Source organism: Triticum urartu, chromosome 1A (assembly GCF_056163025.1).
Source record: "Triticum urartu cultivar PI428250 chromosome 1A, HENAU_Tu73, whole genome shotgun sequence".
Classification (NCBI taxonomy): Eukaryota; Viridiplantae; Streptophyta; class Magnoliopsida; order Poales; family Poaceae; genus Triticum; species Triticum urartu.
The window spans coordinates 73096469-73168557 of NC_141873.1; the positions used below are offsets into that span (position 1 = coordinate 73096469).

The 72089-nt window shown below is 46.9% G+C and overlaps 1 protein-coding gene and 1 pseudogene across 3 annotated transcripts; both read left to right on the forward strand.

Moving 5' to 3' along the window:
* Window positions 1-26241: 26241 nt before the first annotated feature.
* On the forward strand, window positions 26242-28264 carry LOC147990092 (uncharacterized; annotated as a pseudogene).
* An 8410-nt stretch (window positions 28265-36674) lies between these two features.
* LOC125547410 (protein WHAT'S THIS FACTOR 9, mitochondrial) lies at window positions 36675-40195 on the forward strand. 3 transcript variants are annotated; one of them, XM_048711289.2, is made up of 4 exons: window positions 36675-38146; window positions 38329-39049; window positions 39141-39232; window positions 39831-40195. In XM_048711289.2, exon 1 carries the CDS (start codon window positions 36882-36884, stop codon window positions 38052-38054), a length of 1173 nt encoding a protein of 390 aa, XP_048567246.2. In that variant the 5' UTR covers window positions 36675-36881; the 3' UTR covers window positions 38055-38146; window positions 38329-39049; window positions 39141-39232; window positions 39831-40195. The 3 variants fall into 3 exon arrangements, with proteins under 3 accessions (XP_048567246.2, XP_048567253.2, XP_048567242.2); XM_048711296.2 differs by having other exon boundaries at window positions 38329-38395; XM_048711285.2 differs by lacking the exon at window positions 39141-39232 and having other exon boundaries at window positions 38329-38395.
* Window positions 40196-72089: the final 31894 nt, after the last annotated feature.

Below are 72089 nucleotides of genomic sequence, written 5' to 3' on the forward strand. Positions count from 1 at the left end.
CACCTGCTCCCGCACCGGACGTGCTAGGCGGTGCTTCGTCTTTGGCTGAGCTCGACGCCCTCACGGTATCTATCACACCGGCCCCCTTCAATATAAATGTATAATCTCCCGTTTTCGTTGCCTTTCGGATGTCTCACATCGCAGACTTTTCTTTGCAGGCCGACGAAACCCCGTGCACCATATTGTACACCATCAGCGACCAGAAGGTGGACGTGGGGAAGGCGACGATAATGGAGCCGAAGGAACCATTGTTCCACAGCCGGCCAATCCCCCCGAACGTCTTCAAGGTTTCTGTGGCCAGTGTCAAACCGGGCCACGAGAATTTGCCTCCTCCAGTACTACTGGGGGATGACGACGAGACACCGCGGCAGCTTGGTGATTGTTGCAATGCTGGGTGGGTCCTGTTGTGGCCAAAGAGTCTGCTTCGTCTAGAGGCGGCCGGGAGCACACCCACGAGCACGCAGCCTCAGCAAGGTATGAACATCAACACCCCACCTACCCAATTATCGTCGGGTGTCGGGTTGGGTGATAGCGGACGGGGTAAGGAGGAGGCTCCATTAGCCGCTGATGACGTCGCCATGGATGAGGATGAGGACGACGATGGCGCTACTGAACAGTATGTCTATACTGGCACCTCCTCAGGGTTTGAGCGTCATGAGTCGGTGCCTGAATTGCCGTCTCAACATATTATGGACGACCTTTCGGTAGTAAAGAAGTTTAGGAAGAGAGCGAGGAAAGGCAAAAAAGCTGTTTCTATGATCCAGCCGCCTCAGCAGCCTCGGCTTCAGGACCGTATATATATCCCCGGTGCAGATAAATGGCATATCCCCGGTCAACCAATCCTACCTGCAACAGCGCTACGGGCCAGATTCGGCGATCTAAAGAGACTTCATGACGATGTGCTGCGGGTAGAGAAAGACCTCATCGCCTCGAAAGATCCAGGATACCCACTCTATGTGGTTAACGTTCCACGGCAAATGTCGTATGTCGACAGCTTCCCCGCGGATAAGTTCTTCCTCCGATTCGATTACATATTCGACATGTTTCACGTGAAGAAGCTGGATTTTACGTTTATCCGCCTTTATGCCTTGCACATGAACTACATCATCGGGGTTGAGCAGATATCTCATATCTGTGTTGCTGACCCGTACTACATGCACGAGGGCTTCTTGGGAGTCTGCGCAAATCACCGTGAATACGCGAGGGATTACATCGTCAATTTCATGCTTGCCAATAAGGACAAGGAGGCGATTCTCGTGCCTTATCATCCCGTGTAAGTCATCCGCGCTGCTATCCTTCCTTCGATTTCAATCATTCATTTGCACGGTGGAGGCTAATTAATTTGAGGACTTATTTTGCGCAGCGGCGGGCGCGCCGTCCTCATCATCCTCTACCCCCGATTCTCCCACGCTCTTTACTTGGACTCGTCGAAGAACATTCACAAAAAGGATTACACCCACATCAAGGATGTTCTCGACAGTGCTATGTTTTACTACCAAGCAAGGGGTGGAGAGGTCAGGGACAAGAAGAGAAGGGGCGGCAGGGTCGCCTTCGGCCATAAGACCGACTTCTGCTGCATCCAGCAACCAAACGATTCTCTTAATGATGGATTCTATGTCCTACACCACATGCTAGAGTACAGACGGGATCACCAGAACCTTCGCATGTCACCTAGATCTGGCGATGCCCATATTCTGCAATGGGCAAAGGACATAGGAGATATCGAGGATCATCGACTTCGAGCTGAGTTCTATAACATCCAGCGTGAACTTGCCCAAATCATCATGAAGGAGGTCGTCGGAAAAACAGGGATGTTCTACGGAGAAGGACAAATGTCGCGGGAAGACGTCCGAACATGGATAGCCTCTCAGCGTCTCGACCTGAAGCCTTTCACTAGGCTCGGGGACTATCTCCCTGACTTGGATGGATGGAACGACATGTTGGAGTGATTGTCGATATATGACAATGTGTCCGTTTAGTCCATACTTTCTGTATGACAAAACTTTGAGTTATGCACGGTGAAACTTTATTTTTGATGTAATTAAACCGTCCTCCTCCTCGACTAGCGAAAAACACTCTAGTTAGGGCATTTTGGGGTACGATGAACTTTGTTATTTATGCTTATGATATGTTGTTTTTATTTTTGCCAAGTTTGTCTCTTTCTGTTGCTCAGCTATATATGTTGCATATCATCGACTCATGTGATGATGCAGGTGCATAGATCATAGATGGCGAAGAAGTGTTATGCCAGGAGTATATATACGACAAGTGGCCGGAGTGTCAGGCCCTTACGGTTTCCGAGCAACAGGCAGTAGTTAGTTTAGAGGTTCACGCTAATGCGAAAGAGGGATACGAACTCATGTTCTCAAAGTGATAGCTCTTCTCGCGTATATCATTGTTTAGATGGATGACGATGTATTTGCATATCATTCGAGACTTGTATCGCTATTTTATATGCTATGATTACATTTGTATGTGTATGATATGCTAAAGATTATTGTATAAAGCCTATTCAAATACAAAACAAATACAAAACAAATATGCAGGAAAAAAACTAATAAATAAACTAGTAGTAGCGAGGGGGGAAATTTAGCAGTAGCGCCGCATTGTCAGTAGCGCGTCCCAGCAAACAGCGCTGCAGATAATATCAGTAGCGCCCTTTCCCAAAGAGCGCTACAGCTATTCATGTATAGCAGTAGCGTGGGACAACCGGCGCTACTACTATACGTTAGCTGTAGCGCCTTATTAGTAGCGCCGGTGCCCGCGCTACTGAGAGGCCCAAAACCCTCGCTGCTGGTAGGCTTTTCCCTAGTAGTGCCCCTTGATGTTGGAGGGCTCTGCCAGAGCGTGGTTGAATCAGTTGGCTCCTGGCAGCATATATAGTTGGGAGGAACTTGCTCGAGTATTTGTTAGAACCTTTGAAGGCACTTGCAAAAGGCCGGCAGGGTTGACAGAATTGTAGTGTTGTGTTCAGAAACCGAATGAAACCTTGAGGGATTATATTCAGAGATGGATCACGTTACACCATACAATGGAGAATGTGTCAGATCACCAAGCAATTTGTGTCTTCAAGGAAGGCGTCAAGTGTCAGAGTTGAATCTGAAATTCGATCGGATAGGAGATATGACTCTGACTCGGATGATGGAGATTGCCACCAAATATGCCAATGGTGAAGAGGAAGACTGACTCCGTAGTGGCAAACATAAAACAGTCGCCCAAGAAACCAGAGGAGGGAATTCCAGTCGGAAACAGAAGCGAAAGGCCGAACCAGCGGCCCCTGGTGAAGCTTTAGTTGTTACTCAAGGGAAATTCAAGGGAAAACCCAAAGGGCCCTGGACTCCCAAGAAGGTTAAAGATCAAGATGGGAATGATGTGTTGGATTTACCCTGCCATATTCATACCAAAAAAGATGAAGAGGGGAATCTCATTTACCCTAAACACACCACTCGACAGTGTCGTCTTCTGATCCAGCAGTTCCGAGAGAAACAACCCAAAGAGAAGGAAAAGGAGTCGGACAAAGGAGAGGATAGAGAAGAAGATGATGATGGTTTTCCCAATGTCAATTCCACGCTGATGATTTTTTGCTGATGTTGAAAGCAATAGTCGATTGAAGGTTATTAACAGGGAGGTGAACATGGTTGCTCTGGCAACACCCAGTTATTTGAAGTGGTCCTAGACTGCCATCACATTCGACCGATTGGACCACCCAGCGCATATAGCCACCCCTGGGAGGCAAGCACTGGTGGTCGACCTAGTAGTCGAAGGCACTCGACTGACTAAAGTGTTGATGGATGGTGGCAGTGGCCTGAATATCCTTTATGCTGAAACCTTGAAGGGAATGGGCATTCTGATGTCCAAGCTTAGTGAAAGCAACATGAGTTTCCACAGTGTTATACCCGGTAAGAAGGCTCAGTCACTCGGCCAGATCGCACTTGATGTGGTTTTCGGTGATTCCAAGAATTACCGCAGGGAAAAGTTGATGTTTGAGGTAGTGGATTTCAAGAGTGCTTACCATGCCATTCTGGGGAGACCCGCTTATGCACGTTTTATGGCTCGACAATGTTACGTGTATCTCAAATTGAAGATGCCTGGCCCCAGAGGAGTAATCATTGTCACTGGCAATCGGCAGAAAGCAAAAGAGTGCTTCCAGAAGGGCTCAAAAATTGTCGATGCACAGATGGCAGTAGTGGAACTGCAAGAGTATCAGAAAAATGCAGATCCGGGTGATTTGCTGTGAGCCAAGAAGCCTGCCATAGAATCCGCATTTCAGTCGTCAGGGGAAACGAAGCCAATTCATGTTCACCCGACCGATCCCAATGCTGCTCCGACCCATATCTCGTCAACACTCGACAGCAAATAGGAAGAAGCGCTCATCCAGTTCCTCCGTGAGAACTGGGACATCTTTACATGGGAACGTTCTGACATGCCGGGTGTACCCGGGGGACTGGCTGAGCATCATTTGCGAGTCGACCCGAAAGTAAAACCAGTCGAGGAACATCTCCGACGGTCCGCCGTCCAGAAGAGAAAAGCAATTGGCGACGAAGTGGCTCGGCTCCTGGCAGCTGAGTTCATCCGAGAGATTTACCACTCCGAGTGGCTCGCCAATGTTGTCATGGTCCCTAAGAAGGATGATTCACTTCGCATGTGCATTGACATCAAGCATATCAATCGGGCCCCGCATCGACCAAATTGTCGACTCAACTACGGGGTGTGAGCGTTTGTCCTTCTTGGACGCCTATTCCGGGTACCATCAGATTCGACTGTATGGACCCGATGAGATAAAAATGGCTTTCATCACTCCATTCGGATGTTTATGTTATGTCACTATGCCATTCGGACTGAAGAACGTCGGAGCCACATTCATGAGGATGATCCGGAAGTGTCTACTCACTCAAATCAGTCGGAATGTGGAAGCATACATGGATGACATTGTAGTCAAGTCACGTAAAGGTTCCGACCTGCTGGCTGACCTTGCCGAAACCTTTGCCAACCTCAGAAGGTATGATATCAAGCTTAATCCATCAAAGTGCACATTCAGAGTTCCTGGTGGAAAGTTACTCGGTTTCCTCGTTTCCGAATGAGGGATCGACGCTAACCCAGAGAAAGTTGGTGCCATTCTTCGGATGAAACACCCTGTGCGTGTGCATGATGTCCAAAAGCTTACTGGTTGTTTGGCCGCCTTGAGTCGATTCATTTCTTGTCTCGGTGAAAAGGCACTGCCTCTTTACTGACTGATGAAGAAGTCTTATAAGTTCGAGTGGACTCCCGAAGCTGATGCGGCGTTTGTAGAGCTCAAAGCCCTGCTTTCCACCCAGCTGGTGCTTGCTGCACCAATCAGCAAAGAGCCTTTACTGCTTTACATTGCAGCCACTGGACAAGTTGTCAGTACAGTACTCACAGTCGAGTGGGAAGAAGAAGGAAAAACTTATAAAGTTCAGCGCCCAGTATATTGCGTTTCTGAAGTTCTGACTCCATCAAAGCAAAGATATCCCCATTATCAGAAGCTTGTTTATGGAATTTACATGACCACAAAGAAGGTTGCACACTATTTCTCTGATCATTCCATTACAATCGTCAGCGACGCTCCATTATCGGAGATTTTGAACAACAGAGATGCAACTGGTCGAGTGGCAAAGTGGGCGATTGAACTCCTTCCCCTGGATATCAAGTTTGAAGCAAAGAAGGCTATTAAGTCCCAAGCAATAGCTGATTTCCTCACCGAGTGGATCGAACGGCAACTTCCGGCCCAAATTCACTCGGAGCATTGGACCATGTTCTTCGATGGGTCCAAGATGCTGAATGGTTCTGGTGCTGGAGTGGTTTTGGTCTCCCCCCGTGGTGACAAACTCAGTTATGTTCTCCAGATTCACTTTGACTCCTCCAACAATGAGGCTGAATACGAGGCACTTCTATATGGTTTGCGTATGGCCATTTCACTCGGCGTCCGTCGCCTCATGCTATGGTGACTCGGATTTAGTGGTCAATCAGGTGATGAAGGAGTAGGACGTCAGAAGCCCAGCCATGACTGGTTATTGCAATGCAGTAAGAAAGTTAGAAAAGAGGTTTGAGGGGTTAGAGCTCCATCACATCCCTCGACTGAAAAATCAAGCAGCCGATGATCTGGCAAAGATAGGCTCCAAGAGAGAAGCCATTCCCAGTAATGTGTTCCTGGAGCATATTCATACACCTTCAGTTCAAGAAGATCCCTTCACTAAAGAGCCCTCACAGCCAAAGAGTGCCACCGATCCGACTGAAATCGAGATTCCAGCCGTGGTCGACTTGATCATGGAAGTTTTGGTCATTACTCCCGATTGGACAGTACCATATATCGCATACATTCTTAGAAGGGAACTCCCAGAAGATGAAGAAGAGGCTCGACAGATCGTCCGTCGATCTAAGGTCTTCACTGTGATAAGAGGACAGTTGTTCAGAGAAAGTGTGACTGGAGTTTGCCAGAAATGCATAACACCTGAAGAAGGCCGAGTGATCCTCAATGATATCCACTCGGGGACCTGTGGTCACCATGCATCCACTCGGACCATCATGGCCAAAGCATACCGAGCAGGATTTTACTTGCCTCGAGCAAATGAGATGGCACAAGAAATAGTCGACAAATGTGAAGGTTGCCAGTTTTACTCCAACATGTCTCACAAGCCTGCGTCAGCCCTGAAGACCATTCCACTCGTCTGGCCTTTTGTTGTTTGGGGATTGGATATGGTTGGACCTTTGAGGACTGGCAGGAGTGGATTCACTCATGTGCTTGTAGCAGTCGACAAGTTCACCAAGTGGATTGAAGCCAAGCCTATCAAGAACCTTGATGCCAGTACTGCTGTCAGCTTCATCAGAGAGATAACATTCAGATATGGTGTTCCACACAGCATCATCACTGACAACGGATCAAACTTTGATTCTGATGAGTTCAGGACTTTTTGTGCTTCACAAGGTACTCGAGTCGACTATGCCTCGGTCGCCCACCCCCAGTCGAATGGGCAGGCTGAAAGAGCAAATGGATTGATTCTCAAAGGACTGAAACCCCAACTGATGTGTGACCTCAAACACGCAGTAGGAGCCTGGGTCGACGAACTTCCATCAGTATTATGGGGATTGAGGACAACTCCCAATCGGTCGACTGACATAACCTCGTTTTTCTTGGTTTATGGAGCCGAAGTTGTACTTCAGGGTGACTTGCTCCACAATGCACCCCGAGTCGAGCTTTTCACAGACGAAGAAGCAGAACAAGCACGACAGGATGCAGTTGACCTCCTTGAATAAGAAAGAGAGATGGCCTTGATCCGATCAACCATCTATCAGCAAGACCTGCGTCGATTCCATGCCAGAAACGTAAGGGGTCGAGCATTTCAAGAGGGAGACTTAGTTCTCCGAGTGGATCAGCAGATATCACACAAGCTTGCTCCCTCTTGGGAAGGCCCCTTTGTGGTCACCAGAGTGCTCCACAATGGAGCGTACCACCTTTACAACGTCGAGCACAAGAAAGACGAGCCACACGCCTGGAATGCGGAGCTGCTCCGCCCCTTTTATACTTAAACACTCAGTCTGCTGAGATGTAATAAAAACACCTTTGTATTTTGTTTATCAAAGACAAGAGTTTTACAGTCTTCTAAAAAGATTGTCAATTGATTACGTCTGTTTCTGAAATCCCCCAGTGGGTGGCTCAGCTGCGAATCCGTTTTGCCTAAGTTGAAAAATCCTACCGAGTGATGAGCAAACCTCTCACTCGGGAGCTTAGCTGCGAACCCGTTTCGCCTAAGTTTCAAAAATCCTACCGAGTGATGAGCAAACCTCTCACTCAGAGGCTTAGCTGCGAACCCGTTTCGCCTAAGTTGAAAAAATCCTACCGAGTGATGAGCAAGCATCTCACTCGGGGGCTTAGCTGCAGTCCAGTACTCGCCTAAGTTGAAAAAATCCTACCGAGTGATGAGCAAGTCTCTCACTCAGAGGCTTAGCTGCAGCCCCGTGCTCGCCTAAGTTTCAAAAATCCTACCGAGTGATGAGCAAACCTCACACACGGAGGCTTAGCTGCAGCCCCGTGCTCGCCTAAGTTCCAAAAATCCTACCGAGTGATGAGAAAACCTCACACTCAGGGGCTTAGCTGCAGTCTAGTACTCGCCTAAGTTTCAAAAATCCTACCAAGTGATGAGCAAACCTCATACTCGAAGGCTTAGCTGCAGCCTCGTGCTCGCCTAAGTTTCAAAAATCCTACCGAGTGATGAGCAAACCTCACACTCGGGGGCTTAGCTGCAGCCCCGTGCTCGCCTAAGTTTCAAAAATCCTACCGAGTGATGAGCAAACCTCACACTCGGGGGCTTAGCTGCAGCCCCGTGCTCGCCTAAGTTTCAAAAATCCTACCGAGTGATGAGCAAACCTCACACTCGGGGCTTAGTTGCAGCCTCGTGCTCGCCTAAGTTTCAAAAATCTTATCGAGTGATGAGAAAACCTCACACTCGGGGACTTAGCTACAGCCTAGTACCCGCCTAAGTCGAAAAACCACCCTTATCCACAAGGATGACGAGGTGCGGGACGACTGCAATCCTCTCACGAAGCTGCGCTCCATCCCTATCCGCAAGGATGACGAGGTGCAGGTCGACTGCAATCCTCTCATGGAGCCGCGCTACAAATACAATGTGCGCTCCATCCTTATCCTCAAGGACGGCGAGGTGCAGGTCGACTGGGATATCTCCTTCAGAGTTGCATCTCGAAGGATATTCCAAAGTGAAGAACAAGTTACACTTGAAGACGAATGCAAGCATATGCAGAAGATAAACCAAGATCGGATAAAATCTCAAGAGTTTCAAAACAAAGATAAAAGTACTCGGGCATCAGGCCCGAAGGAGTTTAACGGTTACAGAAACCACTCGGCATTCCGAGGCAAATTTAAAGCAAGTTTAAATCTCAAGTTTGTTCATTCGGCAAGAGGAGGGCTTGCAGGCTCGACGAATTCGTCCAAGTCAATTCCATCAGCGATCCGAGTGGCAGCAGCGATGAAAGTCTCCATGAAGGACTGGAAGTCATTCCTTTTGGTGTTGGCGACCTTGATCGCCGCCAGCTTATCTTCGCGGGCTTCCTTGCAGTGGACTCTTACCAGCGACAGAGCCACGTCAGCACCGCATCGGGCAGAGGACTTCTTCCATTCCTGCACCCGACCGGGGACCTCGTTGAGTCGAGCCATCAGAGACTCGAGATCATTTGAAGCGTTTCCCTTGGCCAGAGCGATGAGTCAATGCGTGAAACTGCCACCTTCAGATGGTCAAGATAACTTGTAACACTGGCGACGCAGGATTCCAGTCGAAGCACATTCATGGCAGCCTCGTCGCCGACTGGAGAAAGGATAGGGTCCAAACCCGTCTCGATCCGTCCAGTCTCCTCTTCAAAGTTTTGGCAGAATTCTGTAGTCAAGGAGTTAATGAGTTGACTGGACAGGACTAACTTGCAAACAGTAAAGCAGTCGGATCAAAAGGGGTACCTTCGAGCATAAGAAAGAGCTTCTTGGCGAGGGTTTCCACATAAGCTTCTAAGTCATTTCTCTTACAAGCCATGTCTTCCAGCTTCTCGTTCAAAGCCACCTTATCCTTCTTCAGACGAGTTGCCTCTCGGTTGGATTCAGCAAGAAAGGACTTCAGCTTGCTTACTTCCTCTTCCAGCACTCCGACTGAAGCCAGCTTCTTGTCAGCAAGGGTAGTCTTCTCTTGAGCCTCCTTCTGTGCAGCTACAAGGTCCAAGTCCTTCTTCTCTAGATCCAACATCATTTGCTCTGCAAAATAAGCATTTAGATCAAACAAAAGGTCGAAGGGATAATTTAAAGGACGATCGACATGAGCAGTCGACAGGCAGTTACCTTCCATACCGGCAACTTCATCTTGAGCCTTCTTCAAATTTTGTTGGGCCAGCTCCAGTTCAAGGTTGAGTTGCCTCTGCTTCTCCTCAAATTCGGTGAACTTGGAAATGAGAGTACAAGATTTCTGCAGAGAATAAAAGACATATCAATTGACAAGATCAAAGTTATTTACTTCCGAGTGAATAAAACTTCAAAGTTTACTCAGACCCCAACTGACTGCCAGCAGTCGACTACGGTCTCGGGGACTACACCCAGTGGGTGCACTTGGCGTGCCCCCACTGGTTCAGTTTCCACTCGGCCGGTCCACCCAGGTCGAGTAAAAAAAGAAGTACTCAGACCCCGGCCGACTGCCAGCAGTCAACCGCGGTCTCGGGGACTACACCCAGTGGGTGCACTTGGCGTGCCACCACTGGTTCAGATCCCACTCAGCATGTTCCGCCCAGACCGAGTGGAAGAAAGGAAAGAGAAAGAAGTGCTCAGACCCCAGCCGACTACCAGCAGTCGTCTGCGGTCTCGGGGACTACACCCAGTGGGTGCACTTGTCGTGCCCCCACTGGTTCAGATCCCACTCGACCAGACCGAGTGGAAGAGCACAAATACTAAAGACAACAAAACACCCAGTGAGTATAGATTCGAAGCAGACAATAAGAGATTATACGAAGGACAATATTCAGGTAGCATATCCTAATAGAACAAGTTCAGTCGGAAGTCAACTTACCTAGACATTGGCTCGAAGAGCCGCGCTGGCGTCGTAAGCAGCCTGGCTATTGTCGTGCACCGCCTTCATCCGCTCCATCATTACGCCAGCTTGACGGATAGCCTCTGCAGCGGCGTCCAACTGGCTTTCCGGAACATGATAGGTGGTGAAGAAGGGGACAGGCGGTCCAGATGCAGCAGCTTGGAGCTTCGAGGCATGAGGTTGGATGGCTAAAGAAAACACTGGTACGGTCGACGGTGCGAGGCGTTCACTCGACGCTGGGACAACAAAAGTTACAGAGGCTCTACCTGCATCTTCGGGTTGTTGGACTGTTAGTTATGTCGCCAGTTCCGACTGAGATATCTTGCCAGCTATAGCTTTCTTGCTCCTTCTGGGCCTCAATATCACGTCTTCATCATCGTTCGGAAGCTCGATAACATTGAGTGGGGCTGCAAAGAAATCAGTCGACCCCAAGTGAATCACCAGAATTTAATCGACAAAATAATCAAGAACAAGATCACAAGAATTGTACCTGGGTTGGAGGTAACCGCATCTTCCATCTCCTCGTCTTGGTACTGGCAGGTGGAAGTTCTAGAGGTAGCAGCACTGCAAACATCAACATTCAGTCAGTTACGTTCTGTTACCCAAGTCAACCAAAGGATCAGGTCAGATTGTTACCCAGAGTTAGTGGGAATGGTCACTTTGATTTTGGGCAAAGCCTTTGGCGGTTTGGAAGATGCAGCCTTCGGTGGTTTCGGCACTGGAGGCTGCGCAGTCTTGGGCTACTTCGGTGCCTTCTCAGTCGGCACTGGATAAGACGTCCGAGGGCGCTTTGAAGACTGCCCCGTTGGTGCGGCCATGATATGTCTCCAACGTATCTATAATTTTTGATTGCTCCATGCTATATTATCTACTGTTTTGGGCAATATTGGACTTTATTATCCACTTTTATATTATTTTTGGGACTAACCTATTAACCGGAGGCCCAGCCCAGATTTGCTGTTTTATGCCTATTTCAGTGTTTCGAGGAAAAGGAATATCAGACGGAGTTGAAATGGAACGAAATCAACTGGAGAAGTTATTTTTGGAAAAACACACCTGATGGACTTGGACCCCACGTCAGAAGATACGGGAGGTGCTCACGAGGGTGGGGGCGCCCCCCCCCTAGGGCGTGCCCCCTGCCTCGTGGGGCCCCCGTGGCTCTCCTGACGTGCTTCTTCCGCCTATATAACTCCATATACCCTAAAACTTCCAGAACGCAACATAGATCGGGAATTCCGCCGCCAGAAGCCTTCGCAGCCACAAAAATTCAATCGGGACCCTGTTCTGGCACCCTGCCGAAGGGGGGGATCCCTCATCGGTGGCCATCTTCATCATCCCGGCGCTCTCCATGACGAGGAGGGAGTAGTTCTCCCTCGGGGCTGAGGGTATGTACCAGTAGCTATGTGTTTGATCTCTCTCTCTCGTGTTCTTGAGATGATACGATCTTGATGTATCGCGAGCTTTGCTATTTTAGTTGGATCCTATGATGTTTCTCCCCCCTCTACTCTCTTGTAATGAATCGAGTTTCCCCTTTGAAGTAATCTTATCGGACTGAGTCTTTAAAGACTTGAGAACACTTGATGTATGTTAAGGTGACCAACTTGCGGGTTTCGTGACATTGGGAACCTATGCATAGGGGTTGGCACACGTTTTCGTCGTGATTCTCCGGTAGAACTTTGGGGCACTCTTTGAAGTCCTTTGTGTTGGTTGAATAGATGAATTGAGATTGTGTGATGCATATCGTATAATCATGCCCATGGATACTTGAGGTGACATTGGAGTATCTTGGTGACATTAGGGTTTTGGTTGATTTGTATCTTAAGGTGTTATTCTAGTATGAACTCTAGGGCTGTTTGTGACACTTATAGGAATAGCCCAACGGATTGATTGGAAAGAATAACTTTGAGGTGGTTTCGTACCCTACCATAATCTCTTCGTTCGTTCTCCGTTATTAGTGACTTTGGAGTGACTCTTTGTTGCATGTTGAGGGATAGTTATGTGATCCAATTATGTTAGTATTGTTGAGGGAACTTACACTAGCGAACGTATGAACCCTAGGCCTTGTTTCCTAGCATTGCCATACCGTTTACGCTCACTTTTATCATTCATTACCTTGCTGTTTTTATATTTTCAGATTACAAAAACTATTATCTACTATCCATATACCACTTGTTTCACCATCTCTTCGTGAACTAGTGCACCTATACAATTTACCATTGTATTGGGTGTGTTTGGGGACACAAGAGACTCTTTGTTATTTGGTTGCAGGGTTGCTTGAGAGAGACCATCTTCATCCTACGCCTCCTACGGATTGATAAGCCTTAGGTCATCCACTTGAGGGAAATTTGCTACTGTCCTACAAACCTCTGCACTTGGAGGCCCAACAACGTCTACAAGAAGAAGGTTGTGTAGTAGACATCAAGCTCTTTTCTGGCGCCGTTGCCGGGGAGGTGAGTGCTTGAAGGTATATCTTTAGATCTTGCAATCGAATCTTTTTGTTTCTTGTTTTATCACCAGTTTAGTTTATAAAAGAAAACTATAAAAAAATGGAATTGAGTTTGTCTCATACGCTTCACCTTTTTAATATCTTTCGTGAGTATGATGGAAAGGATAATTGTGCTCAAGTGCTAGAAGAAGAAATCTATAAAATGTTTGGCACTAAACATTTGAATGATGAGCATGATTTCAATGTTGTTAGTATGAATTCCTTGAATATCCATGATGCTAATGATATGCAAAGCCACAAGCTTGGGGAAGCTATGTTTGATGAAGATGATATTTTTTGTCCCCCAAGCTTTGATGAGCAAATTTACTATGATGAAAGCATGCCTCCTATCTATGATGATTATTGTGATGACACGTATGCTTTAAAGAATAATAATAACAATAAAACTTGTCATCTTGATTTCAATTTTCAATCCCATGATAGTTACTCCGTTGAGTTTGCTCCCACTACTATTAATGAGAAGAATTTTGCTTATGTGGAGAGTAGTAAATTTTCTATGCTTGTAGATCATGAAAAGAATGCTTTAGGTGCTGGTTATATTGTTGAATTCATTCATGATGCTACTGAAAATTATTATGAGGGAGGAATATATGCTTGTAGGAAATGCAATAATATCAAGTTTCCTCTCTATGTGCCTAAAATTTTAAAGTTATGCTTGCTTTACCTTCCTATGCAAGTTGATTCTTGTTCCCATAAGTTGTTTGCTCACAAAATCCCTATGAATAGGAAGTATGTTAGACTTAAATGTGCTAGTCATATTCTTCATGATGCTCTCTTTATGTCTCAATTCTTATCTTTTATGTGATCATCATTGAAATCATCATGCCTAGCTAGGGGCGTTAAACGATAGCGCTTGTTGGGAGGCAACCCAATTTTATTTTTATTCCTTGATTTTTTTATGTTTAATAATAAATAATTCATCTAGCCTCTGTTTGGATGTGTTTTTATGCTTTTAATTAGTGTTTGTGCCAAGTAGAACCTTTGGGAAGACTTGGGGGAAGTCTTTGTGATCATGCTGTAAAATACAGAAACTTTAGCGCTCACGAGAATTGCTGCCATTTTTATTTGGAGAGTGATATTTAGTTAATTATTTTTGCAGATGATTAATAGATAAATTCCTCAGGTCCAGCAAGTTATTTGATAATTTTATGAGTTCCAGAAGTATACGTTTGATCCAGATTACTACAGACTGTTCTGTTTTTGACAGATTCTGTTTTTCGTGTGTTGTTTGCTTATTTTGATGAATCTATGGATAGTAAAATAGTTTATAAACCATAGAGAAGTTGGAATACAGTAGGTTTAACACCAATATAAATAAATAATGAGTTCATTACAGTACCTTGAAGTGGTGTTTTGTCTTCTTTCGCTAACGGAGCTTACGAGTTTTCTGTTAAGTTTTGTGTTGTGAAGTTTTCAAGTTTTGGGTAAGGATTCGATGGACTATGGAATAAGGAGTGGCAAGAACCTAAGCTTGGGGATACCCAAGGCACCCCAAGGTAATATTCAAGGACAACCAAGATCCTAAGCTTGGGGATGCCCCGGAAGGCATCCCCTCTTTCGTCTTCGTTCATCGGTAACTTTACTTGGAGCTATATTTTTATTCGCCACATGATATGTGTTTTGCTTGGAGCGTCATTTTATTTTCTTTAGTTTTGCTTGCTGTTTGAATAAAGTACCAAGATATGAAATTATTAAATGGGAGAGTCTTCACATAGTTGCATAATTATTCGACTACTCATTGATCTTCACTTATATCCTTCGAAGTAGTTTGTCATTTGCTCTAGTGCTTCACTTATAACCTTTTAAAGCACGGTGGTGGATTTGTTTTATAGAAACTATTGATCTCTCATGCTTCACTTATATTATTTTGAGAGTCTTAAATAGCATGGTAATTTTCTTAAAATCCTAATATGCTAGGTATCCAAGAATAATAAAATTCTCTTATGAGTGTGTTGAATACTAAGAGAAGTTTGATGCTTGATGATTGTTTTGAGATATGGAGATGGTGATATTAGAGTCATGCTAGTTGAGTAGTTGTGAATTTGAGAAATACTTGTGTTGAAGTTTGTGATTCCCGTAGCATGCACGTGTGGTGAACCGTTATGTGATGAAGTCGGAGCATGATTTATTTATTGATTGTCCTCCTTATGAGTGGCGGTCGGGACGAGCGATGGTCTTTTCCCTACCAATCTATCCCCCTAGGAGCATGCGCGTAGTACTTTGTTTCGATAACTAATATATTTTTGCAATAAGTATGTGAGTTCTTTATGACTAATGTTGAGTCCATGGATTATACGCACTCTCACCCTTCCACCATTGCTAGCCTCTCTAGTACCGCGCAACTTTCGCCGGTATCATACACCCACCATATACCTTCCTCAAAACAGCCACCATACCTACCTATTATGGCATTTCCATAGCCATTCCGAGATATATCGCCATGCAACTTTCCTCTGTTCAGTTTATTATGACACGCTCCATCATTGTCATATTGCTTTGCATGATCATGTAGTTGACATCGTATTTGTGGCAAAGCCACCATTGATAATTCTTTCATACATGTCACTCATGAGTCATTGCACATCCCGGTACACCGCCGGAGGCATTCATATAGAGTCATATCTTGTTCTAAGTATCGAGTTGTAATTCTTGAATTGTAAGTAAATAAAAGTGTGATGATCATCATTAGAGCATTGTCCCAGTGAGGAAAGTATGATGGAGACTATGATTCCCCCATAAGTCGGGATGAGACTCCGGACGAAAATAAATAAATAAAAGAGGCAAAAGAAGCCCAAATAAAAAAAGAGAAAAGAGGCCATAAAAAAGGGAGAAGGCCCAAATATAAAAATATAAAAATAAAAAATGAGAGAAAAAGAGAGAAGGGACAATGCTACTATCCTTTTACCACACTTGTGCTTCAAAGTAGCACCATGATCTTCATGATAGAGAGTCTCCTATGTTGTCACTTTCATATACTAGTGGGAATCTTTCATTATAGAACTTGGCTTGTATATTCCAATGATGGGCTTCCTAAAAATGCCCTAGGGCTTCGTGAGCAAGCGAGTTGTATGCACACCCATTAGTTTCTTTTGTTGAGCTTTCATACATTTATAGCTCTAGAGCATCCGTTGCATGGCAATCCCTACTCACTCACATTGATATCTATTGATGGGCATCTCCATAGCCCGTTGATACGCCTAGTTGATGTGAGACTATCTTCTCCCTTTTTGTCTTCTCCACAACCACCATTCTATTCCACCTATAGTGCTATGTCCATGGCTCGCGCTCATGTATTGCGTGAAGATTGAAAAAGTTTGAGAACATCAAAAGTATGAAACAATTGCTTGGCTTGTCATCGGGGTTGTGCATGATTTAAATATTTTGTGTGGTGAAGATGGAGCATAGCCAGACAATATGATTTTGTAGGGATAACTTTCTTTGGCCATGTGATTTTGAGAAGACATAATTGCTTAGTTAGTATGCTTGAAGTACTATTATTTTTATGTCAATATGAACTTTTGTCTTAAATCTTATGAATCTGAATATTCATGCCACTATTAAGAAGAATTACATTGAAATTATGCCAACTAGCATTCCACATCAAAAATTATCTTTTTTATCATTTACCTACTCGAGGACGAGCAGGAATTAAGCTTGGGATGCTTGATACGTCTCCAACGTATCTATAATTTTTGATTGCTCCATGCTATATTATCTACTGTTTTGGGCAATATTGGGCTTTATTATCCGCTTTTATATTATTTTTGGGACTAACCTATTAACCGGAGGCCCAGCCCAGATTTGCTGTTTTATGCCTATTTCAGTGTTTCGAGGAAAAGGAATATCAGACGGAGTCGAAACGGAACGAAATCAACTGGAGAAGTTATTTTTGGAAGGAAACACACCTGATGGACTTGGACCCCACGTCAGAAGATACGGGAGGTGCTCACAAGGGTGGGCCCCCCCCCAGGGCGTGCCCCCTGCCTCGTGGGGCCCCCGTGGCTCTCCTGACATGCTTCTTCCGCCTATATAACTCCATATACCCTAAAACTTCCAGAACGCAACATAGATCGGGAGTTCTGCCACCAGAAGCCTTCGCAGCCACAAAAATTCAATCGGGACCCTGTTCCGGCACCCTGCCGGAGGGGGGATCCCTCATCGGTGGCCATCTTCATCATCCCGGCGCTCTCCATGACGAGGAGGGAGTAGTTCTCCCTCGGGGCTGAGGGTATGTACCAGTAGCTATGTGTTTGATCTCTCTCTCTCGTGTTCTTGAGATGATACGATCTTGATGTATCGCGAGCTTTGCTATTTTAGTTGGATCCTATGATGTTTCTCCCCCCTCTACTCTCTTGTAATGAATCGAGTTTCCCCTTTGAAGTAATCTTATCGGACTGAGTCTTTAAAGACTTGAGAACACTTGATGTATGTTAAGGTGACCAACTTGCGGGTTTCGTGACATTGGGAACCTATGCATAGGGGTTGGCACACGTTTTCGTCGTGATTCTCCGGTAGAACTTTGGGGCACTCTTTGAAGTCCTTTGTGTTGGTTGAATAGATGAATTGAGATTGTGTGATGCATATCGTATAATCATGCCCATGGATACTTGAGGTGACATTGGAGTATCTAGGTGACATTAGGGTTTTGGTTGATTTGTATCTTAAGGTGTTATTCTAGTACGAACTCTAGGGCTGTTTGTGACACTTATAGGAATAGCCCAACGGATTGATTGGAAAGAATAACTTTGAGGTTGTTTCGTACCCTACCATAATCTCTTTGTTCGTTCTACGTTATTAGTGACTTTGGAGTGACTCTTTGTTGCATGTTGAGGGATAGTTATGTGATCCAATTATGTTAGTATTGTTGAGGGAACTTACACTAGCGAAAGTATGAACCCTAGGCCTTGTTTCCTAGCATTGCAATACCGTTTACGCTCACTTTTATCATTCGTTACCTTGCTGTTTTTATATTTTCAGATTACAAAAACTATTATCTACTATCCATATACCACTTGTTTCACCATCTCTTCGCCGAGCTAGTGCACCTATACAATTTACCATTGTATTGGGTGTGTTGGGGACACAAGAGACTCTTTGTTATTTGGTTGCAGGGTTGCTTGAGAGAGACCATCTTCATCCTACGCCTCCTACGGATTGATAAACCTTAGGTCATCCACTTGAGGGAAATTTGCTACTGTCCTACAAACCTCTGCACTTGGAGGCCCAAAAACGTCTACAAGAAGAAGGTTGTGTAGTAGACATCAGGCCACCAGGTCGGGGGTGCTTGCCGGGTCGTGAGTGTGCTTAGACCTCCTTTCTCTGCGAGGTGGCGAGTCAACTTCTTCTTCATCACTCGGGTCGTCACTCTCCTCGTCCTCCTCTTCATCAGGGTGCCACTCGCCACTCTCGCCTCTGCTCGCCTCCCCCTCGGGATCTTGCTCCTGCTCTCCGTTGGGTATTGAATACATATCAATAAGGGCCTAAAAGACAACGAACAAAAGAAAGATAGTTGGCCGTCAACAAGATGTTACATGGTTAATCAAGAAAACACTCGACAATGCAGAATCGTACTTGTTCCGGCTGGCGCAAATGGTCGAATGGAACCACCCTCCTGGACCCCCGGGGGTTATCCTTGTTGCCAGTAATGCCTCTCAGCCACTGCTCCACCGTGTTCTCATTGACATCCTCCGGGTGGATCCAAGTGGAATCCTCGATTCCCGAGTACATCCACATCGGATGGTCATGAGCTTGGAGTGGTTGGATACGTCGACTGAGGAAGACCTCCAACAGGTCCATACCGGTCACTCCGTCGCGGACGAGTTGGACCACCCGCTCGACCAACACCTTCACCTACGCCCTCTCCTCTGGGATCACTCTCGAGGTGGAGGGCCTCTCTACTCGAGCCATAGAAAAGGGGGGAAGTCCAGTCGACTGACCCGGAGTCGGCTGGTCCTTGCAGTAGAACCAGGTTGACTGCCAACCCCGGACCGACTCGGGAAGGATCATAGTTGGGAAAGTGCTTTTGTTCCTCATCTGAATTCCATGACCCCCGCACATCTGTATCACTTGCATCCTCTCGTCACTCAGGTTGGCCTTCTTGACCGTCTGAGAACGACACGTGAATATGTTCTTGAAGAGACCCCAGTGTGGTCGACAACCCAGGAAGTTCTCGCACATGGACACAAAAGCGGCAAGGTACACGATGGTGTTTGGGGAAAAGTGGTGGAGTTGAGCCCCGAAGAAGTTCAAGAAACCTCGAAAGAAAGGATGGGGAGGCAAAGAAAACCTGCGGTCGACGTGAGTAGCAAGGAGAACGCACTCACCCTCCTGCGGCTGCGGCTCGGTCTCGTTCCCCGGGAGCCGCGCCGATTCGTGGGGGATCAGTCCCCCCTCGACCAGGTCATCGATATCGTCTTGGCTGATTGTCGAGTGAATCCAGTCGTCCTGGATCCAGCCAGGCGGTAGGCCGGACCTCGACGAAGACTCGCTCCGGCTGGTCCTCTTCCCTTTCGCCTTCGCCGTCTCCATCTTCGCACGCTCCAACGCCACCGTCTTCTCCTTCCCCATGGCAGCGGATCGACTTCAAACGGGGCGACAACGCCGAGGGCAGAGGCAGATGCGGTGGAGAAAACAGAGGAGGAAGGGGAAGAATGAGAACGCACTATGCGAAAAACCCCGTCCAACGCCTTATATGAGATCATTTCCGAGTGGCTGACTCGTGGGCCCACGCGATCCGATTAAATCCCGCAACAGTCACGCACGCGATACGTGGTGAAAAAGGTGGCACAGAGATCGAGGCGGCCTGCCTAATCCGTGCCGATTACTGCGGCCTCCCCCGCCTGGTGCACTTCCTGAAATTCGAATCCCGTGAAATCCGTAGACAACAGAACAACCCGTCAGACGGAAGATTTTTCCCATATCAACACTCGAAGCTTAACAATGAAGGTTCACTCGACAAAACCAAGAATGGATCAAGGCGACTGAACAAGCAGTTGAAGTCATCATGGATGTCCATTCGACCTCTGGACAAGACATTTTTGAAGCGCAAAAGCTAAATCGGAGAGGTTATCAACTCCTTCCCCACTCGAACCCTGAACCATTCGGGGGCTAATGATGAAGATATGTACCTAGGGTAGGGTCGTAGGCCTGACCTAGACACCCTCCCCTAGGATGTCACCCTCAAACCAGAAGCATTCGAAGAGGAGTCATCATCCACTCGACCATGAGGACTTCCACTCGGAAGACTTGAAGTCACTCGACTGCGGAGGCTATCACTCGACCACCAGAAGGTCTAAGGTCGCTCCGAACTGCAACGGTCGGACATCACCTCATAGCTTTAATGGTCATTATGTCTCTTTATTTACTAGCGTTACCAGTAACGTCTCCCCTTTAATGTACCTTAAACCCTTTGTAACGTGGGCTGGCTGGGGTCCTGGCGCACTCTATATAAGCCACCCCCCTCCACAGGTACAAGGGTTCGCATCTTTTGTAAACTCACACACACATAATCCAGTCGAACGCCTCAGGGCACCGAGACGTAGGGATGTTACTTCTTCCGAGAAGGGCCTAAACTTGTAAAACTCGTGTGTACAACTACTCCATAGCTAGGATCTTGCCTCCTCATACTTACCCCCCATTCTACCGTCAGTCTTAGATTCACGACACGGAGCATTGTAGACATAGAAAATTTGCAAAATACATACGGCTCTGAATGTGGCAGACCCATTGACTAAACTTATCTCACAAGCAAAACATGATCACTCTTTGGGTGTTAATCACATAGCGATGTGAACTAGATTATTGACTCTAGTAAACCCTTTGGGAATTAGTCACATGGAGATGTGAATTAATCACATAAAGATGTCAACTATTGGTGTTAAATCACATGACGATGTGAACTAGATTATTGACTCTAGTGCAAGTGGGAGACTGAAGGAAATATGCCCTAGAGGCAATAATAAAGTTATTATTTATATTTCCTTATATCATGATAAATGTTTATTATTCATGCAAGAATTGTATTAACCGAAAACTTAGTACATGTGTGAATACATAGACAAAACAGAGTGTCCCTAGTATGCCTCTACTTGACTAGCTCGTTAATCAAAGATGGTTAAGTTTCCTGACCATAGACATGTGTTGTCATTTGATGAAACGGGATCACATCATTAGGAGAATGATGTGATGGACAAGACCCATCTGTTAGCTTAGCATAATGATCATTTAGTTTTATTGTTATTGCTTTCTTCATGACTTATACATGTTCCTCTGACTATGATATTATGCAACTCCCGAATACCGGAGGAACACCTTGTGTGCTATCAAACGTCACAACGTAACTGGGTGATTATAAAGATTTTCTACAAGTGTCTCCAAAGGTGTTTGTTGGGTTGGCATAGATCGAGATTAGGATTTGTCACTCCGAGTATCAGAGAGGTATCTCTGGGCCCTCTCAGTAATGCACATCACTATAAGCCTTGCAAGCAATGTGATTAATGAGTTAGTTAAGGGATGATGCATTACGGAACAAGTAAAGAGACTTGCCGGTAACGAGATTGAACTAGGTATGATGATACCGATGATCGAATCTCGGGAAAGTAACATACCGATGACAAAGGGAATGACGTATGTTGTTATGCGGTTTGACCAATAAAGATCTTCATAGAATATGTAGGATCCAATCTGAGCATCCAGGTTCCGCTATTGGTTATTGACCAGAGATGTGTCTCGGTCATGTCTACATAGTTCTCGAACCCATAGGGTCCGCACGCTTAACGTTTGATGATAATTTGTATTATGAGTTATGTGATTTGATGACCAAAGTTTGTTCGGAGTCCCGGATGAGATCACGGACATGACGAGGAGTCTCGAAATGGTCGAGAGGTAAAGATTCATATATTGGAAGGCTATATTCGGACATCGGAAAGGTTCTGAGTGATTCGGGTATTTTTCGGAGTACCGGGGAGTTACGGGAATTCACTGGGAGAAGTAATGGGCCTTATTGGGCCATACGGGAAAAGAGGAGGCAGGCCAAGGGGAGGTGCCCCCCCATGGGTCCGAATTGGACTAGGGGAAGGGGGCGGCGCCCCCCCTTGCGTTTTCCTACTCCCTCTCTCTTTCCCTCTTTCATTCCCTCCTTTATATATGTGGGAAAGGGGCACCCCAAAATCACACCAAGTCTTCTCTTAGCCGTGTGTGGTGCCCCCCTCCACAGTTACACACCTCGGTCATATCATCGTAGTGCTTAGGCGAAGCCCTGTGTCGGTAACTTCACCATCACCGTCGCCACGTCGTCGTGTTGACAGAACTCACCCTCGGCCCTCTGTTGGATCAAGAGTTTGAGGGACGTCGTCGTGTTGAACGTATGCTGAACACGGAGGTGCCGTACGTTCGATACTTGGATCGGTTGGATTGTGAAGACGTTCGACTACATCAACTGTGTTACTAAACGCTTCCGCTTTCGGTCTACGAGGGTACGTAGATACACTCTCCCCTCTCGTTGCTATGCATCTCCTAGTTAGATCTTGCGTGATAGTAGGAAATTTTTTGAACTACTACGTTCCCCAACACCTCTTCGGTCAATAACCAATAGCGGAATCTGGATGCTCATAATGGTTCCTACATATTCTACGAAGATATTTATCGGTCGAACCGTTATGACAACTGATACGTCTCCAACGTATCTATAATTTTTGATCCATGCTATATTATCTACTGTTTTGGACATTATTGGGCTTTATTATACACTTTTATATTATTTTTGGGACTAACCTATTAACCGGAGGCCCAACCCAGAATTGATGTTTTTTTTGCCTATTTTAGGGTTTCGAAGAAAAGGAATATCAAACGGAGTCCAAACGGAATGAAACCTTCGGGAACGTGATTTTTGGAACGAACAAGATCCAGGAGACTTGGACCCTACGTCAAGCAACCAACAGGGAGGCCACGAGGTAGGGGTCGCGCCTACCCCCCCCCCAAGGCGCGCCCTCCACACTCGTGGGCCCCCTGTTGCTCCACCGACATACTTCTTCCACCTATATATACCTACGTACCCCCAAACTATCAGATACAGAGCCAAAACCCTAATTCCACCGCCATAACTTTCTGTATCCACGAGATCCCATCTTGGGGCCTGTTCCGGAGCTCCGCCGCAGGGGGCATCTATCACAGAGGGCTTCTACATCAACACCATAGCCCTTCTGATGAAGTGTGAGTAGTTTACCTCAGACCTACGGGTCCATAGTTATTAGCTAGATGGCTTCTTCTCTCTTTTTGGATCTCAATACAAAGTTCTCCCCCTCTCTTGTGGAGATCTATTCAATGTAATCTTCTTTTGCGGTGTGTTTGTTCAGACCGATGAATTGTGGGTTTATGATCAAGTTTATCTATGAACAATATTTGAATCTTCTCTGAATTATTTTATGTATGATTGGTTATCTTTGCAAGTCTCTTCGAATTATCAGTTTGGTTTGGCCTACTAGATTGATCTTTCTTGCAATGGGAGAAGTGCTTAGCTTTGGGTTCAATCTTGCGGTGTCCTTTCCCAGTGACAGTCGGGGCAGCAAGGCATGTATTGTATTGTTGCCATCGAGGATAACAAGATGGGGTTTTTATCATATTGCATGAATTTATCCCTCTACATCATGTCATCTTGCTTAAGGCGTTACTCTGTTCTTATGAACTTAATACTCTAGATGCATGCTGGATAGCGGTCGATGTGTGGAGTAATAGTAGTAGATGCAGGCAGGAGTCGGTCTATTTGTCTCGGACGTGTTTCCTATATACATGATCATACCTAGATATTCTCATAACTATGCTCAATTCTGTCAATTGCTTAACAGTAATTTGTTCACCCACCATAAAATACTTATGCTCTTGAGAGAAGCCACTAGTGAAACCTATGGCCCCCGAGTCTATCTTCATCATATTAATCTTCCAACACTTAGCTATTTTCATTGCCTTTTATTTTACTTTGCATCTTTATCATAAAAATACCAAAAATATTATCTTATCATATCTATCAGATCTCACTCTCATAAGTGACCGTGTAGGGATTGACAACCCCTTATCGCGTTGGTTGCGAATATTTATTTGTTTTGTGCAAGTGCGGGGGACTCGCGCGTAGCCTCCTACTGGATTGATACCTTGGTTCTCAAAAACTGAGGGAAATACTTACGCTACTTTGTTGCATCACCCTTTCCTCTTCAAGGGAAAACCAACGCAGTGCTCAAGAGGTAGCAACAACATACATTGTTCCCTTTGTTTATCGGTATGTTACTTGCCGGTATCTTCATACCTAGTTCAATCTCGTTACCGGCAAGTCTCGTTACTCGTTCTGTAATACTTCACCGCGTGACTAACTCCTTAGTCGTTTGCTTGCAAGCTTATGATGTGTATTACCGAGAGGGCCCAGAGATACCTCTCTGATACTCGGAGTGACAAATCCTAACTCAATCTATGCCAACTCAATAAACACCTTCGGAGATACATGTTGAGCATCTTTGTAATCACCTAGTTGCATTGTGACGTTTGATAGCACACAAGGCATTCCTCCGGTATCCGGAAGTTGCATAATCTCGTAGTCAAAGGAATATGTATTTGACATGAAGAAAGCAATAGAAATAAAACTGAATGATCATTATGCTAAGCTAACGGATGGGTCTTGTCCATCACATCATTCTCCTAATGATGTGATCCCGTTATCAAATGACAACTCATGTCCATGGTTAGGAAACCTTAACCATCTTTGATCAATGAGCTAGTCAAGTAGAGACTCACTAGGGGCACAATGTTTGTTTATGTATTCACACATGTATTTAGGTTTCCGATCAATACAATTCTAGCATGAATAATAAACTTTTATCATGAATAAAGAAATATAAAATAACAACTTTATTATTGCCTCTAGGGCATATTTCCTTCACTGCCATCTAGCTCTGTACTTGATTCACCTTCTGTTTGAGTAAGCTTGCAACCCCACCACATGCTATTGAACCTGATATGTCGCAAGTTATTGATGATGCTACTTCTGCTATGAATGATGATGTTGATGATGCTAGTACCTTGCTTGATGATAATGTGCCACTAGGTGAATTTCTTGATGGACAAATTGCTAGAGCTAAATATATTAAGAAAGATGAAACTTATCAAGTCTTTGAAACTGAAAGCTATGAAACACATATTAGACCTAGCTCTCCTAGATTTGAATTGCCTAAGATACCTGAGCGTTATTTTATGGATGGAGATGTAGCTAGAGACTTTCTTGTTTGTAAGGATAGCGAAGATCTTAAGAAATTATTATGCAAGTTGAAAGAAAAAAATTGAATGCTAGAATGAAGTATGATCCTAAGTTTGCTACTTCACCTATCTTCATTACTGATAAGGATTATGAATTCTCTGTCGACCCAGAGTTAATTATTTTGGTTGAATCTGATCCTTTCCATGGCTATGAAATTGAAACTGTTGTGGTAGATCTTACTAAACTAAATTATATAGCCACTCTATTTGCTCATGATGAGAAAAATCGCTACTACTATATTCTTAAGTTATTTCCATTCTCATTAAAGGGTGATGCTAAGATATGGTATAATACTCTTACTTTCGATTGTGTGCGTAGTTCTCAGGATATGATTTATTACTTCTCTGAAAAATATTTTCCTTCTCATAAGAAATAAGCTGCCTTATAGGAAATATTTAACTTTGTGCAAATTGAAAAGGAGAGTCTCCCACAAGTTTGGGGGAGGCTTCTTCAATTACTTAATGCTTTGTCTGATCACCCTCTTAAGAAAAATAAAATACTTGATATTTTTTATAATGGGCTAACCGATGTTTTAGGGATTTTTTAGATAGTTGTGTTGGTTATGTTTTCAGGAAACGAACTGTTGAATAAGCTGATGAATTATTGAATAACATACTGAAGAATTATAATGGTTGGACTCTTCCTGAACCACCGCCTAAACCCACTCCTGACGATGCAACATGAGAGGAAGAACCGAAGCTGTCAAGGGGTGGCCTGCGATGGCATGGAGCTGGCCGGCACGAGCCGCTGGGTCGATGCGGTGGACTCCATGTTGACGACCTCCATCATGGGATGGTCATCTAGAGGTCAACAACGTGGCACATACGTACAATGGCTACACGGGCATGCTCGGCTTCGTGCTCCAGTCCCCCGGCAATCACATCGTTGGCCACTATGTAGTGCGGCGGGCCACAGAAATATGTACAGGTGTGTGCTCGAAGTGCTCCTTGAGAGCAATGGAAACTTGGAGCTATAGGCAAGTAGGTGGATGGATTTTCCAGGAGCTAGCTCACATACGTAACAAGTTGCACGTCACTAGCTTGATCGATCTGTGCAAGTTGAGCGACGCCGGCACTTGAAGGAAGGCCGGCGATTGGGAGCGGCCGTTCAGTGGACGCGCCGAGTACAGAACTTGGCTTTGGCTTCTTGGACCTACGTGCATGTCAGCATCCCTGTCTCTCACAGGCAGGCTGACCAGGAGGGCCCACCGGCCCGAGGCTCGACATGCTCGCCTACCAGGCCTGCCAGGACCAAGAAGCCCAACCTGCGAGTGACCGGACCGGCCTGGGTGCAGTAAGGCCCAGCGACCCACCACTACTTAAGGCGACGCCACCAGTGGAGCGACGCATCTGGTGGATCAAGGCATCAGCGGCGGCAACCCTAACTCTATTCCCCTCCTGTTCTTCGTCTTGTATCCATACCCTGTAATCGAACCTGTGAATCGGGCTAGTGCGAGTGAATCGAGTGCAATTGCTTCCACCACTATTCCGCCTCTTACATCTGGTATCAGAGACCACACCTACCACCCTTCTCCGCGTCGATCTGGCGCAGTTCATCGAGACCAGATCCCTGACCCAAGCCCGCGCACACCTCGTCGCCATAGATCCGGCCGTCCAGTCGTTCTTGGAGCAGCTAGACACCACTCTGAAGGAACACACCGCTGCAATCAACGCGTCCAACGCCAAAGTCGACAATCTCGTGGCGTGGAGCCCCGATCTCGAGCGGCGCGTCACCGTTCGGTGGCAGCTCTACAGCTCGCGCCCCCTCCACCACGCATGGACGATGCGACGACTCAGGCGCCTGCGCCGACCAATCAACCGCCTGTGACGGCCGGCACCCACATCGGGACCGCGTCTGGTGCGGCGCAATCTCCACAAGGGCCCAATGGCCGCGGCGTCTACATCATTCCATGGGGCCCCCGGCGGCGTCTTTCTAGACGCCGCCACCGCCCCCGGCAAACGGTCAGTACGACGCCCCGTCTTCACCTCCTGCTCTGTCCCCCTTTGCACATGCTAGTCAACTGCTCGATGGACTGGGTCAGGCGCACCCATCCATCCAATTTCCACAATTCACTGGAGACAATCCAAAATTGTGGAAATCGCTGTGCGAGCAATATTTTTCCATGTTTGCTATTCTGCCTTCCTTCTGGGTTCCCATGGCTGCATTGAACTTCTCCGGTTCAGCGTCGATCTGGTTGCAATCCATCCAGAAGCGACTTGCAGACTTTGACTTGGAATCTTTTACCGCACTCCTATGCACGCGCTTCGGCCGCGACCACCACCAGACGTTGATTCGCCAGTTTTACACTGTGCGACAGACAACTACTGTGGCAAATTATATTGAGCAGTTCGAGTCAATTATCAATCATCTTAGTTCCTATTCTGACACAATTCATCCGTTCTATTTTCTCACCCGTTTCGTGGAGGGCCTCCGGAAGGATATTCGTGCGGTGTTGCTAGTTCAGCGACCACCGGATTTGGATACAGCGTGCGCTCTGGCACTACTCCAAGAGGAAGTGGCCGATGGGGCACCGCACAACTCCAATCGCGCGCAGGGCTGCCACTGCCTCTACCACCACCACCTGTCCCAGCGCGGCCGGGAGCGTCTACGAGTATGGCGACCGCGGCAGACCATCGCGGGACGGACGCAGCACGCGCCGACAACACCAAGATCAAGGCGCTCCGCGACTACAGGCGCGCCCGCGGCTTGTGCTTCAAGTGCGGCGAGCGCTGGGGCCATGAGCATGTCTGCCCCACCACCGTGCAGCTCCATGTAGTCGAAGAAATGCTCGAGCTCTTCGGCCTCGACACAGGACTCGACAACACCACCGCCGAGCCGCCAACGGACTCTGTGATGGCCATTTCTTGAGCAGCGCTGGACGGCAGTGTTTCCACCAAGGCGTTCCAACTGCTCGCGTCCATCCAGGGACGCGAGGTGCTCATGCTGGTGGACAGTGGCAGTTCCACTTCATTCATCAACCAGCGACTGGCTGATCAGCTCGCGGGAGTGACCCCCCTTCACCAACAGTGTCACGTGCGTGTCGCTGATGGTGGTGAACTCACCTGTTCAGCGAGCATTCTTGGATGTCAATGGTCATCGCAAGGACTGGATTTCACGACGGATATGAAAGTTCTTCCCCTAGGAACATATGATGCCATTCTCGGCATGGACTGACTGGAGCAACACAGTCCTATGACGGTCGACTAGAAGAGCAAAGTCATTCAGATACCAACACCAATGGGCCGGGCGCGTTTGTTCGGCCACGAAGCCAATTCTTCAACCTGCCATATGATCACCAGCTTACAGTTGCAGAACTTGTGCCGGCAGGGCTCTTTGCTGCACATGGCCATCCTCTACCCAATCGCCGATCAGCCACAGCACAAAGCAGCGCCAGCACCAGAATTGCAAGCACTGTTAGATGAATTCCAAGATGTTTTCGGGGAACCAACAGGACTGCCACCGCGCCGCGCGTGTGACCACAAAATTCCCCTCATGCCCGGCGCTCAACCTGTCAACATACGACCATATCGGCACAAACCTGAGCATAAGTCAGAAATTGAACGCCAAGTGGAAGAGCTACTGCAGTCAGGGATCATCCAGCGCAGTCATAGCAGTTTCTCTTCTCCCGCGATCCTGGTGAAGAAAAAGGATGGTATGTGGCGTCTCTGCATTGACTACAGTCATCTCAATGCCATGACCTGTGTCAGCAAGTTCCCCGTTCCCATCATTGAAGAGCTGTTGGATGAGCTACACGGGGCAGCATGGTTCACAAAGCTTGATCTGCAGTCGGGCTACCATCAGATACGGCTGGCGGAGGGAGAGGAGTTCAAGACTGCATTTCAAACACACACAGGTCACTATGAGTTCAAAGTACTGTCGTTTGGATTGGCGGGGGGGCATCAACTTTCTTGGGCGCCATGACAGACACATTCCATCCTTTGCTACGGGACTGTGTACTCTTGTTCTTTGACAACATCTTGGTGTTCAGCAAAACTTGGAAAGAGCATCTGGCACACCTGCGACAGGTCCTCCAACTCCTGCGCATGGATCAATGGAAAGTGAAGTTAAGCAAATGTGAATTTGGGCAGCAGCAACTATCCTACCTGGGCCACGTAATCAGTAACAAAGGGGTCTCCACTGAACCCAGCAACGTGCAGGCTATACAGTCATGGCCTACACCGCAAGACGCCGGGGAGGTTTGCCGTTTCTTGGGACTGGCAGCGTACTACCGCAGATTTGTTCGCGGGTTCGGCATCATTGCTCGCCCTTTGTTCAACTTGTTGAAGAAGGGAGCCCCATTTGTTTGGACAAACAACACAGCTCAGGCATTCGAACTGTTGAAGCAGCAGCTCACCTCAGCACCTGTCTTGGCCCTACCCAACTTCACCAAGACATTTGTAATCGAAACAGACACATGCGACAAAGGCATTGGCGCAGTTCTTCAACTGGAGGGCCACCCTATTGCGTTCATGAGCAAAAGCCTAAGCCCGAGGTACCAAGGCCTTTCTACGTATGAGAAAGAGTACCTCGCCATCGTGGTAGCAGTCAAACAATGGCGTCCGTACTTGCAACACAGCGAATTCGTCATTCATACAGACCAGAAAAGTCTGATCCACCTGGAAGAGCAGCGTCTAACAACACCCTGGCAGCAACGGGCATTCACCAAGCTTTTGGGTTTGCGCTACACAATCAGATACAAGAAGGGCGCCGAGAACACAGCAGCTGATGCTCTCTCCCGTTCCAAACCTACGGCAACACTATTCACAGTCACCTCCTGTCAGCCCAGTTGGCTCGAAGATGTGTTGTCCAGCTACAACTGTAACCCACAAGCACAAAAGTTGCTGGAGCAACTGGCCATCAGGGAAGACCCAAAGGGACGTTTCACCCTCTAGAGCGGCATTCTGCGTTTCCGAGGGCGTATCTGGCTCGGCGGCTCCACGTCTCTCCAACAGAAGATCATGTCTGCCTTCCATGACAGCCCACTGGGAGGTCACTCAGGATTCCTAGCTACATTTCGACGCATTCGTCGTCTGTTTGCATGGCCCAATATGAAGATTCAAGTACTTCAGTTTGTTCGCTGTTGTCCCATCTGTCAACAAGCCAAACATGACAGGTCAGCGTACCCCGATCTTCTGGAACCCCTACCAATACCTCAACATCCTTGGAACATGATCACCATGGATTTTGTCGAAGGGCTTCCTCAGTCAGGCAAATTCAACTGCTTGTGGGTCTTGGTCGACAAGTGCACCAAGTTTGCTCACTTTTTGCCGCTCGCCCACCCGTATACAGCATCCAAGGTGGCTCTTCTCTACATGACCAACATCTACAGCGTCCACGGCCTTCCTAGGGCTATCGTATCCGACTGGGACCCGGTGTTCACCAGTTTGTTTTGGAGGGAGCTCTTCAAGCACGCCGGCACTGAACTGCGTATGAGCACCGCCAACCACCCTCAGACGGACGGGCAAACCGAACGTATATGAGCAGCTGTGTGTCAAGTTCCCGCATTGCAAACATGGCTCGATGAGCGCGTTCTGATCCAAGATCTACTTCAGCAACATCTCCACCGAGCCCAGCAATACATGAAAGAGCAGGCGGATAAACGCCGGTCGCTGCGTGCATTTGAGGTCGGTGATTCAGTCTACTTGAAGCTTTAGCCTTATGTTCAAACCTCAGTTGCACGGCGCACCAACCACAAGCTGTCATTCAAGTATTATGGGCCATTCAAAATCGTTGCCAAGATCAATGCAGTGGCATACAAACTGGATCTGTCAGCGCAGTCCCAAGTGCACCTAGTTTTCCATGTTTCCCAGCTGCGCCACTGCCTCACTCCGGGTACGATTTCATCTCATGAGCTCCCTGTTCAATCTAACATCCCTGCAGTCCCTGTAGCAGTACTGGGGACGCGCTGGCGCAGGAAGAATGGTTCGATGGTCGAGCAAGTTCTCATTCGGTGGTCGAATCAAGCGAGCACACCTGACAGCTGGGAAGACAAAGTAGCGTTGCAGGATCGTTTTCCGGCAGCTGAGGCTTGGGGGCAAGCCTCCTCGCAAGGGGGAGGGGATGTCAGCACCCCTGTCTCTCACAGGCAGGCTGACCAGGAGGGCCCACCGGCCCGAGGCTCGCCAGGCTCGCCTACCAGGCCTGCCAGGACCAAGAAGCCCAACCTGCGAGTGACCGGACCGGCCTGGGTGCAGTAAGGCCCAGCGACCCACCACTACTTAAGGCGACGCCACCAGTGGAGCGACGCATCCGATGGATCAAGGCATCGGCGGTGGCAACCCTAACTCTATTCCCCTCCTGTTCTTCGTCTTGTATCCATACCCTGTAATCGAACCTGTGAATCGGGCTAGTGCGAGTGAATCGAGTGCAATTGCTTCCACCACTATTCCGCCTCTTACAGTGCATGGTCGGCGGCACGACACATGCTAGGAACTATACGAGGCAAAAACGACAAATTTGACCTCTAAACGAGAACAATTTATAAAATAAATTGTTTTTGAAAAAATTTCACTCCGCTGACCTTTTTGTGCAGCGCTCGACAGCCAGGCGTCACACTACGATGTGCAACGCCTGACAGATAGACGCTACACATATGATCAGCGTTGCATCTCAGACTACCTCAAAAATACTAAGTTAGTGTGCAACGCCTGAAAGCTATGCGCTACACTATATAATGTAAAGCAGTGTAGCGCCTAGTGTCTAGGCGTTGCACTAATGGGCCACTGGTGCTTTTTCGGACGCAAGCGGCACTCGCATACATGTGTCTGACCCGCGCGTGTTGGCTTTCGCATGCAAGCACGCTCCATGCATGTGGCCTCTAGTGCTTTCCAACACTTTACGCCATGCATTTCATCTCATGTAGCAAACCATGCACTCTCCTTGGGTGGATGATCTCACGATAAATTTAGACTTGTGCAACGCCTAGACTATAGGCGCTACATTGTATAGTGTAGCGTCTAGCTCTTAGAGCAACTTTATCAGACCCCGCAAAACGCCCCGGCCCGCAAAATAATCGCCAAATTGCAGGTCGGGGCCAGAAAATCTGCACGAGCAGACTCCGCATCCCACCCCGGCCCGCAAATTTTTTTGTGGGGCGCGGCAAATCTTCTCCCCCAAACTCTATCTTCACGGGCTGGGAGGCCGACCCGAGCTCAACCTCTTATCCCGCGCGAGATTTGGCGGGAGGGACATTTCCGCGCGGCCCTTCCCGCTCCCCGCACCCTCCGCCACCATTGCCCCCACTCCGCAAGCTCCGGTTGCTCTTTCCCGGCCATTCGTCGCCGCCATGGACGACCCCCTGCTGTCCCCCGTCACCGTCGAGGTCGAGCACGCCCCTTTCGCTCGGGCGGATCTCGTCGTCGGCCAAGTTGGCCCCGCCGCCATCGCCCAAGCCCAAGCCGCGCCTGCCCGCAAGCCGCAGGGCAACGTTGTCGTGCGAGGCGGGAATCCGGCCGCCCCCGTCGCGATGGCCCGCGCTCCGGGCGCCAACGCGGCAGCGCGATCCCAGCCGGCAACGGAGAAGGTCGGCAAGGTCGCGGGCGTAAAGCGGAGGAAGGTTCCGGCTTCAAAGAAGCCACCTTCTTCAACCTCTCGCTCCATCCCGCCGCAAGGAGGTGCTCCGGCGATGCCTTTTAACGGTGCCGCTTCCCCCGCGAATGAGGTGTTCGACGAAATGGCCGGAAGGTATGCGCCTTCGGTCTTGGCGATTCCCTTTCATTTTTCACCATTATTCTCGATAGCGCGTGACTTGTTATCGTTCGCTACAACAGTGGTTCGAACAATGGAACAACCGAATTCGTGAACTTGTTGGACACGAACGCGGTTGACATTGATCAAGCCCCTTTTGAACCATTCGAGTACAATGAAACGGAGGCCGGCGTGGATGATCATGGTTGTGCTGACGAATTGGAGGAGATCGAAGCGGAAGCGTTTGAGCAATCGCAAGCAAAAACTGGGAAAAGCATAAGATCGAAGAACTACACGATCTTGGAAGATCAAGCTTTGATTCAAGCATGGAGTGCGGTGTCTCTTGATGCATGCACGGGTACATCTCAAACTTCCAAGAGATATTGGCAAAGGATCGAAGATCAATACTTTCGCATTATGGCAAAGTATCCCAATAGGATTCCACGCACATTTCGGTCGCTTCAAGGATGTTGGGAGAACATCAAGCCTATGTGCAGCTTGCTTGGAGCAAGTACGCAATGCACCTCCAAGTGGCACCGTGGAGTCCGACTATGTGAGTTTGTTTTGCCTTTATTTAAATTGTGCATCATCATTTTGTATCATGAGAAGTGATTGGATCACTTTGTTCACATTGTGTAGGAAAGATTGCTCAACATAGATACAAGGGCATGGAAGCTTCGGAAGGCAAATTTTTCAAACTAGAGCATTGTTGGGAGTTGCTCTAAAAGTGCGAGAAGTGGAAGTTGATCGACAAAGAATCCCCACCAAAGAGAGGCCCACTTACAAACATGGATGAAGATGAGGATGATGATGGCCCAAGAAATTTGCACAAGCCCGATGGTGACAAGAAGACCAAGGAGAAGATGAAGAGAGAGCAAGAAGCATCAAGCTTGACGGAGAAGATTGATGCCATGTTGCAATCCAACGAGTCGATGTTGTTGAAATCGTTGGAGATCAAGAAAGAGTTGGCCGAGAAGAAGGCGAAGGAGAAGCAAGAAAAGTGGCAGTTGCTCAAGGAAGAGAGGCTGCGCAAAGCTGCCATCGAGGAGAGAAGAGCACGAGCCGCCGAAAACAAATCTATGTCCATGTTGCTCGCCGAAGAGAACAAGATCATGTCAATAAACCGCAATGACATGGACGACCTCACCAAAACATGGCATGATATGGTAAGGAGGGAAATCTTGAAGAGAAGAATGGTGGCGTCAACCGGTGATGTTTTCTCCGCTCCATATGATGGCAATATGGATGATTTCGGTGCGGGAGTTGAAACAAGCGCCGGAGGTGGATTCGGTGGCGCCGATGAACTCCAAGGTGGACTCGATGGCATGGAGTGAAGATCGATCAAGATGATGTCGGACATGGGCGCAAACCTTTTGCAGGGCCCTCTTTTGCGTTAGCCGTAATGAACTTGGCTTCTATTTACGCGTAAAACTGTTTGTGTTGTTTGAATTTAAGCTTGTTTGTGAAATCCTATGTCAAATGCGAGATTTGCAGTTTATATGTTTACGGGTCGTCACGGTGGTGTCCGAGCAGAACCCGCATAATCGACCCGTAAAAAAGCATATTCCACGAATATACTTTTTTACGGATCCGTTTGCGGGGTCTGCATCTATGCCAGCCTGCGCCGGCCCGCAAAAGCTGTTTTACGCGAACTGCAAACGCGTTTTGCAGGCCGGCGTTTTGCGGGGTCTGCTAGAGTTGCTCTTAGGCGTTGCACACTGACTTAGCAATTTTCAGATGTTTCGGGATACGACACTGACCAGACGTGTAGCGCCTGTCAGTTAGGCGCTGCACAGTGCAGTGTGACGCCTGGCCGTCGGGCGCTACACGAAAATGTCAGTGGAGTGAAATTTTTTCAAAGACAGTTTACTTTGTGAATTCTTTTCGTCCAGAGGTCAAATTTGTCATTTTTGCCACTATACGAGCACACTTATCCGGCCGCGGCGGGGGCTCCACTACCTAGCGCCTCCACGAGCGCCAGTTCGCCGGCTGCAAAAACAAGGAACGAGAATGGATATGACACACGAGCCCCAGTCCTCAGTGAGAGTAGCATGCTATCCCGGTCTGAATTGTAGTATTTTCAGTGTGCCAAACAGGTCTAAGGTCCAAAATAGATCGGGATTGACAAGTTGAGAGTGCCAATTTCCGAGATTCAAAATTCAGGGTTCGATTTATTTTTTGTCTACAAATTCAAGGTTTATTTTAAACTTTTTCGAACGAAGCGCAAGCCGCAAAGACCTTAGCAGCCAAGAGCGGCATACACCGACACACGTGTACGACCAGCGACAAGACAACAAATGCAAGTGAAGGTTTTGCATAGACGGATAGAGACGGCGAGATTTCGGATTGGAAGAACTAAAGTTCATCATATGTTGATATGTAACATATATGTTTGTACATTTGTATACACGTTCACATGTAATCTCCTAAATTTTAGGATGTGATCGTGAGTTGGAGGTAGGGAATGGGAGTTTAAGATTAGTGAGACTAAAAATCCGTTGATTGGTTTAGGGGTTTGGGAATTAGCAAGGGAAGGGAAACGGGAATTAGGAGGGCTAACTCCCATCGATCTCTACCGAGGAGGAGGGGGCTGATAATTCAGCCGAGGAATGGGAATTAGACGTCTAAAAACATGTTGTTACATATTTGATGGCCCACCTCCCACAACAAAAAGAGAAAACCCACGAACATCCTAACTAAATATGTGCGGTGGCAGAAATATTTCCTTCAAACAAACCGGCCACCGCTAACTACTCCCTAATCTGCAGATGCAACACCAAATAGGAGCACATCTCACGTAACCTACCCTTTTTTTTATTGTCCATAAAAATTATTCTCATAAATAATCTCATGCCGTACCAAATGTGGGACTGGGACTAACATGTCACTTCCCAAGTATAATCCCTCAAACAACTCCATCTCATAAATTCCCATTCCCTTTCCCTTAAACTACCAACATGTTGCAAAGGTATGATATGCCGTACTTTCGCATATGTGTTTGCTTTGTGTACATGACTACATGTTCTATAGAAGATCAACAAGGGAATGAGCATACAAATTAATTCATCTTTTTTAACATGATATAGTTCCATATTTTTTATAAATTGATAGTGGCGACTTTTCTAAAGTAGAAAAAAGATGGTAGTGAATAATACTCTGAGTGGTATCTATTGACATCCTATGCTAGTTTTGTTATGTTCGTATGAGCAAATTATTGTTAGTTATGTTGATTACATTTTATATATGTTACCTTTTCTATGAACATATTTTAAAAAAATGATGATATCTATTTTGCCACACTAAAAAAAAATTTCGCCTACCACTATTTACGAGTGGTCATCCATCGATATTTAGAAGGCTACGACACACGTCGTTTTTGAATTTTAAGGCCCCATCTTAGAATTCGCATCGAGGCCTCAAATTTCTGAAGATGGCCCTGTTGTTTAGTTCACTACTTTAATGATTTAAGCGGTCTTACATTTTTCAGAGGAGTAATTATATTAGACAAAATTATGTTCAAAAAATATACTATTAGAAAAAATGCCTTTGCATGTCTTTTCTTAAAAAAGAAAAACAAGAGAGGAGCGGGCAGCCGTGCTCCCCCGAGAGACAGAGGGGGGAAACAGAGCCGCGCTCCTGCCTCGCGACCGCGCCGGCCGCCGCCGCCGCCCCCTTTACGCTGCTAGGTTTCCTCCTACTCCTCCTTGTCTCCTTTCTTCTCGGCCTCCTGGTCCGGTGACGGCGGGCGAGCGTGGCGGTCCGCGAAAACGAGCACCTGGGCAGCGGCGAGTCTCGTTCCATGGCGGGGCACTTGCTGGTGGCGGTGACGGGGAGGAGGAGAAGATGGTGGGAGGCGCCATTGTTTGCGGCGGAGCAGCGCGCGACGCTGGTTAACGTGAAGCTGAAGTTGGTCAAGGATCCGGCGCTCGACGGGGCGTTGTCGCGGCAGCGCCACCTCCGCGCTGCCCACCACCTGCTCGACCTCGCGTCCTCGCGGCCCGGCCACCGCATCTCGTGCCCCGAGCTCCTCGCCGACAAGTACGTCCACAGGATGTTTGGCTCCGCGGCCGCTGCGCTCGCCTTCCTCCGCAGATACCACACCCTGTTTTCGCTCTCCCGCCGCGTTGGAGGCGGCGTGTCCCTCACGGACGCAGCGCTCGGCCTCCGGTGCCGGGAACTGGACTGCCTGGACGCCTCGGGGCCCGACCTGCTCGCTCGCCTCCGCCGCCTCCTCATGCTCACCCTGCCGCGGTCGCTCCCGCTCCACACTGTCGACCTTCTCCGCTGGGACTTGGGCCTGCCCCGCGACTACCGCGCATCAATCCTCGGTCGCCACCCTGACCACTTCGCCCTTAGGCAGCCCGAGGGTGACGAGCGCATCTGGCTCCACCTCCTCTCCTGGGACGACCGTCTGGCTGTCTCGGAACTCGAGAAGGCTGCGGCGGGCGGCGACACCACCTGCCTCCCATTTCCGGTGAGCTTCACGAGGGGGTTTGGCCTGAGGAGCAAGTCTATGGACTGGCTGAAGGAGTGGCAGACGCTTCCATACACTAACCCGTACGCCGACGCCTCCGGCCTTGACCGTCGCACTGATGTGTCAGAGAAGCGGAATGTCGGAGTGTTCCATGAGCTGCTGCACCTCACATTGGCAAAGAGGACAGAGCGCCACAACGTGAGCAACATGAGGATGCTTCTTGGCATGCCACAGAAGTTTACCAAGGTATTTGAGCGTCACCCGGGCATTTTTTACCTTTCAAGGATACATGGCACACAGACAGTTGTACTCAGGGAAGCTTACGGTGGCACGAGCCAGCTGCTTGAGAAGCATGCACATCCACTTGTTGCTATCAGGGAGGAGTATGCCACCATGATGAGGGCTGCATTGCCACCAAGGAAAAGCAGAGAAAGCTGCAACTATTGTGGTGAACTGGACGAGGAAAGTGAGGGAGAAGAAGGAACTGAACTCTCTTAATGAATGTCTTGTTGGCTCAATTGATTCTTAGTGCACCTGAATGAAGCAAAGCTAGTGACTTGAGTGAATGGATGCTCTCTGATGGTTCAGAGGTATGTGCATATTGATGCATCGTATCGAACGCACATTCCAGAATTTAGGATATTACAATGCTTACATTATTAGGAAGCTTTCTTTTCAAGATCTTTGCAGAGCTCTCTCATGTCATTTTGTCACCCCACATAACAATTTGTTTATATCATTGCCTCATGTTTTGCTTTTCTTTTTCCTGCAGCTACAAATGCATTGGAGATTGAAAAATGGAATATACTCCCTCTGTTCCAAAATAATTGAAGTTATAGGTTTGTCCTAAGTCAAACTTCATTAACTTTGACCAAGTCTATATAAAAATATATCAACATCTACAACACCAAATCTGCTTCGTTAGATTCATTATGATATGTATTATCATATAATATACTCCCTTTGTCCCAAAGTTGTACTAAGGTTGGAACACTTATTTTGGGACGGAGGGAGTGTTTAACATTGTGGATCTTAGCAGATTTTTCTATAGACTTTACCAAACTTCAAAAAGTTTCACTTAGGACAATCCTACAACTTCAGTTCTTTTGAAATGGAGGGAGCAGCTAACAGCAAGCGCCTTTTCTTGTCCAGAAAAAATATTTGTGGTTTTAAGGACATTGTTGCTTAGCAGACTGGGATGCCGTTTGAGTATGGGGCCAAACAGTACCTACCTTGGATGTTTGTCTCTGTTTTTCTAAAGATGACCTTTTCTTCCCTGTTATGCTGTCCTAAAAGGCCAATGTCTTCAAGCATAGTTATATAGGGCCTGGTTATGTTTGGAAGAGCAGCTTTGATTTTCCTTGCAGCCATATACAAGTTAGAATTTTACATTTTGCGTCCTTCAGAAACCAGACAGAGCCAACTTCAACGGTCTTTTACTTTAGGAAATCATATGGTGGGCTAGAGAATCACCAATTATACTTGCCTATAAGGTGACGTTAAGCAGTAAGAAATATGTACTGAGCATTCCTGTTAAAAAAAGCAAATATGATCTGAACAATTATCTCCTGTAATCATTTGCAGTTCAGTACATCTGGTCAACTGGTCATATTGCACTGCGAGGCAATGCTATGATGGCCACAGGCATATCCATTGTTCTTCCGTTTATCACAATGGTAAATCAGCTACTCCCTCCGTCCCAAAATAAGCGTCTCAACCTTAGTACAAAGTTGAGACACTTATTTTGGGACGGAGGCATCTTAACACCCTCACCATGTCAAATCCACCTTCTGGTCAGTATAAATATGTTAAGCGATATTTTAATAAATTAATGCAAAAAAATAAATATGTGATGCTTTGTTCAGACATAGCAGATTATATGTGATAAATATGAGCATACTGCATACACATATCGCGGTTTGTTCTATGTCAGTTTTTGAATTGTTGGGAAGGTCCATGAATAATACGGCTACCACCCAAGGAGTCCCGACCATGTCATATCATTTTCCTTCTAGCAAGAAAAGGGGAACGACCTTATTTTGCTAATGTGTCTGTCAAATTTGATTGAGGGGTCAACTGATCAGCCCCATTTAACAACAACTACTAACAATCAGTATATCTTGGGGTTGGAATTTGGGCCCTCGACTTTGAACAAGCTCATGTTCGTAGCAATGTTGTTAGGTTGTAGGATCATACAATGAGATGGTGGGAACCTTATGCTTTTGGTCTTGTAATGACAAATTGGTAACTATGTCACCAACCCTACTATTTCAGGAATTCAGAAGGAACCTTTTGGAGCATTTCAGCTGGTGAAGAGCTGGAGGATCTCTAAAGGAATGAAGAACGACTGGTCACAGCAGCGGGAACAGGGACATCTGCCAGTTTATCTGTGGTTGTTCATCACCGAAGACGAGATAATACAGTAGCCTAACCACACTTTCGAAGAGCTTAGTTCTTTCTTGATGCATGTTATTAACAATTGCGGGCTGCAATGCTTCATGTAATTAAGGCTTGTTTGTGGTTAGATGTCAGGCAGTGCTAAGATGTTCACCAATTCACCATTTCCTCAAAGCTTCTGCCCAAAACTGTTTCGTTTTAATGCATGTTCCTGAATGACTGTAATATTGTGTTGCATCTTCCTGAAGGACTGTAATATTGTGCTAAGATGTCTCGTGAAAGATTTATTTAGACGCGGCTGACGTGCAATGCTCTAAAACGACCGTCCACTTATTAAGGGGCTACGGATTCGTGCCACCGTGGGTTGAAAAATGAGTGCTTCACATTGATAAAGATGGAAGCAAAACAATGGCAAACGAGATAGTTCATCTTCTGATGGTGGTCACTAAAATTCATTTGGTTACCTCTGCTCATCATTTGTATTGTTGTAACTGCTAAACCCTGTTTGTTCTTGGTAATCTCTAGTACGTACTATTTTCCAGCAATACTCATTTCCTTACAATTGTTGTTCCTTCCCTGTTTAGTGTAGTCGTAGTTTGAGCCGGGAGAGGTAAGAGCATCTCCAACCCAAAACCCCAAACGGGCAACCTCGTTTGTCCGTGGACACCCTCAAAATGTTGTGTTAACCAATGGCATCCCCTGTTTTCCTCATAAAATTCAACCATTGATCGCAGAGAAATATGCAGATGTTCAACATCGCATCCAAATAGACCTTCTAGATTTTTATGTGATTATCACTACAGACACCTTCTTGGAAGAGACCTTTGAGATATAAGATTCAGATTCCTTGGTGGCATAAGCAGCGAGGGTGGCTCTGTTGCGGTGACGTTCTGTGCGAAACTCCTCCTGGGCGGCCCGACGGAGAGCTCGACAAAAGGAGCGCTCCTCGTCTTCCGCTATGGCGGCGTGACGGGTGGCGCACAACTCTTTTGCGATGGCGACATGACAGGCAGTGTGTGCCCCCTTCTTGGCTCGGTAGGAGTGAGGGGCGGAGCACACCTCCTCCTCCTCTTTGGCTCCGGCAGCACGATGGGTGGCGAGTGCCTCCTCCTCCTTGGAGGCGATTACATTTTCCTCCATGATGATGGTGGTTAGAACGAAAAATACATGGGAGTGGTGTGTAACTCCTCCTTGACGTCCTGGCGTGAAACAAGGTGGGAAAGGGAGGGGGTGCCATGGCGAAGGCAAACCGGGGTGGCCAGGCGAGGTGGGGGCAGCGTGGTGGGGTTTAAAAGGAGAGGGCTACTGCGAGAAGGAGAGGACTCTAGCAGGAAATCGGACATGAAGGGGAGGGGTCTGACGGGAAAAGAAAAGACTGGTGGGGTCGGGTTGCCGGATTTGACGTGGCAGACCATCCGGATTCGCCTACTCGCCTCGGTTTGGGGTTCGGCTGGGGGGTTTTGGATAGTCCAAATCGTCTGGGACGAAATGGGGGAGCCTGTTGGATTGCAAATTTGGTCGGCCCGTCAGGACAAATAGGCAATAAGAGAAGCTTTCTATCACCCGTTCTAAACAAATCGTGGACATTGCACTAGTAAAAACGAGTGCTAGAGGCGGGCCACGGCGGTTCTTTTTAGCAAACAAGCTTCAAGCCCCCTATAGTGACCTGGTATAGGCGGTTATTCTGTTTGGAAACCTAACTAGGGTCCTTCTGAAAAGCAACCGCCTCTAAGAACACATTAAGGTGGTCCATAAAACAAAACCGACTAATAACTCCAGCATATAGGAATTTTTGATTACTAAATTCTATCTTCTAGTAAGTTAATAACCATGGGCAACAACCTTCTCTCCTCTCTCTCTCCCCCCTTATTCCCCTTTTAACCTCTTAATTTCCTTGCCTTTCCTTGAACGTCGTTGCCCAAACCCTGGCTGAGATCTGACATCGGGGCCAAGGGAAGTGGCTTGGGCTCCTCCTGGACTTGGCATTGAAGGAAATATGCCCTAGAGACAATAATAAAGTTATATCATGATAAATGTTTATTATTCATGCTAGAATTGTATTAACCGGAGACATAATACTTGTGTGAATACATAAACAAACAGAGTATCACTAGTATGCCTCTACTTGACTAGCTCGTTGATCAAAGATGGTTATGTTTCCTAGCCATTGACATGAGTTGTCATTTGATTAACGGGATCACGTCATTAGGAGAACGATGTGATTGACTTGACCCATTCCGTTAGCTTAGCACACGATCGTTTAGTATTCTGCTATTGTTTTCTTCATGACTTATACATGTTCCTATGACTATGAGATTATGCAACTCCCGTTTACCGGAGGAACACTTTGTGTGCTACCAAACGTCACAACGTAACTGGGTGATTATAAAGGTGCTCTACAGGTGTCTCCGAAGGTACTTGTTGGGTTGGCGTATTTCGAGATTAGGATTCACTCCGATTGTCGGAGAGGTATCTCTGGGCCCACTCGGTAATGCACATCACTATAAGCCTTGCAAGCATTGCAACTAATGAGTTAGTTGCGGGATGATGTATTACAGAACGAGTAAAGAGACTTGCCAGTAACGAGAATGAACTAGGTATTAAGATACCAACGACCGAATCTCGGGCAAGTAACATACCAATGACAAAGGGAACAATGTATGTTGTTATGCGGCTTGACCGATAAAGATCTTCGTAGAATATGTAGGAGCCAATATGAGCATCCAGGTTCCGCTATTGGTTATTGACCGGAGACATGTCTCGGTCATGTCTACATAGTTCGTGCCTGGTTTTATGCGTAGATGTTATATGCACGAGTAGAACACAAGTGAGTTGTGGACGATATAAGTCATACTGCTTACCAGCATGTTATACTTTGGTTCAGCGGTATTGTTGGATGAAGCGGTCCGGACCGACATTACGCGTACGCTTACGTGAGACTGGTTCTACCGACGTGCTTTGCACATAGGTGGCTAGTGGGTGTCAGTTTCTCCAACTTTAGTTGAACCAAGTGTGTCTACGCCCGGTCCTTGAGAAGGTTAAAACAGCACTAACTTGACAAACTATCGTTGTGGTTTTGATGCGTAGATAAGAACGGTTCTTGCTCAGCCCATAGCAGCCACGTAAAACTTGCAACAACAAAGCAGAGGACGTCTAACTTGTTTTTGCAGGGCATGTTGTGATGTGATATGGTCAAGGCATGATGTTATATTTTATTGTATAAGATGGTCATGTTTTGTAACCGAGTTATCGGCAACTGGCAGGAGCCAGATGGTTATCGCTTTATTGTATGCAATGCAATCGCCCTGTAATGCTTTACTTTATCACTAAGCGGTAGTGATAGTCGTAGAAGCATAAGTTGGCGAGACGACAACGATGCTACGATGGAGATCAAAGTGTCGCGCCGGTGACAATGGTGATCATGACGGTGCTTCGAAGATGAAGATCACAAGCACAAGATGATGATGGCCATATCATATCACTTATATTGATTGCATGTGATGTTTATCTTTTATGCATCTTTATCTTGCTTTGATTGACGGTAGCATTATAAGATGATCTCTCACTAAATTATCAAGGTATAAGTGTTCTTCCTAAGTATGCATCGTTGCGAAAGTTCTTCGTGCTGAGACACCACGTGATGATCGGGTGTGATAGGCTCTACGTTCAAATACAACGGGTGCAAAACAGTTGCACACGCGGAATACTCAGGTTAAACTTGACGAGCCTAGCATATGCAGATATGGCCTCAGAACACTGAGACCGAAAGGTCGAGCGTGAATCATATAGTAGATATGATCAACATAGTGATGTTCACCATTGAAACTACTCCATCTCACGTGATGATCGGACATGGTTTGGTAGATTTGGATCGCGTGATCACTTAGAGGATTAGAGGATTAGAGTAATATGATTAATTGAACTTAAATTTATCATGAACTTAGTACCTGATAGTATTTTGCTTGTCTATGTTGATTGTAGATAGATGGCCCGTGTTGTTGTTTCGTTAAATTTTAATGCGTTCCTTGAGAAAGCAAAGTTGAAAGATGATGGTAGCAATTACACGGACTGGGTCCGTAACTTGAGGATTATCCTCATTGCTGCACAGAAGAATTACGTCCTGGAAGCACCGCTGGGTGCCAGGCCTGCTGCAGATGCTGCTGATGACGTTAAGAACGTCTGGCAGAGTAAAGCTGATGACTACTCGATAGTTCAGTGTGCCATGCTTTACGGCTTAGAAATGGGACTTCAACATATACTCAAAATGTCTGGGTATCATAATCACTTGACTCAACTGGGAGTTAATCTTCCTGTTGATAGTGTCATTGACAGATTTCTTCAATCACTTCCACCAAGCTATAAAAGCTTCGTGATGAACTATAATATGCAAGGGATGAATAAGGCAATTCCCGAGCTCTTCGCGATGCTAAAGGCTGCGGAGGTATAAATCAAAAAGGAGCATCAAGTGTTGATGGTCAACAAGACCACTAGTTTCAAGAAAAAGGGTAAAGGGAAGAAGCTTCTACTTCAAACAGACTGGTCACTGGAAGCGGAACTGCCCCAAGTATTTGACGGATAAGAAGGATGGCAAGGTGAACAAAGGTATATGTGATATACATGTTATTGATGTGTACCTTACTAATGCTTGCAGTAGCACCTGGGTATTTGATACTAGTTCTGTTGCTAATATTTGCAACTCGAAACAGGGACTACGGATTAAGCGAAGATTGGCTAAGGACGAGGTGACGATGCGCGTGGGAAATGGTTCCAAAGTCGATGTGATCGCGGTCGGCACGCTACCTCTACATCTACCTTCGGGATTAGTTTTAGACCTGAATAATTGTTATTTGGTGCCAGCGTTGAGCATGAACATTATATCTGGATCTTGTTTGATGCGAGACGGTTATTCATTTAAATCAGAGAATAATGGTTGTTCTATTTATATGAGTAATATCTTTTATGGTCATGCACCCTTGAAGAGTGGTCTATTTTTGTTGAATCTCGATAGTAGTGATAACATATTCATAATATTGAAGCCAAAAGATGCAGAGTTGATAATGATTGTGTAACTTATTTGTGGCACTGCTATTTAGGTCATATTGGTGTAAAGCGCATGAAGAAACTCCATACTGATGGACTTTTGGAACCACTTCATTATGAATCACTTGGTACTTGCGAACCGTGCCTCATGGGCAAGATGACTAAAACGCCATTTTCCGGAACTATGGAGCGAGCAACAGATTTGTTGGAAATCATACATACAGATGTATGTGGTCCGATGAATTTTGAGGCTCGCGGCGGGTATCGTTATTTTCTCACCTTCACAGATGATTTAAGCAGATGTGGGTATATCTACTTAATGAAACATAAGTCTGAAACATTTGAAAAGTTCAAAGAATTTCAGAGTGAAGTTGAAAATCATCGTAGCAAGAAAATAAAGTTTCTACGATCTGATCGTGGAGGAGAATATTTGAGTTACGAGTTTGGTATTCACTTGGAACAATGCGGAATAGTTTCGCAACTCACGCCACCCGAAACAGCACAGCTTAATGGTGTGTCCGAACATCGTAATCATACTTTACTAGATATAGTGCGATCTATGATGTCTCTTACTGATCTAACGTTATCATTTTGGGGTTATGCTTTAGAGACGGGCGCATTCATGTTAAATAGGGCATCATCAAAATCCGTTGAGACGACGCCTTATGAACTGTGGTTTGGCAAAAAACCAAAGTTGTCATTTCTTAAAGTTTGGGGTTGCGATGCTTATGTGAAAAAGCTTCAACCTAATAAGCTCGAATCCAAATCGGAGAAATGTGTCCTAATAGGATACCCAAAGGAAACTGTTGTTGGAAATATGCCCTAGAGGAAATAATAAAAGGATTATTATTATATTTCCTTGTTCATGATAATTGTCTTTTATTCATGCTATAATTGTGTTATCCGGAAATCGTAATACATGTGTGAATACATAGACACCAACATGTCCCTAGTAAGCCTCTAGTTGACTAGCTCGTTAATCAACAGATAGTCATGGTTTCCTGGCTATGGACATTGGATGTCATTGATAACGAGATCACATCATTAGGAGAATGATGTGATGGACAAGACCCAATCCTAAACATAGCACAAGATCGTATAGTTCGTTTGCTAGAGTTTTTCCAATGTCAAGTATCTTTTCCTTAGACCATGAGATCGTGTAACTCCCGGACACCGTAGGAGCGCTCTGGGTGTACTAAACGTCACAACGTAACTGGGTGACTATAAAGGTATACTACGGGTATCTCCGAAAGTGTCTGTTGGGTTGACACGGATCAAGACTGGGATTTGTCACTCCGTATGACGGAGAGGTATCTCTGGGCCCACTCGGTAATGCATCATCATAATGAGCTCAAAGTGACCAAGTGCCTGGTCATGGGATCATGCATCATGGTACGAGTAAAGTGACTTGCCGGTAACGAGATTGAACGAGGTATTGGGATACCGACGATCGAATCTCGGGCAAGTAATGTACCGATTGACAAAGGGAATTGTATACGGGATTGCCTGAATCCTCGACATCGTGGTTCATTCGATGAGATCATCGAGGAGAATGTGGGAGCCAACATGGGTATCCAGATCCCGCTGTTGGTTATTGACCGGAGAACCGTCTCGGTCATGTCTACATGTCTCCCGAACCCGTAGGGTCTACACACTTAAGGTTCGGTGACGCTAGGGTTGTAGAGATATGAATATGTAGTAACCCGAAAGTTGTTCGGAGTCCCGGATGAGATCCCGGACGTCATGAGGAGTTCCGTAATGGTCCAGAGGTGAAGAATTATATATAGAAAGTGCAATTTCGGCCATCGGGGGAGTTTCGGGGTCACCGGTATTGTACCGGGACCACCGGATGGGTCCCAGGGGTCCAACGAGTGGGGCCACCCATCCCGGAGGGCCCCATGGGATGAAGTGGGGAGGGTAACCAGCCCATAGTGGGCTGGTGCGCCCCCTTGGCCCACCCCCTGCGCCTAGGGTTGGAAACCCTAGGGTGGGGGCGCCCCACTTGCCTTGGGGGGTACTCCAACCCCCCTGGCCGCCGCCCCCCTTGGGAGATCTGATCTCCAAGGGCCCCCCCAAGGGGGCCTATATAAAGGGGGGGAGGGAGGGGCAGCCGGACCCTTAAGCCTTGGCGCCTTCCTCTCCCCTGCTACACCTCTCCCTCTCGTAGAAGCTCGGCGAAGCCCTGCTGCGGTGACTGCTGCATCCACCACCACGTCGTCGTGCTGCTGGATCTTCATCAACCTCTCCTTTCCCCTTGCTGGATCAAGAAGGAGGAGACGTCACGCTGACCATACGTGTGTTGAACGCGGAGGTGCCGTCTGTTCGGTGCTAGGATCTCCGGTGATTTGGATCACGTCGAGTACGACTCCCTCATCCCCGTTCTTTGAACGCTTCCGCTCGCGATCTACAAAGGTATGTAGATGCACCCGATCACTCATTGCTAGATGAACTCATAGATGGATCTTGGTGAAACCGTAGGAAATTTTTTGTTTTCTGCTCGTTCCCCAACAGTGGCATCATGAGCCAGGTTTATGCGTAGTTCTCTTTGCACAAGTAGAACACAATTTGTTGTGGGCGTAGATGTTGTCAACTTTCTTGCCGCTGCTAGTCTTATTTTGCTTCAGCGGTATTGTGGGATGAAGCGGCCCGGACCGACCTTACACGTACACTTACGTGAGACTGTTTCCACCGACTGACATGCACTAGTTGCATAAGGTGGCTAGCGGGTGTCTGTCTCTCCCACTTTAGTTGGAGCGGATTCGATGAAAAGGGTCCTTATGAAGGGTAAATAGAAGTTGACAAATCACGTTGTGGATTTTACGTAGGTAAGAAAACGTTCTTGCTAGAACCCTATTGCAGCCACGTAAAACTTGCAACAACAATTAGAGGACGTCTAACTTGTTTTTGCAGCAAGTGCTTTGTGATGTGATATGGCCAAAGTTGTGATGAATGATGAATGATATATATGTGATGTATGAGATCATGTTCTTGTAATAGGAATCACGACTTGCATGTCGATGAGTATGACAACCGGCAGGAGCCATAGGAGTTGTGTTTATTTTTGTATGACCTGCGTGTCATTGAGAAACGCCATGTAAATTACTTTACTTTATTGCTAAACGTGTTAGCCATAGTAGTAGAAGTAATAGTTGGCGAGCAACTTCATGGAGACACGATGATGGAGATCATGGTGTCATGCCGGTGACAAGATGATCATGGAGCCCCAAGATGGAGATCAAAGGAGCTATGTGATATTGGCCATATCATGTCACTATTATTATTTGATTGCATGTGATGTTTATCATGTTTTTGCATCTTGTTTACTTAGAACGACGGTAGTAAATAAGATGATCCCTCATAATAATTTCAAGAAAGTGTTCCCCCTAACTGTGTACCGTTGCGACAGTTCGTTGTTTCGAAGCACCACATGATGATCGGGTGTGATAGATTCCAACGTTCACATACAACGAGTGTAAGACAGATTTACACATGCAAACACTTAGGTTGACTTGACGAGCCTAGCATGTACAGACATGGCCTCGGAACACAGAAGACCGAAAGGTCGAGCATGAGTCGTATAGAAGATACGATCAACATGAAGATGTTCACCGATGTTGACTAGTCCGTCTCACGTGATGATCGGACACGGCCTAGTTAACTCGGATCATGTTATACTTAGATGACTGGAGGGATGTCTATCTGAGTGGGAGTTCATTATATAATTTGATTAGATGAACTTAATCATCATGAACTTAGTCTAAAATCTTTACAATATGTCTTGTAGATCAAATGGCCAACGTTGTCCTCAACTTCAACGCGTTCCTAGAGAAAACCAAGCTGAAAGACGATGGCAGCAATTATACGGACTGGGTGCGGAACCTGAGGATCATCCTCATAGCTGCCAAGAAAGATTATGTCCTAGAAGCACCGCTAGGTGACGCACCTGTCCCACAGAACCAAGACGTTATGAACGCTTGGCAGACACGTGCTGATGACTACTCCCTCGTTCAGTGCGGCATGCTTTACAGCTTAGAACCGGGGCACCAAAAGCGTTTTGAGAGACACGGAGCATATGAGATGTTCGAAGAGCAGAAAACGGTTTTTCAAGCTCATGCCCGGGTCGAGAGATATGAAGTCTCCGACAAGTTCTTCAGCTGTAAGATGGAGGAAAATAGTTCTGTCAGTGAGCACATACTCACTATGTCTGGATTACATAACCGCTTAACTCAGCTGGGAGTTAATCTCCCGGATGACGCGGTCATTGACAGAATCCTTCAGTCGCTTCCACCGAGCTACAAGAGCTTTGTGATGAACTTCAATATGCAGGGGATGGAAAAGACCATTCCTGAGGTATTTTCAATGCTGAAATCAGCAGAGGTAGAAGTCAAAAAGGAACATCAAGTGTTGATGGTCAATAAAACCACCAAGTTCAAGAAAGGCAAGGGTAAAAAGAACTTCAAGAAGGACGGCAAGGGAGTTGCCGCCCCCGATAGGCAAGCTGCCGGGAAGAAGCCAAAGAATGGACCCAAGCCTGAGACTGAGTGCTTTTATTGCAAGGGAAGTGGTCACTGGAAGCGGAACTGCCCCAAATACTTAGCGGACAAGAAGGCTGGCAACACAAAAGGTATATGTGATATACATGTAATTGATGTGTACCTTACCAGTATTCGTAGTAGCTCCTGGGTATTTGATACCGGTGCGGTTGCTCACATTTGTAACTCAAAGCAGGAGCTGCGGAATAAACGGAGACTGGCGAAGGACGAGGTGACGATGCGCGTCGGGAATGGTTCCAAGGTCGATGTGATCGCCGTCGGCACGCTACCTCTACATTTACCCACGGGATTAGTTTTAAACCTCAATAATTGTTATTTAGTACCAGCTTTGAGCATGAACATTGTATTAGGATCTCGTTTAATTCGAGATGGCTACTCATTTAAATCCGAGAATAATGGTTGTTCTATTTATATGAGAGATATGTTTTATGATCATGCTCCTATGGTGAATGGTTTATTCTTAATGAATCTCGAGCGTAATGCTACACATATTCATAGTGTGAATACCAAAAGATGTAAGGTTGATAATGATAGTCCCACATACTTGTGGCACTGCCGCCTTGGTCACATAGGTGTCAAACGCATGAAGAAGCTCCATGCAGATGGACTTTTAGAGTCTCTTGATTACGAATCATTTGACACGTGCGAACCATGCCTCATGAGTAAGATGACCAAGACTCCGTTCTCAGGAACAATGGAGCGAGCAACCAACCTATTGGAAATCATGCATACTGATGTGTGCGGTCCAATGAGTGTTGAGGCTCGTGGTGGCTATCATTATGTTCTCACCCTCACTGATGACTTGAGTAGATATGGATATGTCTACTTAATGAAACACAAGTCTGAAACCTTTGAAAAGTTCAAGGAATTTCAGAGTGAGGTTGAGAATCAACGTGACAGAAAAATCAAGTTTTTGCAATCAGATCGTGGAGGAGAATACTTGAGTCACGAATTTGGCACACACTTAAGAAAATGTGGAATAGTTTCACAACTCACACCGCCTGGAACACCTCATCGTAATGGTATGTCCGAACGTCGTAATCGCACTCTATTGGATATGGTGCGATCTATGATGTCTCTTACCGATTTACCGCTGTCATTTTCGGGCTATGCTTTAGAGACTGCCGCATTCACTTTAAATAGGGCTCCGTCGAAATCCGTTGAGACGACACCGTATGAATTATGGATTGGGAAGAAACCTAAGCTGTCGTTTCTAAAAGTTTGGGGATGTGATGCTTATGTCAAGAAACTTCAACCTGAAAAGCTCGAACCGAAGTCGGAAAAATGCGTCTTCATAGGATACCCTAAAGAAATTGTTGGGTATACCTTCTACCTCAGATCCGAAGGCAAGATCTTTGTTGCCAAGAATGGGTCCTTTCTAGAGAAAGAGTTTCTCTCGAAAGAAATAAGTGGGAGGAAAGTGGAACTCGATGAAGTATTACCTCTTGAACCGGTAAGTAGCGCAGCTCAAGAAAATGTTCCTGAGGTGCCTGCACCAACTAGAGAGGAAGTTAATGATGATGATCATGAAACTTCAGATCAAGTTGCTACTGAACTTCGTAGGTCCACTAGGACACGTTCCGCACCAGAGTGGTACGGCAACCCTGTCTTGGAAATCATGTTGTTGGACAACGGTGAACCTTCGAACTATGAAGAAGCGATGGCGGGCCCGGATTCCGACAAATGGCTAGAAGCCATGAAATCCGAGATAGGATCCATGTATGAAAACGAAGTATGGACTTTGACTGACTTGCCCGATGATCGGCGAGCCATAGAAAATAAATGGATCTTTAAGAAGAAGACAGACGCGGATGGTAATGTGACCATCTATAAAGCTAGGCTTGTCGCTAAGGGTTATCGACAAGTTCAAGGGGTTGACTACGATGAGACATTCTCTCCCGTAGCAAAGTTGAAGTCCGTCCGAATCATGTTAGCAATTGCCGCATACTATGATTATGAGATATGGAAAATGGACGTCAAAACGGCATTCCTTAACGGTTATCTTAAGGAAGAACTGTATATGATGCAGCCAGAAGGTTTTGTCGACCCTAAGAATGCTAACAAGGTATGCAAGCTCCAGCAATCCATTTATGGGCTGGTGCAAGCATCTTGGAGTTGGAACATTTGCTTTGATGAGATGATCAAAGCGTTTGGGTTTATGCAGACTTATGGAGAAGCCTGCGTTTACAAGAAAGTGAGTGGGAGCTCTGTAGCATTTCTCATATTATATGTAGATGACATACTTTTGATGGGAAATGATATAGAACTTTTGGACAATATTAAGGCCTACTTGAATAAGAGTTTTTCAATGAAGGACCTTGGAGAAGCTGCTTATATATTAGGCATTAAGATCTATAGAGATAGATCAAGATGCCTCATAGGTCTTTCACAAAGCACATACCTTGATAAGATATTGAAAAAGTTCAATATGGATCAGTCTAAGAAGGGGTTCTTGCCTGTGTTGCAAGGTGTGAAATTGAGCTCAGCTCAATGTCCGACCACGGCAGAAGATATAGAAGAGATGAGTGTCATCCCCTATGCCTCAACCATAGGGTCTATAATGTATGCCATGATGTGTACCAGACCTGATGTAAACCTTGCCGTAAGTTTGGTAGGAAGATACCAAAGTAATCCCGGCAAGGAACACTGGACAGCGGTCAAGAATATCCTGAAGTACCTAAAAAGTACTAAGGACATGTTTCTCGTTTATGGAGGTGACGAAGAGCTCGTCGTAAAGGGTTACGTCGACGCTAGCTTCAACACAGATCTAGATGACTCTAAGTCACAAACTGGATACGTGTATATGTTGAATGGTGGAGCAGTAAGCTGGTGCAGCTGCAAGCAGAGCGTCTGTGTCGCCCCCGATTTAATCGTACACTAATCATGCACGCAAATGTGTACGATCAAGATCAGGGACTCACGGGAAGATATCACAACACAACTCTAAAACATAAATAAGTCATACAAGCATCATATTACAAGCCAGGGGGCCTCGAGGGCTCGAATACATGAGCTCGATCATAGACGAGTCAGCGGAAGCAACAATATCTGAGTACAGACATAAGTTAAACAAGTTTGCCTTAAGAAGGCTAGCACAAACTGGGATACAGATCGAAAGAGGCGCAGGCCTCCTGCCTGGGATCCTCCTAAACTACTCCTAGTCGTCGTCAGCGGGCTGCACGTAGTAGTAGGCACCTCCCGAATAGTAGTAGTCGTCATCGACGGTGGCGTCTGGCTCCTGGACTCCAGCATCTGGTTGCGACAACCAGGTAGAAGGGATAGAGGGAAAAGAAGGAGAAGCAACCGTGAGTACTCATCCAAAGTACTCGCAAGCAAGGAGCTACACTACATATGTATGCATTGGTATCAAATGGAATAAGGCTATCATATGTGGACTGAACTGCAGAAAGCCAGAATAAGAGGGGGATAGCTAGTCCTTTCGAAGACTACGCTTCTGGCAGCCTCCGTCTTGCAACATGTAGAAGAGAGTAGACTGAAGTCCTCCAAGTAGCATCGCATAGCATAATCCTAACCGATGATCCTCCCCTCGTCGCCCTGTGAGAGAGCGACCATCGGTTGTATCTGGCACTTGGAAGGGTGTGTTTTATTAAGTATCCGGTTCTAGTTGTCATAAGGTCAATGTACAACTCCAAGTCATCCTGTTACCGAAGATCACGGCTATTCGAATAGATTAACTTCCCTGCAGGGGTGCACCACATACCCCAACACGCTTGATCCCATTTGGCCGGACACACTTTCCTGGGTCATGCCCGACCGTGGAAGATCAACACGTCGCAGCCCCACCTAGGCACAACAGAGAGGTCAGCACGCCGGTCTAAACCTAAGCGCACAGGGGTCTGGGCCCATCGCCCATAGCACACCTGCACGTTGCGAACGCGGCCGGAAGCAGAACTAGCCCCCTTAATACAAGAGCAGGCTTACGGTCCAATCCGGCGCGCGCCACTCAGTCGCTGACGTCACGAAGGCTTCGGCTGATACCACGACGCCGGGATACCCATAACTACTCCCGCGTAGATGGTTAGTGCGTATAGACCAAATGGCCAGACTCAGATCAAATACCCAGATCTCGTTAAGCGTGTTAAGTGTCCGCGAACGCCGACCAGGGCCAGGTCACCTCTCTCCTAGGTGGTCTCAACCTGCCCTGTCGCTCCGCCACAAGGTAACAGTCGGGGGCCGTCGGGAACCCAGGCCCACCACTACCTGGGTGGAACCACCTGCCCCTTCAGCCCCCATCTCCGAACAGTACCACAGGTAATGTAACAGTGTAAAGTATATAGCATATGCCCGTGATCACCTCCCGAAGTGATCACGGCCCAGTAGTATAGCATGGCAGACGGACAAGAGTGTAGGGCCACTGATGGAACACTAGCATCCTATACTAGGCATGTAGGATTGCAGGTAAAGGTAACAACAGTAGTAACAAGGACAGGCTATGCATCAGGATAGGAATAACGGAAAGCAGTATCATGCTACACTACTCTAATGCAAGCAGTATAGAAGAGAGTAGGCGATATCTGGTGATCAAGGGGGGGGGGCTTGCCTGGTTGCTCAGACAAGAAGGAGGGGTCGTCGAAGTAGTCGATCACAGGGGTACCGGCATCGGCCTCAGGGTCTACCGGAAAGAAGTAACGGAGGGGGAACACAATAAATAACAGAGCAATCAAATGTAACACAAAGCAAGACGTGGCAATACGCGGTGCTAGGTATGCCCTAACGCGGTATTATGTGATACCGGCGAAGGGGGGAAACATCCGGGAAAGTATTCCCGGTGTCTCGCGTTTTCGGACAGATGAACTGGAGGGGAAAAAATGCGTGTTTGCTATGCTAGGGATGCGTGGCGGACGAACGGGCTGTGTATCCGGGTTCGTCTCGTCGTTCTGAGCAACTTTCATGTATAAATTATTTTCATCCGAGCTACGGATTATTTTATATTAAATTTTAAAGTTTTAATTCATTTTCTAGAAATTACTGGATTTAATTTAATTCGAAATTATAACAGCAATTATTTTTGCCTCCTAGTGTTACTCTAGCCTATGAGTATGCCAGTGGGGCCAGTGGGGTGGGTTGACCTAATCAAAGATTGAATAGTCAAAAGATGAATAGTGTAGGCTGGTCCCATATGCCATTGTCTCAAATGTTAATAAAACAACTCACTAATTTAATCAAGGGGGAGTCCCACATGTCATCTACTAGTAGATAACCTAACTACTAATTAATCCTAAACTAATTGGACATGGCTGGAAATTAGTCACGGCCGGCCACACACACAGAATACACATACGCACACACACGGAACACATAGCTAGGGGTTACTTCTGTTCCCTGTTAACACAACAAAGCATTTTGTAATTTTCATAGGATTTAATCCAGGCATCGAAAGGATTTGGTCCAGTGGGATAAAACGGAGTTTGTCATGTGTACTTTCTACTCATATTATTTTTACTCATGTTAGCACTTGATGAGTTGTTGTTTAGGGGCTGTCCAGAGAGCTAAACAGCATAGCAGCGCAAAAGCTAGCTACTACTACAGTAACTGAATGTTACTGTAGCAGAGCAGCATCATAGTAGCAACCAGCGGCGGCAGTAGTAGTAAGCAGCAGCAGATTCAGCAGAGCAGCAAGCACGCGGCAGCAGAGAAGGCACGGGGCTAGGCGAAGGCACGCAACGGCAGCGGCCGCAAGCAGCGTGCGGGCCGGTGGGCGCGTGGCCGCGGTGCTATGCGACCATGGCGCGCGGGCGCGAGGCAGGGGAGCGGCTGGACGGCAGCAGGCGGGGCGGGCGTTCATGGGTGCCGCAGGGGCGCGGACGGATGCGGCAAGGGCTCGGGGGAGCGTGGCCAGGAGCGCGGAGTGCGAAGCTCCGGACGTGACGGCCTAGCATGGGTGGGGACTCCTACGGCGAGGGATTCGAAGGGGAAAGGCGGGGAATCGGCAGAGGGGCTCACCGCGGAGGCACACGAAGGCCCGGCGAGTGACTAGGAGCAGCAGGGGATGCTCAAATCGAGGAAGATTGCCGGCGACTGGAGGTTGAAGACGATCCCGATCCGGTCGAAGCAGAGGCGCCTAACTCCAACGGGTGGCACCAGAAGACGAGGAGGGCGATGGCGAAGCTCGTGAACACGTCGGCGAGGCGAAGGGGGCTCGGTGGCCGCGTGGGCGTGCTCGACAAGGCCCAGGGAGGGCGTTGGCCATGGCCACGGTGGAGCGACGGCGGTGGCAGCGCTCGATGGATCTGGAGGAGGGGGAAGGGAGAGGAGTGGGGGGCGAGTGGAGCAGAGTAGGCAAGTGGGAGGCGAGGGGGCCGAGGCGTCGGAGAGCTGGCGGCCTTATCCTCCTCCCAGCGTCGCCAGCGAGGCGGTCGGGTGGGAGCGCGTCCAGGCGCCCGGTCGGAGGAGCAGTGAGAGGAGGGGATCGACCGTGGGTGTGGGGGGGTGGGCTGGGCCGGCTCTAGTGGCTTGGGTCCAGTGAACAGGGGGCTTGTTTACCTTTTAAAAAAATCCTTTTACCTTTTGTTTACTTTTCTTTTACTGTCTATTAGTTTCCTATTTTGTTTACTAATTATTTTATTTTTATAAAATATAAAAATAGTACCTAAACTAGCATTACCAAATATACCACTGCCAATATTATTTTGGCATTTAATTAAAATAGTTTGTAACTTTATAACTTGAAAAGGTATTTAATTAATTGTTCAAGTTGCTGTTTTAGTTAATTTAGAGCATTTAAATATTTTATAAAAATGTGGTTTCTCCACCATTACTACTTACGATTTATTTGACACAACCTGAACATTTTAGTTTTAGTTTCTGAAAACTTTTGTTGTTTGCCTTTAATTCAATTTTGAAGTTGGATCGGTTTCGAACTAACGCGAGGTTAGCAACAGTAATCGTGTGACGTGGCACCATTAAAGTGCGATTACTGTAGCCTAATTATCCGGGCGTCACAATTCTCCTCCACTACAAGAAATCTCGTCCCGAGATTTAAGAGGTAGTGAAAGGGGGAAGGTTTGGTAACGAATTTAGCGGGTCTTCTCATTCTGCCTTGCTCTTCTCAAGAGGCCGGTCCCATACATTGATGTCTTCATTTCTCTGCTTCAGGTCATGATAATGCAGTCGGCATCCTTTCTTCAGGAACTCCATCATACTTACGAGAGAATAAAGGGTGGGTATTCCGGGAGAACAGACCTCTGCAAGGTCAACTATCTGGTCGATAACATCGAGGGAGGTGTCGGAAGTAACTCTCGAATTTAAACTTAAGAAAATATCGAGAGTAAAGTAAGAAGGTACCATGAGAAGTTTCCAATGGGCAGGCAATCGTTCAATGGCCTAATCAGAAGGTGAAAGGGGTTCAGAGCAACGAGAATAAGTATTGCGTCTGATACCAGAATAGATCACTAGGCAGGTGGCCCGTGAATTACACACAAAGTCAAGTGTGAGGAATAACTTTGACAACAGGGTGTACAGGAGAGTCAGGTTTCGATTCTGTGGAACTGTGGGTTATGGGCCCACCATGTGCTTGAAAGTAGGAAGGGAGCCGACATCTTGCACGGTCAAGATAGCAAAGTATGTCAGAGGATAGCCTGTCAATTTTGTTGGCAACAACGTTGGTACCTAGGGCGAGGGGCGAAGAGAACCATTTTCCTGCTCGTTGAACGAGGCGGACCAATAGGCAAAATTCTCGTCCATCGGTGGCTACCGGAATGTCATCAACAATAGTAACAGGGTCTTACTGACAGAGTGGTACAACAAGGTGCTTAGCTAAGCAGGGAAATGCCACTACTCAGATAAGTCAGATTACTAGAAATGTTAATCAATACAATGGGAAGGATAGTATGATTATCAGATCAAACAGATCAATGGAAAGGAAAATGTTTTTGAACACTTATTTCAGGGGTATATCCTTCCCAAGGACAAATAGAGCATGATATCCCTGGCAGGATATTAAGTAGAAAACCCTTCAGGAAAGGGGAGAGAAATTTCATGACATTACCCATACAACGGTGATTGGATAATTGAGCAAGAGACATTTAGCACTGGGCTTCAAATGTTCTTGTTGAAAAACGGAGTACCATAGACATGCTTCGAGATAGCATTGACGTGGTCATCAAGTAAGGGGTCGGAATTTGGATGCACAAAGGATTCATCAGGAACAACTTATAGCATAAGTCTTATGATTTCCTCAGGGAAGAATCGCTAAGCTTGCTAAAAAGGGAACTATAACAATAGGTCCTCCGGCCAGGGGTGATAGGCATGACCTCACCTTACCGATATATAAGGACCAATGTTATAACTCTTGGAAATAAGTCCCAACCATCATATCTGACTGAGATTCAGATCTGGTTGGTGCCATGATACCTCAGACGCAGGATGTCCGAGATGAAAAGGTGCAACACAAATCGACGAGACGACATTGTAAGATTCTCGGGAAATGAACTATGGAAGTGGGTCCCAAAACAATAGTTCATCATTAGACCAAGGAGAGGATGAGGAGGTGGCTGATTGACTCAGTGACAATCCATTGACATTTCCAAAAAGGATGGATTTCCACAACTATGTGAACAAGGAGATAACATTTGTCAGATCAAATGATATAATGAGGTATGCTGGAGGAAAACATACACAGTTAAACATTGGTAGAAAGATGCGCCCAAAATATGGTTGGGCTGCACGACCAATGTCAGAATTGTGATTCAATAATCAATAGCCTAAGAATGAATGGCTGGCCATTAACTTCAAAGTAATAGGGTTGCTAGAAAGGCAGAATCCAAACAGCACCGTTCACTTGTTGGTACCCCGGTTGGAATCAACGCGAGGACCAAGAAAGAATGGTGATGATGAGAAGTATCACTATTCCAAGAATTCTTAAGAGGTGGAGCAATCCTCACAACATCCTTGATATTAAAAGATGGTAATACTCCAAGGTAAAGAAGAACAAATGCTGGATAGCAGGGAACTCAAGGTATAACACAAAACACGAACACGTTTGTGTTGACCGGAAGGCAATAAAGTGGTCAAAACTAACACAAATCATCGGGGGCAAGGATAATATTTCTCATCATGAACTCAATTGATATCCTGGAAGAGCTCATAAGGTCGATGATGATCACGACACATTTGTCGAGGGATTTCATGAAGATGTAATCAATCAGCGACGACATCAGGTCAAAGGAATGATGGAGCGAAAGGTTATTGGAACCATGGGTAGGGCACAAACTTGAAATCAAGCTTGTTGTTCAAGGTGAACTGATATGACGAGCATGATCGTCGTAAGCTTAGCTCATCATCGAAAGTTGTGCTCCGGGATTAAGGACCAGGTAGCACAGTTAAAGTTTAGCATGATAATGATATAGCCGAGCAGGCCAGGACTTACGTGATCGAGTTCAAATTCGTAAGTAATGAAGGTTACCAAGAGTTGTTTAATCGCGGTGCGATCTCGATTCAGTTATCGGTGTCTTTGAGTGTCTAATAACTCCAGCCCGTGGAAAATTGGAATCAGTGAGAATGTAGCACTTGATGAAGAACTCATAAGAAGTTATGCAGTTCCATGATTATCTCAAGATACCAAGGGGTAATACTCGACGACAGATCAAGGTAGAGGTTGGACTAGGGTGTTGCTCTGCAGAAGATAAGGGCTCAAACTTGCACGAGAAACGGAATCAAGGAGGAACATGGTCGGAACCACGTCCATGGATACAAGATGAACTTATAACAAGGGGATAATTATTTTAAGAGAAGCTTCCATGATAAGGTATACATCGTGTCCATGGGCATGAACACAGGGTTCAAGGTCGACTCCCACTTGTTCAATGCATAACCTTTCATTCACCTCTCGTATTTCGAAAATGACATTAGTTGTTGAAAGTTTTTACCTGGTGCAATACCAGATAAGTATGACCCGTGTAATATTTCGGGTTCACGCGGATTAGGGAAGGCGTAGGTCCAATCCATCAGGGCATCTTAGGAACATATACCACAAACTTCGGAGTAGATAATACAAGCTCAAAAGTAGAGCATTGTTCAAAAGCAGATGATACAATTTACCAAAGGCATTATATACCCATGCAAAGGCTCACAAGGTTATTCAATATGAAGCACACTGTCGGATAAAATCCAACAAAGGAACCGATGGTCCACAAGGGATATGATGTGAGCATCGGTACTCAACCAGAGGAAGAAGAATGCAAGGAGATCTGATTATAGAAACACCTGACTAATTCAAAGTTCAAATGCAAAAGGATTATGATTTCCGATCAAGGGATCAGAAGCAAACGCTCTGACTTAAGGATGGATAAGTTGCATAGACTTAGGGGTACAATCAATGGCAATCCGACTGGTCGGGAACCAGCTCATGTTTAAAAGGATGTCTGAGCCGGAAAGATAATTTAGAAGGGTTGATAGATGATTGTGTGCATTCGCACACATGTTGAATCAATAGGATCAAAATGACGGTGACAAAAGATACTAGTGAATATTGCTAGTGATATGGGAGCATCCATAATATAAGCATACAAGTATTTGCAGAGCATTAGTTGCTAAGGATTTTCGGAGGATTGAATAGTATTTCAAAGACTTTTGTGAAACACCTGAACAACTGGGGATGAGCGGATACTCGGAAAGTGCGAGAAATTATTCTTAGGGATAATCAGGTGGCAAAGAACTGCAAGGCAGTAGGCACAAAATATTCTCGGGGTATCTTGTAATAACAAGATCGACTGGGAATAAAAGTAAGCATGACAGGTGTAAGTATTTATCCATAGGGATATTTCGGTGGAAGGGAATTGCAAAAGCAACGAGTACAAGTTCTCGGGATAACATCGGGGAGTATCTTCTGAATCTTCTGGTGCAGCAGGCGATCATCTGTAATAAGGGGCTCTCCGGAAGGAAGTAATTACGAGAACCTAGAGTTAGAGTTAGCAAAACCTTTTACCCCGAATAGAAGAGTGATCAGAGTCCCAGAGTATAGACAAGGAATAAAAGATCCTAATACCACCCAAATGGCAACATGGGCCCGTAAGGCACATAGCCATGTTAGTAAAAGTTTTTCAGTCACTAGACTCAACTTCGGCCAAGGAGTTTGGAAGGGGGATTCCTACAGGCAGTCGGCTCTGATACCAACTTGTGTCGCCCCCGATTTAATCGTACACTAATCATGCACGCAAATGTGTACGATCAAGATCAGGGACTCACGGGAAGATATCACAACACAACTCTAAAACATAAATAAGTCATACAAGCATCATATTACAAGCCAGGGGGCCTCGAGGGCTCGAATACATGAGCTCGATCATAGACGAGTCAGCGGAAGCAACAATATCTGAGTACAGACATAAGTTAAACAAGTTTGCCTTAAGAAGGCTAGCACAAACTGGGATACAGATCGAAAGAGGCGCAGGCCTCCTGCCTGGGATCCTCCTAAACTACTCCTAGTCGTCGTCAGCGGGCTGCACGTAGTAGTAGGCACCTCCCGAATAGTAGTAGTCGTCATCGACGGTGGCGTCTGGCTCCTGGACTCCAGCATCTGGTTGCGACAACCAGGTAGAAGGGATAGAGGGAAAAGAAGGAGAAAGCAACCGTGAGTACTCATCCAAAGTACTCGCAAGCAAGGAGCTACACTACATATGTATGCATTGGTATCAAATGGAATAAGGCTATAATATGTGGACTGAACTGCAGAAAGCCGGAATAAGAGGGGGATAGCTAGTCCTTTCGAAGACTACGCTTCTGGCAGCCTCCGTCTTGCAACATGTAGAAGAGAGTAGACTGAAGTCCTCCAAGTAGCATCGCATAGCATAATCCTAACCGATGATCCTCCCCTCGTCGCCCTGTGAGAGAGCGACCATCGGTTGTATCTGGCACTTGGAAGGGTGTGTTTTATTAAGTATCCGGTTCTAGTTGTCATAAAGTCAAGGTACAACTCCAAGTCGTCCTGTTACCGAAGATCACGGCTATTCGAATAGATTAACTTCCCTGCAGGGGTGCACCACATACCCCAACACGCTTGATCCCATTTGGCCGGACACACTTTCCTGGGTCATGCCCGACCGTGGAAGATCAACACGTCGCAGCCCCACCTAGGCACAACAGAGAGGTCAGCACGCCGGTCTAAACCTAAGCGCACAGGGGTCTGGGCCCATCGCCCATAGCACACCTGCACGTTGCGAACGCGGCCGGAAGCAGAACTAGCCCCCTTAATACAAGAGCAGGCTTACGGTCCAATCCGGCGCGCGCCACTCAGTCGCTGACGTCACGAAGGCTTCGGCTGATACCACGACGCCGGGATACCCATAACTACTCCCGCGTAGATGGTTAGTGCGTATAGACCAAATGGCCAGACTCAGATCAAATACCCAGATCTCGTTAAGCGTGTTAAGTGTCCGCGAACGCCGACCAGGGCCAGGTCACCTCTCTCCTAGGTGGTCTCAACCTGCCCTGTCGCTCCGCCACAAGGTAACAGTCGGGGGCCGTCGGGAACCCAGGCCCACCACTACCTGGGTGGAACCACCTGCCCCTTCAGCCCCCATCTCCGAACAGTACCACAGGTAATGTAACAGTGTAAAGTATATAGCATATGCCCGTGATCACCTCCCGAAGTGATCACGGCCCAGTAGTATAGCATGGCAGACGGACAAGAGTATAGGGCCACTGATGGAACACTAGCATCCTATACTAGGCATGTAGGGTTGCAGGTAAAGGTAACAACAGTAGTAACAAGGACAGGCTATGCATCAGGATAGGAATAACGGAAAGCAGTATCATGCTACACTACTCTAATGCAAGCAGTATAGAAGAGAGTAGGCGATATCTGGTGATCAAGGGGGGGGGCTTGCCTGGTTGCTCAGACAAGAAGGAGGGGTCGTCGAAGTAGTCGATCACAGGGGTACCGGCATCGGCCTCAGGGTCTACCGGAAAGAAGTAACGGAGGGGGAACACAATAAATAACAGAGCAATCAAATGTAACACAAAGCAAGACGTGGCAATACGCGGTGCTAGGTATGCCCTAACGCGGTATTATGTGATACCGGCGAAGGGGGGAAACATCCGGGAAAGTATTCCCGGTGTCTCGCGTTTTCGGACAGATGAACTGGAGGGGGAAAAATGCGTGTTTGCTATGCTAGGGATGCGTGGCGGACGAACGGGCTGTGTATCCGGGTTCGTCTCGTCGTTCTGAGCAACTTTCATGTATAAATTATTTTCATCCGAGCTACGGATTATTTTATATTAAATTTTAAAGTTTTAATTCATTTTCTAGAAATTACTGGATTTAATTTAATTCGAAATTATAACAGCAATTATTTTTGCCTCCTAGTGTTACTCTAGCCTATGAGTATGCCAGTGGGGCCAGTGGGGTGGGTTGACCTAATCAAAGATTGAATAGTCAAAAGATGAATAGTGTAGGCTGGTCCCATATGCCATTGTCTCAAATGTTAATAAAACAACTCACTAATTTAATCAAGGGGGAGTCCCACATGTCATCTACTAGTAGATAACCTAACTACTAATTAATCCTAAACTAATTGGACATGGCTGGAAATTAGTCACGGCCGGCCACACACACAGAATACACATACGCACACACACGGAACACATAGCTAGGGGTTACTTCTGTTCCCTGTTAACACAACAAAGCATTTTGTAATTTTCATAGGATTTAATCCAGGCATCGAAAGGATTTGGTCCAGTGGGATAAAACGGAGTTTGTCATGTGTACTTTCTACTCATATTATTTTTACTCATGTTAGCACTTGATGAGTTGTTGTTTAGGGGCTGTCCAGAGAGCTAAACAGCATAGCAGCGCAAAAGCTAGCTACTACTACAGTAACTGAATGTTACTGTAGCAGAGCAGCATCATAGTAGCAACCAGCGGCGGCAGTAGTAGTAAGCAGCAGCAGATTCAGCAGAGCAGCAAGCACGCGGCAGCAGAGAAGGCACGGGGCTAGGCGAAGGCACGCAACGGCAGCGGCCGCAAGCAGCGTGCGGGCCGGTGGGCGCGTGGCCGCGGTGCTATGCGACCATGGCGCGCGGGCGCGAGGCAGGGGAGCGGCTGGACGGCAGCAGGCGGGGCGGGCGTTCATGGGTGCCGCAGGGGCGCGGACGGATGCGGCAAGGGCTCGGGGGAGCGTGGCCAGGAGCGCGGAGTGCGAAGCTCCGGACGTGACGGCCTAGCATGGGTGGGGACTCCTACGGCGAGGGATTCGAAGGGGAAAGGCGGGGAATCGGCAGAGGGGCTCACCGCGGAGGCACACGGAGGCCCGGCGAGTGACTAGGAGCAGCAGGGGATGCTCAAATCGAGGAAGATTGCCGGCGACTGGAGGTTGAAGATGATCCCGATCCGGTCGAAGCAGAGGCGCCTAACTCCAACGGGTGGCACCAGAAGACGAGGAGGGCGATGGCGAAGCTCGTGAACACGTCGGCGAGGCGAAGGGGGCTCGGTGGCCGCGTGGGCGTGCTCGACAAGGCCCAGGGAGGGCGTTGGCCATGGCCACGGTGGAGCGACGGCGGTGGCAGCGCTCGATGGATCTGGAGGAGGGGGAAGGGAGAGGAGTGGGGGGCGAGTGGAGCAGAGCAGGCAAGTGGGAGGCGAGGGGGCCGAGGCGTCGGAGAGCTGGCGGCCTTATCCTCCTCCCAGCGTCGCCAGCGAGGCGGTCGGGTGGGAGCGCGTCCAGGCGCCCGGTCGGAGGAGCAGTGAGAGGAGGGGATCGACCGTGGGTGTGGGGGGGTGGGCTGGGCCGGCTCTAGTGGCTTGGGTCCAGTGAACAGGGGGCTTGTTTACCTTTTAAAAAAATCCTTTTACCTTTTGTTTACTTTTCTTTTACTGTCTATTAGTTTCCTATTTTGTTTACTAATTATTTTATTTTTATAAAATATAAAAATAGTACCTAAACTAGCATTACCAAATATACCACTGCCAATATTATTTTGGCATTTAATTAAAATAGTTTGTAATCTTATAACTTGAAAAGGTATTTAATTAATTGTTCAAGTTGCTGTTTTAGTTAATTTAGAGCATTTAAATATTTTATAAAAATGTGGTTTCTCCACCATTACTACTTACGATTTATTTGACACAACCTGAACATTTTAGTTTTAGTTTCTGAAAACTTTTGTTGTTTGCCTTTAATTCAATTTTGAAGTTGGATCGGTTTCGAACTAACGCGAGGTTAGCAACAGTAATCGTGTGACGTGGCACCATTAACGTGCGATTACTGTAGCCTAATTATCTGGGCGTCACAGCGTCGTGGCGGGATCTACATGTGAGGCGGAGTACATGGCAGCCTCAGAGGCAGCACATGAAGCAATTTGGGTGAAGGAGTTCATCACCGACCTAGGAGTCATACCCAATGCGTCGGGGCCGATCAAACTCTTCTGTGACAACACTGGAGCTGTTGCACTTGCCAAGGAGCCCAGGTTTCACAAGAAGACCAGGCACATCAAGCGTCACTTCAACTCCATTCGTGAAAATGTTTAAGATGGAGACATAGATATTTGTAAAGTACATACGGATCTGAATGTCGCAGATCCATTGACTAAACCTCTCCCTAGGGCAAAACATGATCAACACCAGAACTCTATGGGTGTTCGATTCATCACAATGTAACTAGATTATTGACTCTAGTGCAAGTGGGAGACTGTTGGAAATATTCCCTAGAGGCAATAATAAAAGGATTATTATTATATTTCCTTGTTCATGATAATTGTCTTTTATTCATGCTATAATTGTGTTATCCGGAAATCGTAATACATGTGTGAATACATAGACACCAACATGTCCCTAGTAAGCCTCTAGTTGACTAGCTCGTTAATCAACAGATAGTCATGGTTTCCTGGCTATGGACATTGGATGTCATTGATAACGAGATCACATCATTAGGAGAATGATGTGATGGACAAGACCCAATCCTAAACATAGCACAAGATCGTACAGTTCGTTTGCTAGAGTTTTTCCAATGTCAAGTATCTTTTCCTTAGACCATGAGATCGTGTAACTCCCGGACACCGTAGGAGTGCTTTGGGTGTACCAAACGTCACAACGTAACTGGGTGACTATAAAGGTATACTACGGGTATCTCCGAAAGTGTCTGTTGGGTTGACACGGATCAAGACTGGGATTTGTCACTCCGTATGACGGAGAGGTATCTCTGGGCCCACTCGGTAATGCATCATCATAATGAGCTCAAAGTGACCAAGTGTCTGGTCATGGGATCATGCATTACGGTACGAGTAAAGTGACTTGCCGGTAACAAGATTGAACAAGGTATTGGGATACCGACGATCGAATCTCGGGCAAGTAACGTACCGATTGACAAAGGGAATTGTATACGGGATTGCCTGAATCCTCGACATCGTGGTTCATCCGATGAGATCATCGAGGAGCATGTGGGAGCCAACATGTGTATCTAGATCCCGCTGTTCGTTATTGACCGGAGAACCATCTCGGTCATGTCTACATGTCTCCCGAACCCGTAGGGTCTACACACTTAAGGTTCGGTGACGCTAGGGTTGTAGAGATATGAATATGCAGTAACCCGAAAGTTGTTCGGAGTCCCAGATGAGATCCCAGACGTCACGAGGAATTCCAGAATGATCCGGAGGTGAAGAATTATATATAGGAAGTGCAGTTTCGGCCATCGGGAGAGTTTCGGGATCACCGGTATTGTACCGGGACCACCGGATGGGTCCCGGGGCTCCAACGGGTGGGGCCACCCATCCCGGAGGGCCCCATGGGATGAAGTGGGGAGGGTAACCAGCCCATAGTGGGCTGGTGCGCCCGCTTGGCCCACCCCCTGCGCCTAGGGTTGGAAACCCTAGGGTGGGGGGCGCCCCACTTGCCTTGGGGGGTACTCCAACCCCCCTGGCCGCCGCCCCCCTTGGGAGATCTGATCTCCAAGGGCCGGCGCCCCCCTCCCAAGGGGGCCTATATAAAGGGGGGGAGGGAGGGACAGTCGGACCCTTAAGCCTTGGCGCCTCCCTCTCCCCTGCTACACCTCGGCGAAGCCCTGCTGCGGTGACTGCTGCATCCACCACCACGCCGTCGTGCTGCTGGATCTTCATCAACCTCTCCTTTCCCCTTGCTGGATCAAGAAGGAGGAGACGTCACGCTGACCGTACGTGTGTTGAACACAGAGGTGCTGTCCGTTCGGCGCTAGGATCTCCGGTGATTTGGATCACGTCGAGTACGACTCCCTCATCCCCGTTCTTTGAACGCTTCCGCTCGCGATCTACAAAGGTATGTAGATGCATCCGATCACTCATTGCTAGATGCACCCGTTCAACACACGTACGGTCAGCGTGACGTCTCCTCCTTCTTGATCCAGCAAGGGGGGAGGAGAGGTTGATGAAGATCCAGCAGCACGACGGCGTGGTGGTGGATGCAGGGCGTCACCGCAGCAGGGCTTCGCCGTTATACTGCGAGAGGGAGAGGTGTAGCAGGGGAGAGGGAGGCACCAAGACTCAAGGGTGTGGCTGCCCCCTCCCTCCCCCCCCTTTATATAGGCCCCCTAGGGGGGTGCGCCGGCCCTAGGAGATGGGATCTCCTAGGGGGGGCGGCGGCCAAGGGGTGGAGTGCCCCCCAAGCCAGGTGGGGCGCCCCCCCACCCCTACGGTTCCCAACCCTAGGCGCATGGGGTGGGCCTAGGGGGGCGCACCAGCCCACTATGGGCTGGTTCCCCGCCCCACTTTGGCCCATGGGGCCCTCTGGGATGGGTGGCCCCACCCGGTGGACCCCCGGGACCCTTCCGGTGGTCCCGGTACAATACCGGTGACCCCGAAACTATCCCGATGGCCGAAACTGCACTTCCTATATATAATTCTTCACCTCCGGACCATTCCGGAACTCCTCGTGACGTCCAGGATCTCATCCGGGACTCCGAAAAACTTTTGGGTTACTGCATATTCATATCTCTACAACCCTAGCGTCACCGAACCTTAAGTGTGTAGACCCTACGGGTTCGGGAGACATGTAGACATGACCGAGACGGCTCTCCGGTCAATAACCAACAGCGGGATCTGGATACCCATGTTGGCTCCCACATGCTCCTCGATGATCTCATCGGATGAACCACGATGTCGAGGATTCAAGCAACCCCGTATACAATTCCCTTTGTCAATCGGTACATTACTTGCCCGAGATTCGATCGTCGGTATCCCAATACCTCGTTCAATCTCGTTACCGGCAAGTCACTTTACTCGTACCGTAATGCATGATCCCGTGACCAGACACTTGGTCACTTTGAGCTCATTATGATGATGCATTACCGAGTGGGCCCAGAGATACCTCTCCGTCATATGGAGTGACAAATCCCAGTCTTGATCCGTGTCAACCCAACAGACACTTTCGGAGATACCTGTAGTACACCTTTATAGTCACCCAGTTACGTTGTGACGTTTGGTATACCTAGAGCACTCCTACGGTATCCGGGAGTTACACGATATCATGGTCTAAGGAAAAGATACTTGACATTGGAAAAACTCTAGCAAACGAACTATACGATCTTGTGCTATGTTTAGGATTGGGTCTTGTCCATCACATCATTCTCCTAATGATGTGATCCTGTTATCAATGACATCCTTATGTCCATAGCCAGGAAACCATGACTATCTGTTGATCAACGAGCTAGTCAACTAGAGTCTCACTAGGGACACATTGTGGTCTATGTATTCACACATGTATTACGATTTCCGGATAATACAATTAGAGCATGAACAATAGACAATTATCATAAACAAGGAAATATAATAATCATTTTATTATTGCCTCTAGGGCATATTTCCAACAGTCTCCCACTTGCACTAGAGTCAATCATCTAGTTACATTGTGATGAATTGAACACCCATGGAATTCTGGTGTTGATCATGTTTTGCTCTAGGGAGAGGTTTAGTCAACGGATTTGCTACATTCAGGTCCGTATGTACTTTACAAATCTCTATGTCTCCATTTTGAACACTTTCACAAATGGAGTTGAAGCGACGCTTGATATGCCTGGTCTTCCTGTGAAACCTGGGCTCCTTGGCAAGCGCAATAGCTCCAGTGTTGTCACATAAGAGAGTCATCGGGCCTGACGCATTGGGTATGACTCCTAGGTCGATAATGAACTCCTTCACCCAGACTGCTTCGTGTGCTGCCTCGGAGGCTGCCATGTACTCCGCTTCACATGTAGATCCCGCCACAATGCTTTGCTTGCAACTGCACCAGCTTACTACCCCACCATTCAAAATATACACGTATCCGGTTTGTGACTTAGAGTCATCCAGATCTGTGTCGAAGCTAGCGTCGACGTAACCCTTTACGACGAGCTCTTCGTCACCTTCATAAATGAGAAACATTTCCTTAGTCCTTTTCAGGTACTTCAGGATATTCTTGACCGCTGTCCAGTGTTCCTTGCCGGGATTACTTTGGTACCTACCTACCAAACTTACGGCAAGGTTTACATCAGGTCTGGTACATAGCATGGCATACATAATAGAACCTATGGCTGAGGCATAGGGGATGACACTCATCTCTTCTATATCTTCTGCCGTGGTCGGACATTGAGCTGAGCTCAATTTCACACCTTGCAACACAGGCAAGAACCCCTTCTTAGACTGATCCATATTGAACTTCTTCAATATCTTATCAAGGTATGTGCTTTGTGAAAGACCTATGAGGCGTCTTGATCTATCTCTATAGATCTTGATGCCTAATATATAAGCAGCTTCTCCAAGGTCCTTCATTGAAAAACTCTTATTCAAGTAGGCCTTAATGCTGTCCAAAAGCTCTATATCATTTCCCATCAAAAGTATGTCATCTACATATAATATGAGAAATGCTACAGAGCTCCCACTCACTTTCTTGTAAACGCAGGCTTCTCCATAAGTCTGCATAAACCCAAACACTTTGATCATCTCATCAAAGCGAATGTTCCAACTCCGAGATGCTTGCACCAGCCCATAAATCGAGCGTTGGAGCTTGCACACCTTGTCAGCATTCTTAGGATCGACAAAACCTTCCGGCTGCATCATATACAGTTCTTCCTTAAGATAACCGTTAAGGAATGCCATTTTGACGTCCATTTGCCATATCTCATAATCATAGTATGCGGCAATTGCTAACATGATTCGGACGGACTTCAGCTTTGCTACGGGGGAGAATGTCTCATCGTAGTCAACCCCTTGAACTTGTCGATAACCCTTAGCGTCAAGCCTAGCTTTATAGATGGTCACATTACCATCTGCGTCTGTCTTCTTCTTAAAGATCCATTTATTTTCTATGGCTCGCCGATCATCGGGCAAGTCAGTCAAAGTCCATACTTCGTTTTCATACATGGATCCTATCTCGGATTTCATGGCTTCTAGCCATTTGTCGAAATCCAGGCCCGCCATCGCTTCTTCATAGTTCGAAGGTTCACCATTGTCTAACAACATGATTTCCAAGACAGGGTTGCCGTACCACTCTGGTGCGGAACGTGTCCTTGTGGACCTTCGAAGTTCAGTAGGAGCTTGATAAGAAGTATCTTGATCATCATCATTAACTTCCTCTCTAATTGGTGCAGGCACCACAGGAACATTTTCCTGAGTTGCACCACTTTCCGGTTCAAGAGGTAATACTTCATCAAGTTCTACTTTCCTCCCACTTACTTATTTTGAGAGAAACTCCTTCTCTAGAAAGGATCCATTCTTGGCAACAAAGATCTTGCCTTCGGATCTGAGGTAGAAGGTATACCCAATAGTTTCTTTAGGGTATCCTATGAAGACGCATTTTTCCGACTTGGGTTCGAGCTTTTCAGGTTGAAGTTTCTTGACATAAGCACCGCATCCCCAAACTTTTAGAAATGACAGCTTAGCCTTCTTCCCAAACCATAGTTCATACGGTGTCGTCTCAACGGATTTCGACGGAGCCCTATTTAAAGTGAATGCGGCAGTCTCTAAAGCATAGCCCCAAAATGACAGCGGTAAATCGGTAAGAGACATCATAGATCGCACCATATCCAATAGAGTGCGATTACGACGTTCGGACACACCATTACGCTGAGGTGTTCCAGGCGGCGTGAGTTGTGAAACTATTCCACATTTTCTTAAGTGTGTACCAAATACGTGACTCAAGTATTCTCCTCCATGATCTGATCGCAAAAACTTGATTTTTTCTGTCACGTTGATTCTCAACCTCACTCTGAAATTCCTTGAACTTTTCAAAGGTTTCAGACTTGTGTTTCATTAAGTAGATATACCCATATCTACTCAAGTCATCAGTGAGGGTGAGAACATAACGATAGCCACCACGAGCCTCAACACTCATTGGACCGCACACATCAGTATGTATGATTTCCAATAGGTTGGTTGCTCGCTCCATTGTTCCTGAGAACGGAGTCTTGGTCATCTTACCCATGAGGCATGGTTCGCACGTGTCAAATGATTCATAATCAAGAGACTCTAAAAGTCCATCTGCAAGGAGCTTCTTCATGCGTTTGACACCTATGTGACCAAGGCGGCAGTGCCACAAGTATGTGGGACTATCATTATCAACCTTACATCTTTTGGTATTCACACTATGAATATGTGTAGCATTACGCTCGAGATTCATTAAGAATAAACCATTCACCATAGGAGCATGACCATAAAACATATCTCTCAAATAAATAGAACAACCATTATTCTCGGATTTAAATGAGTAGCCATCTCGAATTAAACGAGATCCTGATACAATGTTCATGCTCAAACTTGGTACTAAATAACAATTATTGAGGTTTAAAACTATCCCGTGGGTAAATGTAGAGGTAGCGTGCCGACGGCGATCACATCGACCTTGGAACCATTCCCGACGCGCATCGTCACCTCGTCCTTCGCCAGTCTCCGTTTATTCCGCAGCTCCTGTTTTGAGTTACAAATGTGAGCAACTGCACCGGTATCAAATACCCAGGAGCTACTACGAGTACTGGTAAGGTACACATCAATTACATGTATATCACATATACCTTTCGTTTTGCCGGCCTTCTTGTCCGCTAAGTATTTGGGGCAGTTCCGCTTCCAGTGACCACTTCCCTTGCAATAAAAACACTCAGTCTCGGGCTTGGGTCCATTCTTTGGCTTCTTCCCGGCAGCTTGCTTACCGGGCGCGGCAACTCCCTTGCCGTCCTTCTTGAAGTTCTTCTTACCCTTGCCTTTCTTGAACTTCGTGGTTTTATTCACCATCAACACTTGATGGTCCTTTTTGACTTCTACCTCTCCTGATTTCAGCATTGCAAATACTTCAGGAATGGTATTTTCCATCCCCTGCATATTAAAGTTCATCACAAAGCTCTTGTAGCTTGGTGGAAGCGACTGAAGGATTCTGTCAATGACCGCGTCATCCGGGAGATTAACTCCCAGCTGAGTCAAGCGGTTATGTAACCCAGACATTGTGAGTATGTGCTCACTGACAGAACTATTTTCCTCCATCTTACAGCTGAAGAACTTGTCGGAGACTTCATATCTCTCGACCCGGGCATGAGCTTGGAAAACCATTTTCAGCTCTTCGAACATCTCATATGCTCCATGTCTCTCAAAACGCTTTTGG

Coding starts and splice junctions, on each gene's coding strand:
- LOC125547410 (XM_048711289.2), top strand. CDS start 36,882: ATGGCGGGGCACTTGCTGGTGGCGGTGACGGGGAGGAGGAGAAGATGG.